Source organism: Triturus cristatus, chromosome 6, assembly GCF_964204655.1.
Source record: "Triturus cristatus chromosome 6, aTriCri1.1, whole genome shotgun sequence".
Lineage (NCBI taxonomy): Eukaryota > Metazoa > Chordata > Amphibia > Caudata > Salamandridae > Triturus > Triturus cristatus.
Window position 1 is genome coordinate 87,946,748 of NC_140589.1, and position 72,089 is coordinate 88,018,836.

Sequence of the window (72,089 nt, forward strand, 5' to 3'; positions counted from 1 at the left end):
GACGCTAAACCTTGCCTACTTTTTTTATTAAGCAAATAGGGCTTAGCGCCAGAAAACTTGGGTGGTTTCATGGGGATGCCCATGCTCCACCCATGGAATGCCCCCTTGGCGGTGTGTAACGCAAAGCAGCGCTATGTGCTGCTTTGCGTTACTTTCAAGTTATGGTCCAGCGTAAAACAGGTTTACGCTAGAAAGTATATAGGTGAAAAAAGATTTTGCGTCGTTTTTCATCACTTTGTAATTCTATCAAGGCGTATAATGTTTATAAATAAACCCCCATGTATCTTACTGCAGGAGCACGTGCTGCAAGTTTGCACATGTAGGAGAAATAGTGCCAGCGCGTGCCACTTGACCTGGACATTTTGTAAAGCCAATTTTTTGATGACATGTCAATGCCATGCGCTGCTGATGGTACGACTGTGTGCCACGCCACACCAAAACCCAGCAGGCATCTAATGAAATTGTGTGGCACTGATAGCATAGGTTAGATCACAAACTACCCGTGGTCATTGTCATGCAAACAATTCCATCTGCACTGATGAGCAGCAATATATTGTTCCATCACAAAACATTGGGTACCTAGAGCGCATTAAGGTCCAGCATACATGCTCCACTGTTAATTCTCAAAAGAAAAGGGTATGCTGTTCCTAAAGGGGACAAGGGGAGTGGGTCAGAGAAAAGGAGCCATACAAGGGGAGCAGTTCCTTGTTGGAAATGGGGCCCTCACACACCCTTGCATGTGTCATGCTTCATCATCAGGCTTGCTCCTCGTCGGGCCCGCGCTGAAATGTCTGACGTGCACCCTCAAGGAGGCTCTTTATCGGAGATCTTTGTCCAAAGCTGTGATGTGAAGAGCTTGTTAAGGGCCCTTTGTGTAGATTGAGGAAACATAGGTGACAATGTAGTCATTATTGACTTAAAAAAGGCTAGGCAAGTCTCAAATCGAATTTTAATCCATGAGTATGCCTGACTTATTAAAAACGTGATGTCACCAGTGGGGACAATTATCCCTGGTGACTTATAAGGTCAACATGTCTCATGCCGGCAATTAGTCAAGATGTCACCTAGGGCATTTGTTCAGGGCCATAAAATGTATAAGTAATACACACAGTGTCTGGGACCAAAGGATGCAACAAGTAGTGTCCAAACACTAGGTACCCTATAAGTGTACCTGCAGAATGTAAAATCACAGACCTGGGGGAGGAAGATAGAAAAAGAAATAATAAAAAGGCCCCATACAGAGCAGTCTTGTATAGTCCTTGTAGAAGCATGCAATACTAGCATGCATGAAATTGTGATTTGTAACAGGTAGTGATAGGAACCAAGTTAGACAAACACATGACACATACATAACAAGCATTGGCATAGCCAATAGGTCTCGCCTTTGGGACCATATAAGTGTTTAGCCATGCAACAGTTGCATAACTAAATACTTATAAGGTCCCAAAAGCGAGACCTATTGGCTATGCCAAGCGGCCGTGCGGCCTCGAAAGTGAAAGTGATCGCGATCAAACATCAAAGCGGCCCTGCGCCCGGGAAAGTGAAAGTAATCGTGGTCAAGTGCGGCGCGCGCCCGCGCACATGCACTGTAGCTCTAGGCTGGCCTGGTAGCACTTTTTGGAGCCCTATCAATAAGTCTCGCCAGACCAGCGCATGCGCTGGGTCAGGCGAGACCTAAAAACATATAGATGGTGGTTTCATACACTGTGGTCAAAAGGGGGGAAAACGCTAACCCAATGAGGGTGATGTCATCACCTCCTCGAGAGAAACACAGAGATAAACGCAACATTTTTTAGCATGCTGCTCCATCCGGCCCTAATTGGTGGCAGGTGGTCTGTATGAAGTGGTTAATTGCTGATCAAAGGTGAGCAGTGATGGGCTGGGGATCGTAGGCGCCATCTTGTAGTGGGTTAGGAGCCCATGTATCACATGGATTGTTACTAGCAATTAATGTGACAGGGTTGAAAATCCTTGGAGCGCTCCCATTGAATGTGGGCATGTATGCACCTATGTGGGAATCCCATTGTGGAAAGGCAGGCAGTGCAGCGTGGTTAATTACTGATTAAAAGTCATCAGTGATGGCCTGGTGATTGTGGGCGCCATCTTGTAGTGGGTTAGGAGCCCATGTATCACATGGATTGTTGCTAGCAATTAATGTGACAGGGTTGACAATCGTTGGAGCGCTCCCATTGAATGTGGGCATGTATGCGCCTATGTGGGAATCCCATTGTGGAAAGGCAGGCAGCGCAGCGTGGTTAATTACTGATTAAAAGTCAGCAGTGATGGCCTGGTGATTGTGGGCGCCATCTTGTAGTGGGTTAGGAGCCCATGTATCACATGGATTGTTGCTAGCAATTAATGTGACAGGGTTGAAAATCGTTGGGGCGCTCCCATTGAATGTGGGCATGTAAGCAGTAGAAAATTGACAGGGACAAACAGAGCTAACTCTCACTGAAGTAGTGTAGTCAAGTATTAATCATGCAGTGTCTTTACAGAGTCTGATAACCCACTGGGTTCTGGCCAATAGCCAGAGGTAGAACGCGCGTATCATAGCAGAGGTGGAACGTGTTGCCAGTAAGTAGAACACACATAATGTATGAAATAGCATATTGCCAGATAGAGATTATCGAATTATTAGTGAAGGCTACCAGTTGATCTCTCCCCATGGTATATCTTCATTCAATCCCTGAATATGTGTGGACAGATGGAACATCCAGTGTTGTTCCCTTTTAAAGAGTGCCCCTTTTCTCAGGATGGAAGGGGCGTCCAGCACAGTCCATCGTACATCACCAGCTGTGTGGTCTAGGTGAATATGGTGTGTGCACATTTTAGTGCTAGTTCTTTTATACCTGATATTACTACGGGGCTCAGTAATGCTGGTCTTTACTGGTCTGGTACTTATCCCTATGTATCTTTTATCACAAGGGCATGTGATTGTGTAAATGCAGTTTTTTGTATTGCAGTTGGTATGTGCTTTTTGTGTCCATGTGAACGTGTTTTATTTCTTCGGTCCCTGTAGTCAGGCTACAGACAGTGTAGGAACCACAGGGGAAATGGCCCTTCACAGGGGACAGGGACCACAGGGTCCCTTGGTCTGAACTGTCTGACACACTTGGGCTTGTGTGCACCAGCATGCCGTTTATGTTTGAAGTGCATTTGAAAGCAAACCTAGCTTGAGGCATCGTTAAACTCTCAGACTGGAGGATGTTCCAATGCTTGTTTATAATCTTGTGTATTTTGTGAGAACCAACTGTGTATGTGGTAATGCAAGTGAGCGTGTCTTCTGGAGGTTTTGTGTGTTCTTCCAAAAGTGCCTTTATTTATAACCCGTTTTTTGGCCATTTTCACACAGTGTTGTGGGTAGTCTCGATTAACGAGATTTTCAGAGAGTGTGAGTGCTTGTTTGTCATAGTCAGAAACAGAGCTACAATTACGGCGCAAACGTAAAAATTGTCTGTAAGGGAGGTTGTCTCGTAGTTCTCTGTGGTGGGGGCTACAGTATAATAGCAGGCTATTGCTATCTGTGTTTTTTTATGTAGTCCTGGGCAAGTTGCCATCCTCCCCAGGTGAATTAGTAGTTTTAGGAAGGGAATTGTTTCATCAGGCATGTTACTAGTGAACCGGAGAAAAGGGTTGAGGGAGTTAATCCAATCACAGAAAACGTTGCATGTGGTTCTATCTCCTCTCCAAAAAATGAGGATATCGTCAATGTGTCTTCACCACAAAGTAATATTTGTGCTGCAGGGTTAGGTGGCAAGAAAGATGTTTTCCTCTTAAAAGCTGCCATATAGAGGCAGGCCAGACTAAGGGTGGTATAGTTGTTCACCAAATTAAAAAAAAGGTTTTCCGTCAGGGCAATGGCGGCACAATTCATAATGAAACTGACTGCAGTAGGGGCAGTCCAGTCCTCAGAAAGAAGGGCTCTCTCGACCACTGCCAGGGTTGCTGTTTGAAGAATGTTAGTATAGAGGGCCTCGACATCAAGAGTCACCAGTAAATCAATCGAGTCTGTGTGGTTAGTTGTTTCTATGAGACGTAGAATATCTCTGGCATCCTGGAGGAAGGAGGGAGTTTTTTTCATCATGGTTTGGAGGAAATAGTGGCAGAATCAGGACAATGGGTCCAGACGTGAGTCAATGCCTGACACAATTGGTCTCCCTGGTGATGGGAGGACACCCTTGTGTATCTCGGGGAGGATGTAAAACTAGGGTGTTCTCAGGTGAGTGTTGACCAAAAATTCAGCCTCATTCTTACTAATTCACTCTTGGGATTCTGCTGTTGATACCATAGAGGTAATCTGGATACTCAAACGTTTTGTGGGATCAATGGAGATAGGAGTATAGTATTTCCTGTCTGACCGTTGGCGGTTACATTCAGTGTTATAGTCAATGGTTGACATCATTACAATGGCGCCCCCTTGTTCTGATTGTTTTATGGTGATTTCGGTTTCATTGGCCAAAGATCTAATCGCTGCCAACTCAGAGTTGGAAAGGCTCTGGAAGGTAGGACCACTTTTACCTAAATTATTTCCTTTAGAACTGCCTGTTCAAAGGTCAGTATCTCTACAGGAGTAATATTGGTAGTGGGGGTCAACCTAGAAGGGTTGCGTAGCCCCGAGTCGGTTTTTTGAAGACCAGGTTTGTCCTGGAAGAACACCCTCAACCTTATTTTCCAGAAGAAATTATGGAGTTCATATCTGTCCTAGGTGTGGGGACGAAGCCAAGGCCCTTCTTGAGTACCTTGGTCTCTGTGTCATTCAGGGTTCTCTTCGACAGGTTCACAACTAGTTTTTCTTCCCTGTCCGACTCCTTGTCTGTACCTGGTGCAGGGGTGGTTCCTGCCACTGTACACGTGTGTGCCCCCCTCTTCTTCTACCTCTTCCTCTGCCCCAGCCTCTCTATGAACAAGCAGGGTTGTAGGGTTAAGGGAAGGGTTGTTGGCCTTCTGGAAACAAGGGCTATTGCCAAAAGGGGGATGCCTGAAGGAGTGACATTCTGTAATTCATGAAGGGAACTATCTTTTCTCTCCTTACCCCATTGTTGCTACCCCAGCTATCCGTCCTGGATTTCTGTTGCAGGAAGAAGTTCTTCTGCAAGATGTTTGGCTTTCATCTGACGATGTCTTACCTGCCGTGACAGAATAGTCATCCTTCAGGTATGGATACACTTTCTCTCTGTCAAACTTCTTAATATCTTTTTGTAGTTAATTATCTTCTGTTTCATGAGGTAGTCCTTATTCTCTGTGATCTCATTATTGATCTCAGCCAGTTTGGTTTTAAACACCGACAATAGGATCCCGGTTTTAGGTGCCCCTTCTGCGATCTGAATCCTGATCAAAAGTATATCAGACAGACGTTTAACTGTATTAATGATCATAATTAACAATGTAGGACCATTAGCGCCAGAGCATGCCACTTGACCTGGACATTTTGTAGTGCCAATTTTTTGATGACGTGAATGCCATGCGCTGCTGATGGTACGACTGTGTACCACCCCACACCAAAACCCTGCAGGCATCTAATGACATTTTGTGGTGCTGATAGCATTGGTTAGTTCACTAACTACCCGTGGTCATTGTCACGTGAAAATTCCATCTGCATTGATGAGCAGCAATATATTGTGTCAACGATCAACAATATGGGAGCATATGGACAATATTCTGCGTCACTAGGTAATAGATCAGGACCCTTGTTTTACTTTTGTGATAATAAAGTGGCTCGGCATTCCAGCTCAATGCATTCACCTGAAACCATTTTGTGCATGTAATCCTTCAGATGTTTAATTTCCTAATTTAATTTTGTATTTGTAGCTTATATTATTTACTCATTTATTCTTATGTGGGAGACACACTCAACTCCCCACAACACCATCCTCCATCATTCCCCCCTACTCTCTCCCTCCACACTTAACTCCCCACAACACCATCCTCCACCATCATTCCCTCCTATTCTATCCCTCTAAACTTAACTCCCCACAACACCATCCTCCATCATTCCCCCCTACTCTCTCCCTCCACACTTAACTCCCCACAACACCATCCTCCACCATCATTCCCTCCTATTCTATCCCTCTAAACTTAACTCCCCAAAACACCATCCTCCATCATTCCCCCCTACTCTCTCCCTCCACACTTAACTCCCCACAACACCATCCTCCATCAAGCCCCTTCTTAGGAGAGGGTACCATCAAACTTTACTGGCGCCTGAGTCACGCTATGTCACTACTTTCTCAACCCACCTTGGACTAAGGCATTACAAGCCCCTCAACTCTGGCATATCAAGTGATGCCGAAGTGTTCCACGTCATTATCTGAGGTGTGTTGGCTGGCCTCCCAAGGGTGTTAAATGTCACCAACAACATTCTGGTACATGCTACGACTCTGGTCGATTACCTGACCCAACTGAAAGCAGCATTCCACAGGCTCCTGGGCAGTGGGCTTCCACTCTATCAACAGAAATGTGTGTTCCTGAGGAACAAAATCAGTTTTCTTGGCTACAGATTCTCAGCGACAGGGGCAGCTCAAGACTCAGCCAAGGTCTGAGACATTCAATCTGCTCCGGCCCCCACCACAGTGACAGGTGTCCAGAGTCCCCTGGGCATTGTCCAGCTGTGGCCGTGTCATACAGAACTTGACCACCATAACAGGTTGTTCACAAAAGAGGTTCACGAGGTGGACCTGGGAACCAGAGCAGGGACAAGCCTCCCAAGACATGAAGAATTCTCTGTCCGAGAACACAATACTTTGAGCTATCTCTGGACGCTAATCCCACAGGACTAGGGGCTGATTTGTCCCAGGAACAAGAGTGTGGGTCCCAGTAGCATATGCAAGGTTTGCACTCACGGCCACTGAGCAGGGGTATTTCCATATTGATACGGAGGCGACAGCCATTAATTGGGATGCAAGCATATATACCTATATGGGCATCCATTCACAATGCACACAGATCATAAGACCCTCATCCATTTGCTCCAAGGGTCAGCATCTAAACCACCCCCTTTTATAGAGAAGTGGATATTGCAGGTGCAAGAACATTGATTCACCGTGGAATGCAAGTCGAGGATGCAGAGCCCGGCAGATTACCTGATCGGCAACCAGGGATGAACAAGAGGCCGTGTTAGAGATTGAAGAGTATGTTCACATGATCATAGCGTGATCTCCGTCACTACCCATATCCCTTGCAGAGACTACTGAGCCCACCCAAGCCAAGCCTTTTATCAATCCAGCAATCCATTCTTCCACACCTCCATCCGGGCGACCATTTATTTATTCACTCATTGATCCAGACTTTTATAATTCCAGTCGCTTCCTTTTTGTCACTCATGCAACTATTGTTTTATCGTTTCATCCATCACTTCATTCACCCTTGCATCCATCCTTTCCTCCATTTACCCTTCCTTCTCATCGCAGTTTCTTCTTTATTTTTATATGCCCTTCATTTCACTCTTCCTTCCAGCCCTTTCTCTACCTCTCTCTTCCCCCCCCCCCTCTTTTCCTCTTCATTACTTTGTTGTAATTAACTTTCCCTGCTTGACCTGTTATTGGTATCCCGCATGGTTGTATTTTTAAGAGCTTTTGTCTGCAGAGCTGCAGACAAGGCTCATACATAACTGAGAGTTTCAAACCCCCTCCCCCCCCAGGTTAAGATGCAGCAGTGGGGGGGTGGGGGGGGTTCACGACGCCACTGACTGGCTGGGGCAAAGTAAATACAAACCACACCTACCACTATTGCCTAAAGTCATGTCAATAATGATAAATGTACAAATGAAAGAAGAAAGAGGTGCACGGGTATGAGGTAACAGCCACCACAAACCCCCTGTCCAGGAATAAATCCCTGGCACTTAAACAAGATAATGCTACTCAGCACCCTGTGTATATACATCACTTCAATGCAATAATAACCACATAATATTGGTCTATATCCAACATTCATTCTTTTTTTGAATAATTTAACCGTGTTCCAAGGTGCAGTTTATATTAATCCTTTCTTTTTCATTCTTCATATAAATTAATTTAATTGTAGGGATACAAAATGTACATAAATAAATACTCTGTATGTTTATGCGAATACAAATAATTACATACAAGTTAAAAGTAAACATATATGTACTTCCCAAACTGACTGGTGAAAAATACATCAAAAGCTTCATCGAGCGCTGCAAGTCTTTCGGGCATAGACCCAAAATTCATTAAAATGTCAATTGAAAATTGGTAAACATTACTTAGACCCCAATGTTATGGGTACATGTAGGACCAACAGTCATCAATTCAAGTTCAAGCATGATTGCTAGACCAATGCTGAAACCCAACCCAAGAACATTTCCACCGCATATTCCATACAAATTATTGCAAATTATTGCAAGGTCCATAGAGACCCAACCCGTACACATTTCCACAACCTGTGTCACACCGTAAAATAATATATTAGGGAGTAATAATACCTTATCTATCCATATCATTCCTGAAGTCTCACTGAAATATTCATCACGCTGCATCTATATCCGAGCAAAAATCGTTTTGAAGATTCAATACCTGAAATTCCAATGATGAATAAAAATTAACAAGGAAACGTTGTAAGTGCCACAATTCTTGATAATGCAGAGGTCACATCTATACACTATTATGAGTATTAACAAGTCAACAGTAGGGATTCTAAGAAGAGATATTTACTAATTACTCCCCTTCGTACATAATCGATAGAAAGAGCAATACCTTATACACTTATGCCATTATTTTTAGTCATGTATGGGTAGTCTTCAAGCTCCTCTTATAACAAAAGGTCACCAGTGCAATCTGAAAATCATTAAATTAATATGCATTCTAATCTTCATTTCCCCTCTAAAACTTCTATTCCAGCCTGAAAATGCAATTATAATGTATTTATTTCTCCCCTCGCGAAACCTAATGAGGAGTGATCTAATAATTAATCAATTTGACATTTAATCTAGTTTATGCTAAGTGTTTAATTATTACAAAGCAACTCTTTTAGTTTCTCCTTGTTGGTGTTTTCATCTAGGGAGAAGTATGTTTACACATAGACAAACCATTTCCACTTCACCTCCTAATTTTGAGTGGTGTTCCCTGCCCATCCCACACTGGGAAGGGATTTCTCAACCCTTTCCGTGCAGGGAATGGGTTGGGTAGAAGTTTGTGAAGCCTCACAAACAAGTACGTAACTCTGCACAAACTTTCCTGGCATTTCAGACCTGGAACACCCGCTCGCCACCCCTGAGAATAGGTTTATCCACATAAGAACATTTGTATTGTATTTGTATTGCACTTTATTCCCCTGATGAGGTTGCATAGTGTGATTCAATCTTGTTATGAATGTAAAACCACCTTTTGTAAATATTAAAAGACTACTGGTAAATGTGAGCTAACTTACTTCTTCAAAAGCTTCGTGAATCGAGTCTTTGGTCCTGCGTCTGTCAGGTGCTTGGAGTGGTCAAGCGCCCACCACTTCTCATCCCAGAAGACCTTATTAAGAAGGTTTGGGAGACCTCAGGGTTCATGGGTTAGTCTGCTCTCCAAAGATTCAAACACTGTGATCTACCTTAGTGGAGACAGCGATTGCGAAGCGTGAAATAGCGTGCTCATCCTCCGATTGTCACAGGAAATTGACACAGACAATGGGCCCACTTCTCACGGAAGTGAATATCAATACTGACAGCCATTCCAAGCTATCCCCAGTATACAGAACATGCACACCCTTAGGATGTCGCTGGCTATGTGATTGGTTCAGGAAGACGCTTGCTACATCAGTAGAGCAGGGCACGGACCTGGGACTGGGCCTTCAGAAAGGATTTCCGACACACTTCTCATTCATCCACCTTATGCACATCGATCGCCTGCGTCAGGGAGCACGCCATGTCACAATCTTATGCCTCAAGACTCCAGAGAGGTGGGGAGAGGAAGAAAACTGAAAGAGAACATAAGTAGCCAATGTGAGCCAGAGTGAACAAACGCTAGACATATGATGGGGTGGACAAGTTGAGAACCTGTTCTGTGGACTCCATGAGCACTGTCCAATCACATTAATCAGGAGATATACTATTTCGGCCACAGCCGCTTGAGACTGTTGCCTGCATTAAGCCTCGGTTCAAGAAGTTTCAAGATGAGGTGTCGTCGGACGGAGTCTGGGAGCGGAAGTTCGTGACTGAATAGTGGAAACAGGTGGCATGGCACTACTCATGAACGATATGCCCACAGCAGATATTCCTATGGTCGCGACTAACACTTCAAACTTGCCGGCAAGTTAGCCAGACTCTGGAATAACAAGAATAGGACCATCTGAGCCTCAACGAGCTTTGAAAATAACCAACGCTACCCATCTGTGCTCCTAAAAATAGATGGAGGCTAATAAAGGATGAGTTACGCATGAACCTCACTGTAGCGTGAAGTCACAACTCCAAGTGATGAATATTTCAAGAAGGTGGTTTATTCATAAGGAAGCCCACGACCAGAATAACATCCACGTTATCTGAGGGTTCAGCGGCAACTGACCCAGTAGAACCCAAACACATTCTAGAAGCAGAACACACTTTGAAACAACAACACATGTGTAATATAGAACATTGCTATGGACATGTGGACCATAGAATGTTAGTATGGAAATAAGAACAGTGCACAACATCACCCCCTTCATGGACGTCATTTGGAAGTATTCGTGGTCGCAACTGAGACCTCTAGCTTGCTCCCTGTTACTCTTGGCACTTCATTTCCGACCCCTGGCCTCAGAGGAGACAGATGTTTTGCTCCCTTTGAGGCCAGGGGTCGCAACGAAGTACCAGGAGTAGCAGGGAGAAAGCTAAAGCTCACAACTGCGACCACTGACTACCTCCAAATGAGGTCCATGGCCCCATTTTCTCTAATCAAACCCAAAAATAAATTGATATACGTATGACAAGTCATAATCAGCTAGTTTTACAGGCAACTTGATAATAGGACTTCCACAGGTCCTCCCACCCAGTGTTTCTTCAACAACTTCTTTTTTATTTATTTATTTTTATTTTAAAGTTTTTATTTTCCAAAAAGAGATCATACACAAGCATATATGCCAACCCAGCTTTGTGCCTATATCCTGAAGGCCGGCAGCATAGTTTTAACATCAACATTATCAACTGATCACAGCTTTTGCCCCTACAACCCATCGGGCCGGCAGCGATACATCTGAACCGTTGTAAGTCGTCCTCTGTACCCTTTCATTCTCTTATTACAGCTGGTTCCGCAAACGTGTGCATGTAAATTCTATACAACCCAACTTCCCCTTTCCTCCCCCCACCCCATCTGCCTACACCTAGTGTGTTGTGTCATCGCCTGGCATGATATGTAGTCAGCTTGGTTGTCACGGTCAAGCCACCTCCAGATGCCCCTGTGCATTTCGCGCTTCCAAATAGCCCCTCACGTCACCTCTCAAAATGTGTTACGCTTGTTGCTTGAAGTAGTTCTGCCACTCAGATTATGACGCCCCTCCAGTTTCTATCTACCTAGGGCCTCAACAGGTCAGAACCCCCCACAGCCAGCCAGTCCACCAGTGGTGTCCAGATGTCTGCTGGTCTGGATCTGCCAGGCATTAACTCCCAATAGTGGGACAGCTGGTCTTTACAGTATATCACTACGTTTAGCCATGCCGCTATAGTTGGGGGCTGTTGTTTTTTTCCAATGAGTTGCCACCTGTCTCTTCGCCAGCAGAAGCAGCATGGCCGTAAGTTTACGGGGTTTCTTTGGGACTTCAGCTACAAATCCCAAAAGTGCCGTCAATGGGGTGGCCAGCAGTTGCTGACCTGTGATTTGTCGAATATGTCCAAAGACTGCCTCCCAATACTTTCCTATTAGTGCACATTCCCATGCTAAGTGGAAAAATGTAGTGCCAGGAGCCCCGCATCTCCAACAGTTCGTGTCCGGGTGTATGCCCATGTGATGTAACTGTGACGGCGTTCTATATACTCTGTGCAAATAATTAAAGTGTGTCAGTCTCAGTCTATAGTTAGGTGACAGGTGTTCCAGCTGCGAACAGCAGTATTTCCACTGCTTATCCGTGATGACTAACCCTGTTTCCGCCTCCCACTCCGCCTTGGAGCTTATTATCGGTGATTCCTTTTGCGTTATGCTGTATATGCGCGTTATCAATTTGCGAGGTGACGGACTTACTAGCACGTTTTCTAACACAGGTACTGCCGGCGGTGCTTGCGGGAAGGAATTATATTGTGTCCAGCACGCAGCTCGTAATTGATAGTACAGGAGCGTGTCTGATGCCGTAGGAGTTTGATCTTTGCACATCTGTTGTAACGTTAGGAAACTATCACCTGGAAATAGATCCCCACCCTTCACCAGTGCATGAGCCTTTGCTCTTAGCGTTATCGCCTTGTCCACTAGTGGAATCAACAGTGGGTTGCCCCCTAGTGGCATAGATGGTGCAAATAGCTCCTCTATATTGGCCCTTTTAGCTATTCCTTTCCATGCCCACCTCGTTGCTTCTACCGTATCAATTTCTGAGTGGGGCCGATTATAAGGCTTGTGGAGCGCCGTTTCGAGCGGGGTAGGAGCCACCCTATCTATTTCTATCGCTACATGAGGCTGGAAGGGAGCAGGGTGCTGCCAGAAATGCAAGAACTGCGCCTGCGCGCTATATGCATAAAGCTCGAAATCCGGGGCGCCCAGGCCCCCTGAGCAAAGGGTAGTGTTAGCAACTTCCAGGACACTCTTGGCTGTTTGCCAGCCCACACCAGCTCTAGGATATGCGATCGCAATTGTATGAAGAAGTGCATGTTTAGTGGCATTGGTATGTTAACAAATAAATAGAGAAGCTTGGGAAGTACCACCATTTTTACGATGGCTATACGCCCCAGCAGTGACAACGGCAGCTGCTTCCATCTCTTAACCCTACTCCCTATCCAGTCCATTACCCTACCGTAGTTTGCCAGCCATATTTCCTGTACTGAGCTACTTATCCATATTCCTAAGTATTTAACCTCCTCCGCCTCCCACGTGATTGGGTACTCTGTGTCGAACTGGGTCGTATTGTCCGTGAGCGGGAAGAACACGGACTTGGACCAGTTTACTTGTATACCTGTAAGACCCCCATAGCGAACAATCTCTCTCATTACTGGCCCTAAATTGTCCCTTGGATTTGTGAGGTACACTATCATGTCATCCGCATACATTGAGATCAGCAGACCTCTGGTCGTAAACCCAATGCTCCTCTGCGTGTGGTGCTGGCGAAGCTGGGCTGCCAATGGCTCCGTGGCAATGGCAAACAGTAGCGGCGACAATGGACAGCCCTGTCTCGTTCCCCTGGTTATGGCGAATGGTTCCTACGTTTGCCCATTGATACGCACCCTAGCCATAGGTTTCGTGTACAGCAACTGTATTTGTCAGATGAACAAGGGGCTGAACCCCATGCGGGGCAGCAACACCAAAGAGAAACTGCCACTCCAATGAATCAAATGCCTTGGTGGCGTCTAGTAGCGCAGCTAGTGCCTGAACGTGAGTGGCCAGATAGTGCAGCACTCCAAACAGCGTTCGTAAGTTATGGGCAGTTGATCGGCCCGGGATAAAACCAGATTGGTCTGGTAATGCTATTTGCGGTAGCATGGGTTGTAGCCTGTTGGCTATGAGTTTGGCATAGATTTTGACATCGAGATTTATAAGAGAGAGGGGGCGATATGAGTCCGGGGCTGTAGGATCCTTGTCAGGCTTCAACAAGGCTATAATAATAGCTTCTCTCAATGTGGGGGGAAGGATGCCAGTCTCCATGGCCTCCTGATATACCTGCAATAGGCGTGGTGCCAATAAATCTGAGTATTCTTTATAGAATGCCGCGGTTAATGCGTCAGCTCCTGGAGCTTTGCTCGCCGGCATACTACCTATTACTTGCCCGACATCTTCCACCGTAATAGGGAGCTCCATATATTGCCGTGCGCTATTGCTGAACCATGCAAGTGCCATGGTGTCGAGGTAGTTTGTTATGTCTGATTGGGAGGGGGCCATCTTGGATGTGTATAACTCCCCATAATACCGGGCCATTGTGTCAAGAATTTCCGGCGGTGACCTGACCAGCTCCCCGTCCTCCGTCCTTATTTCAGGTATGTATTCCGCACCCCTCGGCGACCTAAGTAACCCCGCCAGAGTTTTCCCGGCTCTATCGCCTTCTCCATATCGCCGTGCCTGTGCATTTTTGTATAAATACACCGCTTCCCTTTCCGCCTCTGCCTGATATTCTGTTAATTTATCCCGGATATGCGCCATATTAGCTGGCGTGGGGGAGCGTGTTTGCAGTTCCTCAAGTTTCCCTATCTCTAGTTCCAGCCGCTTCAGCGTAGTACGGATATCTCTAAGTACCCCCGCCTTGAGAGCGATACAATTACCGCGCACTACAGCCTTAAACGCCTCCCACTGCATTCCAGGAGAGTCAACTGAGCCTTCATTGAGTGTGAAGTATTCTTCTATCTTCCCCCGTAGTTCTTCTCTAAAGACTTGATCCTGCAGCGCCTCGGATGGAAATCTCCAATTAAACGGGGCAATATATGGATCTGGTACTTTCATTGTCAACATCACTGGCGCATGGTCTGAGAATGTATGCGGGTGGTGTACAGCATCCGTTACCCAAGTATGTATGTCCCTTGACAGTAGCCAAAAGTCTAGCCTCGACAAGCGCCGCAATGCCGCGTCACACATGTACCTTCACGAAGCGTCGGGTGTAGCACTCTCCATGAGTCTACTAATTGCCTATCAATTATAATGTCTTGCAGCATCGCAGCTGCCCTCGGATGGTGCTCTCGTGCTATGCCATGCCTATCCACCACGTCTGAGAGGACCGCATTGAAGTCCCCTCCCCATAGGACCGAGACGTTGTTCGTTTTTTGTCTCAAGTGCCCAATGTTACGAAAGAACCCCGGGTCGTCCGTGTTGGGGCCATAGTTATTTATGATCAACATGGGTGTGTTGTAAAGTGTACCTTGTACCAGAATGTAACGGCCTTCTCTGTCAATCACTGTGTGGTGTGTGCGCCAGTGCAGTCCCCTGCGCAACAGGATGGCCACCCCCGCGAATAGTTGGAGTACCCAACAGCTATAATCTCCCCCCATCTTTTGTTTCGGAGTAGTCCCGCCGCACTATCTGTCAGGTGGGTCTCTTGCAGTAGGCATATGTCCACTCCGTGTCTAGTGAGGTATGAGTGTAACAATCTCACCTTACGGCGATCATTCAAACCCCTGATGTTCCAAGTAATACATTTCAGATGTGACATCTCAGTGATATAGAACTTTCACAACGGTGACCCACAGGGGACGTATGATCTTCCTGTGCCGCCACGCGGTGATCCCATACCCAAGCGTGTTCTGCTTTAACAATCTGGCCTCTTCTCAGCATGAACATTTCTCAACGCAACAACAGCCAGCAGCTATTTAGTCTTGTATTTATCTTGTGGCAGATGACCCAGTAAAAAGCGAACCTTATTCCCCCAATCCCTCCCACATCAACCCCCCAAACAGGTTGTGAGTTCCCACCCGATGCCCAAAACTTGAAAACAAAAACCCCATAGAAAAAAAGACTCTGAGGGAATCATCCCACGGGGAACATGGGTCCGCCGGCGTAACACCCCTGCGCTCATGGCAGGGTGGCCGAGCTGTATATTTGTCCCCCCAAGATTAGCAGCCATTATGTCTGCACATCAGTAGCCCGTTATGGGCTGGAAAGTTCCTAGCACCACCGGAGAGCTAGGCAAGTCTATTTGAGAGAATCTCATGTCCCTGGAACAACTGACATATCACAACCCAGTGACACTATATCATATACTTAGCTGCTCCTCCAGTGCGTCACTTTGGATTCCTCAGTCATTGTCACTCAAGGTATTTGCTTCAGGTGCGTCCTCGGATTGCGATTTGTGCCTCTGCTCCTTGGCCATCTGCTTTGCATACGTCAGGGCAGCTTTCGCGTCCGTGAAGAAAGTGGGCTTGCCAGAGCCTTGTACTCTCAGCTTAGCTGGATAAATCAGCGAGTATTTAGTGCCAATCTGCTGAAATATCTTTTTTGCTGGCAGGAACTCCCTGCGCGCCGCCTGAACCTGCAATGTGAAGTCAGGGTAAATGGCGATGTTGTTTCCGTCGTATTGCACATTCCCTTGCTCTCGCGCCGATCGGAGTATCGCATCTCTATCTCTGTAATTTAAGGCTCTAGCCAGGATAGGTCTCGGCGGAGCGCCAGGTCTCGGTCTAGGCCCCAAGGATCTATGTGCTCTCTCTGTTAAGAACATGGGGGACAAAGCAGGGCCAAAGAGTTCTTTCATCAAGGTCTCTATGTATCTCTCCATGTTTTGCATGTCTGTAGTTTCCGATACTCCCGTGATTCGCACATTATTTCTTCTCGAACGCGCTTTCAAATCCTCATTCTTTGACCGGATGACCTGTAGCACCCCATCCATCTCACGCATTTTTTTTTCCAGCTCCGTCTGCCCCTCCTCCTCCTCCGCCTCCGTAACTCTATTCTCCAACGCTTCCGTTCGACCCTCCTGCTTGTCCATTCTCTGCGTCATCCGATCCATACGCATCACCTGGGAGTCCATTTTGGTGTCAAGACCCTGAAGGCTCGCCTTGAGATCCTTAAACATGGCACGGATGTCCTCTGCCGGCGGCAACGATGTGGCCCCCTCCTCCACGTGACACTGCAGATCATTCTCGGTCTCAGCCACTTTGTTTGCTTTCTTATCGAAGGTGAGCCTTGGCTGCCTCGTATCTGGTTTCCCCATCGTGGCTGGTCAGTGCCTCTCCGCCACCCGGCACTCGAACCAGCACTACCGCAGCCTGCCGCCGTCAGTGCTGGATGAAGTACAGCTACAAGTTCCTTTGGTGTGGGCCTCCCCCTCCGCAGCTCCTCAGGGCAGTCCGACGCTACAACGCATCATCCCCTCCGTGGGGCGCCTGGCGTGTCTTAGTGCTTCCCACCGCTAGCCGCCTGCTGCACTGCCTACTGTACTTGCACAACACAGCCGTCTCCCGCGCCAGCAGGGAGTCAGTGCATGACGTATTTAATTGTGCGGTAGGGAACGCTTCACCTGTGTCCACTGGCCCGGAATGGCCTGCCCTGCGTCTTCTGTCTATGCGCCCGCACCCCCAGTGGCATAGCAGCAATGCGATTGAAGGCAGTAGCGTGGCCCCCGCCCGCTGGCGCCCGCGTTCTGCAGCGCTCACACAGCGCTCTGCGTAACTCACCGTCCGGGGTCAGCAGCCCGGCTTGCACCTTCAATGTTACGCTGGCCACAGCTCATTCACTGCACAATCCAGGCGAGTCCCATGCGGCGCTCCGTCTACCCACCAAGCCTTGCCAGTAAACCTGATTGGGCGGGGCTCCTCACTTATAATGCATGCTCTATGTTCGTGCACCCAGCTCACTGCAGGAGTCCGCCGCTGTGTGCAAATAACAGTTCCGTAGCAGCATCCAGGTGTGCCCCCACATCTACCCAGCCGCCTCTGAGTGGTAGCGATCCCGTTCAAGGCCTCATCAGGGGGGCGCCATCACGCCTGCACATGTAGTCTCCCCAGACCTCCCGGGCCCCTTCAGTAAATCGTCCCGCAGCGCCTATCAGAGCAGCAGATTTATCGGGCCGCACCGTGGCCTCCGGGCCTCAGCTCACGTCCGAGTTTTAAGACACCCGTAGTGATTCAATCTCCATCTGCCTTCCACCAGTCTATAGCGGCCCCCAGCCTTTCCGTGGCGCTGCCCAGCATGATCTCACCCAAAGCCATCCGCTCTTTTCCGTATGTCTTCCGTCCGCACCGCAGGGCCTCCCGGCTCTGGGTTACTCGAGGTCCCGGCTCCGTTCGGGACGTTCGCCTGCAGGCCCAGTCTCCGATCCAGCTCTAGACGCTCCCAATTTGCCTATTTCTTGGCTCCGGCGGTGTCGCCTCCACAATAAGCTCATTTAGCATCAGCAGGCGCCAACTCGGGGTGATATTGCCGGATTTCGACGGATTAATTCTTCTCGGCCGGCGGAGCCTCGCTAGTGCGCGGCCATCTCGCAAGCCGGCGAAGCCACGCCCCCCCTTCTTCAACAACTTCTTGAAGTTTCCCAATCATAGGTACTTCCCCCACAGCAAATCTTGAGGACAGTGAGGTAGGATTGTAACTAAAGGTGGGCAATGGAGAATCCGCAGAAACATTCCTCTCCTCTTATGAACCGTTGCAATGAGAGGGAAAAGGAAGAGTGTGTGGAGTGACATGAACATGAGAAACATTTTGTGGAGTGGCATTAACATGAGGAAGATTGTGTGGAGTGACACGGACATGAGAAAGATTGTGTGGAGTGGCATTAACATGAGGACGATTGTGTGGAGTAGCGTGAACATGAGGAAGATTGTGTGGAGTGGCATTAACATGAGCAAGATTGTGTGGAGTGGCGTGTACATGAGGAAGATTGAGTGGAGTGACACGAACATGAGGAAGATTGTGTGGAGTGGCGTGTACATGAGGAAGATTGTGTGGAGTGACATGAACATGAGGAAGATTGTGTGGAGTGACATTAATATGAGGAAGATTGTGTGGAGTGACATGAACATGAGGAAGATTGTGTGGAGTGGCATTAACATGAGCAAGATTGTGTGGAGTAGGCGGGAACATGAGGAAGATTGTGTGGAGTGACATGAACATGAGGAAGATTGTGTGGAGTGACATTAATATGAGGAAGATTGTGTGGAGTGACATGAACATGAGGAAGATTGTGTGGAGTGGCATTAACATGAGCAAGATTGTGTGGAGTAGGCGGGAACATGAGGAAGATTGAGTGGAGTGACACGAACATGAGGAAGATTGTGTGGAGTGGCGTGTACATGAGGAAGATTGTGTGGAGTGACATGAACATGAGGAAGATTGTGTGGAGTGACATTAATATGAGGAAGATTGTGTGGAGTGACATGAACATGAGGAAGATTGTGTGGAGTGGCATTAACATGTGGAGTGGCATTAACATGATGAAGATTGTGTGGAGTGGTGGAGTGACATTAAGAAGAGGAAGATTGTGTGGAGTGGCCTGAACATGAGGAAGATTGTGCAGAGTGACGTGAACATGAGGAAGATTGTGCAGAGTGACGTGAACAAGAGGAAGATTGTGCGGAGTGGCATGAACATGAGGAAGATTGTGTGGAGTGGCTTGAACATGAAGATTGTTTGGAGGGGCTTGAACATGAGAAAGATTGTCTGGAGTGACAAGAACATGAGGAAGATTGTGTGGAGTGGCCTGAACATGAGAAAGATTGTCTAGAGTGACAAGAACACGGGTAAGATTGTGTGCAGCGGCATGAACATGAGGAAGATTGTGTGGAGTGGCGTGAACATGAGGAAGATTGTGTGGAGTGACATTAATATGAGGAAGATTGTGTGGAGTGGCCTGAACATGAGGAAGATTGTGTGGAGTGGCCTGAACATGAGGAAGATTGTGTGGAGTGACATGAACATGAGGAAGATTGTGAGGAGTGGCGTGAACATGAGGAAGATTGTGTAGAGTGGCATTAACATGAGAAAGATTGTCTGGAGTGACAAGAACATGAGGAAGATTGTGTGGAGTGGCACAAACATGAGGAAGATTGTGAGAAGTGGCATGAACATTTCACGTGAATGGAAGAGGAGTAAAATCTGTCTCCAACTCGAATAGGGCCACCTGAGGATCAACAAGCATTGAGGATACAATACCAACGTTACCCATCTGTGCTCCTAGGAAAAGATGAGGGCGTATAAAGGATGAGTGACGCATGAACCTCACATTGCCGGTAACTCCGTAGGAACTCCAGCCTCCATTTTCTTTTGGAAGGAAATAGCTGGGGCCAATTAAGGCCAAAGCGCCTTACACATCTTGCACCCAGTATGACGAGCGATTGGGCGGGTTACAGCGGGCCCTGTTGAGATGCTGACTCCATACACAGTGATGACACGTGCTGCGCCTGTGAAGCCACTACTGTCATCCATAGCACTCAACCACACATGCAAACGAAAAGAGGGAGGTTTTGAGTAAAAAATCGAGGGGGGATTTCTTTCCCCATTGACTTACATTGAAATAAAGAGGATTTCAGGCAAGAGTTAGCTAAATTTAAAGCACACTTTTGGGCTTAAACAATTGGGAAATCTCCGCCCTGAATCGGATCGGTTGCGGTGTATGCTCACACCACTTTTTGGAACAACCTAACGTTACGGTGGTGTTCATCAGCATTTTCCCTCCCACAATGGAGTGTGACATGGACGATGGACCCAGTATTAAACCGCTGTCGCCCCTGAGCGGTCGCCCTGACTCCGGAGGCTGCAGGGAGGCGGCGAACACAACAGACACTTAATACAACTGCGCCATTAGAGGCCTCTTGGCGCTGACATAACTGCCTCATGACGACACGCTTTTAAAAGTGCATTAACATTAACGTTTCCCTTTTCTTTCTCTTTGTTGTTTCAGCCAAACGAGATTGAATGAAAAGTAAATGCAAAGCATTAAAAGCCGCGCCCGTCAGGCATGGCTCGGCCTCCACAGATGGTCCCCGCAGCCCCGGCCCTGGCAGGGGCCCAGCGCTCCCGGGGCCCCCGTGTGATGGCCGTCCAGGCCCTGGGAGAGCTCGCGGTGCCCTGCAGGCCTCGGCTCTGGGGAGCCCGAGACAAGAGATGCAAATGGACGATTTATATGGGAGCTTCCTCTGCTAATGCGTGCTAATGCGGCCCCGCAAGGCCCGTGAGCCCGTAACGAGAAACACCTGCTTCCGGCTCTGCTGAGGGTCGGGCTGAACCAGTGCCCCCAGGGGGCCTTGCCTCCCGGGGCCTTTGGGTCTGTACATATGGAAGGCCCGCCTATGTCTGTCGACTGCTAAGCGACCTTCTACCAGTTCTGGGTTTTCAGCAAATAGCTTGAAGCATGCTGGGACTTGTAGGCTTATTCTCTGCAGATGATGGGCAGCAGCGTTCATTTTTTAGGACTTACTTTTTCATCATCAGACTTTCACACAGGTGGGAGAGAGAAAGGCAGAAAAGAGAGAAAGAAGGAGGTAGAAAAGTAGGAAAACAATGACAAGATGTGAAAGAAGAGATGAAAACAAGGTTGTGACAGATAAAGAGACAGGAAGTAGAGGGTGGTGGAACAAAGAGGTTTGAGAGAACTCCAGCACTTGCCAGTGCTTAATTTGAGCCGGTGGTTGCTGGTAGGGGGCACTGGCACTCATTTTTTAGGACCATCAATTATTTTTCATCTCCACACTTACACAATGAGCAAGAGAGAGAAAAACACACCAAGGGAAAGAAGGAGTGAGTGAAAGACGGAAATCACGTGACAAAAGTAGAAAGTAGTCACAAAAAAAGAACCTGCCATAAAGGGGCAAGGAGTGTCTGGTGGTGAATTAAAGAGGCATGAGGTTGAATCAGAACTGCGCAGCTTTGGTATTCAACACACCTTCCTTCAATGCTGCCAGCGGCGGGCTTCTGAGCAAACCTTTGGGCCCACCACTTAATCTTTTAAAAATTAAGTACTGGGTAGCAGGCTTCTGAGAAAAAAATCGGTTTATGAGAAGTTAACAAGGTGAAAAAAATCTGTAGTACCTTCTACACGGAAAATCCTGCCACAGTTTCTGCTTCCACGCATGCACTTTTAATGGGGTGAGCTAAAAGAAGTCCCAGCTTGCTCAGTAGTGTTGGCTGAAATGCAGGACTGGACAATGGTTCTCCTGTTGACGGGGGTCATTTGGTTAACTTTGCCCATGTTTGGAAATATAGTAAAAACTGTAAATTACCTCATAGGATCTGGAAGGGCAGTATTATTCTGCACTAGCAGCAAGCCCTTTGTACAGTGGGCGACTTAAAGAACAGAGCTCCAGGAGTAAACTAAAAGTTTTGCTAACTTCGTGAAATTATTTTTATAAAGTAGGCGAAAGTAGTAAGTGAAAAATTCCTAAAATGGTAGATTTTGGTAGAGAAATAACTCACCAATCCTGTTTACGTGGACACATTCGCTTGTAGAAAATTCAGCGAAAACATTTGTTACTCCTAATTTAGCCTTCCGTGCGCACTGCTAACCACAATTTGCTTGTTGCCTGACAAAAGTCGCAAAGTCAATCTAAGCAAATCAGATGTAAAGTTGGAACATTTTATACAAAGCAAAGTCTGGAGGAGTAAGCGCAGGACCAGGTACCAGATGAAACCAGGACTTCACCTTTCTATTAGTGCTGCTGGTAATGTTACCAGAAGATCTTCCTTCATGGGGCAGCCCGCTACGTTCTAGGGGTCCAAGTCCTAGTTAATGTCTAGAAATGGCTTAGATTCCATAGGGTTAAGAAAACAAACCTGGGACTGAAATATGGCGTCTCTGAGGCCAGAGGGTCATCTTTTAACCCCAACAGTGGTTGGCTGTGGCTTGCCCATAGAATCGAGTGTGTTTTTGACCAGGGAAGGATACACAAGCAATACATAGGGAAACCCCACCGATGCCGGGGGTTCACTGTCATCGGAGGCACCATGTTCCAGTCCTGAGCTTGCCCCGTAACAACCATTGTTTGCAGGTCTGTTAGTCAGTGGTTATTTTAGCTCTCGTAGGGAAGCAGCTTGCACCAGCCCATTTCCTACTAACCATAAATGCGGGGAGAGGCTGTGGCGTAATGGCCGGAGCTGCCGACTTTGGAGCTGGGGAACCAGGTTTGAGTCTCAGCGTGGGCTCAACATCCTGTGATTCTGGGCAAATCACTTAATCTCCCTGTGCCTACCATAGATGAATGTGTCCTTAACTGGTGCTCATGAAGAGTGCCCCAGTGTAGATGATTAAGTGCCGGTGCTGAGCACCAGAAACCACTGGCTCAAATTAAGCACTGCTGTTAGTCTAGTCAGTTCAATGAAAATGAACCAAGGTTACAATTTATGGGGCACTGACATGCGTGTGACAGTGAGCACACAAGGAGACCTGGGTAAAGAGTTCTATCGTAATGAGTGGTCATTAGAGGTCAGGTGTTACAGATCAATCAATCACTCAAACATTTGTAAAGCGCGCTACTCACCCGTGAGGGTCTCAAGGCGCTAGAGGGAGAGGGAATGACACAGCTACAGATCGAACAGCCAGGTTTTGAGAAGTCTCCTGAAGGCTAGCAGGTCCTGGGTCTGCCGCAGGTGGATGGGGAGGGTGTTCCATGTCTTGGCGCAAGGTGGGAGACTGACCTGCCGACGGTGGTCGTTCGGCAGATGCGTGGGACGGTGGCGAGGGCAAGGTCAGTGGAGCGAAGCTGGCGGTTTTGGGTGTAGAAGGTGAGTCGTTCGTTGAGGTAGGCTGGTCTGGCGTTGTGGAGAGCCTTGTGTGCGTGGGTGAGGAGTTTGAAGGTGAGCCTCTTGTTGACCGGGAGCCAGTGCAGGTCTCTCAGGTGGGCGGTGATGGGGCTGTGGCAAGGGATTCCGAGGATGAGGCGTGCGGAGGCGTTTTGTATGCGTTGGAGTCGTTTCTGGAGTTTGGCCATGGTTCCCGCGTAGAGGGCTTTGCCGTAATCCAGTCTGCTGCTGACGAGGGCTTGGGTGACCGTCCTTCTGGTTTCGGTGGGGATCCATCTGTAGATCTTGCGGAGCAAGCGGAGGGTGTTGAAGCAGGAGGAGGAGGAAACAGCGTTGACTTGCTGGGCCATAGAGAGCGTGGAGTCTAGGATGAACCCCAGGTTGCGTGCGTGGTTAGTGAGTGTCGGGGCAGCTCCCAGCGTGGTCGGCCACCAGGAGTCGCCCCATGCGCAGGGGTTGGAGCCGAGAATGAGAACCTCTGATTTGTCAGAGTTCATTTTCAGACGGCTGGTCTTAATCCACTCTGCAACGGCCTTCATTCCCTCGTGCAGGTTGGATTTGGCGGTGGCTGGGTCCTTGGTGAGGGAGAGGATCAGCTGGGTGTCGTCAGTGTATGAGATGATGTTGAGGTGGTGCGCTCGGACGATGTCAGCGAGCGGTGCCATGTAGATGTTGAAAAGGGTCGGGCTGAGGGATGATCCTTGGGGTACGCCGCAGGTGATCGTGGTGGCTTCGGATCGGAAAGGGGGGAGGCAGACTCTCTGGGTTCTGTCGGTGAGGAAGGAGGTGATCCAGTTCAGGGTTTAGTCATGGATCCCTGCATCGTGGAGGCATGTGTGCAGGGTGTGGTGGCAGACAGTGTCGAAAGTGGCCGAGAGGTCTAGGAGGATGAGGGCCGCTGTTTTGCCGTTGTTCAGCAGGGTCCTGATGTCATCGGTGGCGGCAATGAGAGCGGTTTTGGTGCTGTGGTGGCTGTGGAAGCCGGATTGGGAGGAGTCCAGGATGTTGTTCTCCTACAGGAAGTGGGTCAGTTGTCGGTTTGCGGTCTTCTCAATTACTTTTGCCAGTAACGGGAGCAGGTAGATGGGTTGAAAGTTCTTGAGGTCCTTTGGGTCTGCTTTGGGGTTTTTGAGTAGGGCGTTGATTTCGGAGTGTTTCCAGCTCTCTCCGGGAAGGTGTCGGTTTCAAAGGAGCTGTTGATGATCTTTCGGAGTTGGTGTGCGATGATGGAGCTTGCTTTGTTGAAGATGTGGTGTGGGTAGGGGTCGGAGGGTGAGCCGGAGTGGATGGTGTTCATGATTTTGATGGTGTCTTTGTCGTTGACGTTGTTCCAGGAGAGCAGGAGTTCGGTGTGTTTGGAGGGCGTTGAGTCGGGGTTGTCGGCGACTGTCGTTGGAGTCTGGGTGTCGAAGCTGTCGGGGATGTCTGCGATCTTACGGTGGAAGAAGGTGGCCAGGGAGTTGCAGAGATCTTGCGACGGCGGGATGTCGTTGGAGCTGGAGTTGGGGAGGCGAGTTCTTTCATGATGCTGAAGAGTTCTTTGCTGTTGTGTGCGTTGTTGTCGATGCGTTCCTTGAAGAAGGTCTTTTTGGCGGATCGGATGAGTTGGTGGTGCTTGCGTCTGGTGACCTTGAGGGCCGCATGGTTGTCTGGTATCTGGTCTTGGCGTCACTGCTTCTCGAGTCTTCTGCAGGTTTGCTTGGAAGTCTGGAGGTCGGCATTGAACAAGATGGCTCTTGTGTTGGTGCGCCTGTTTAAGGTTTTCCTGAACGGGGCGAGGGTGTTGGCGCAGTTGTCGATCCATTGTCTGAAGTTGTGGGCTGCTGCGTTGGTGTCCGATGGCTCGGATGGAGGGTCTCGGGCGAGGGTGGTGAGGAGCTGGTCTTCGGTGACTTTGTTCCAGCTGCGGTGTGGGATTCATTGCCGTTAGCTGTGCGCAGTGTGTTTCTCGAAGGAGAAGTGGATGCAGATGTATCAATGAGATGTATGAGTTAGCATCCTTTAATGACAGGTGAAGTATACAGGTGTTTTGAGAGGGGACAGGCTGTAAGTGTTGGATCACAGCTTATTTATGTCCCTGAAAAGTAGTGTGCCACCTGCTGGGCAGTGTGGGGATTGATGGAAGGTCTGCCAGGGGATGAGCAGGGCCCTAACAGCACTCATAAAGTATGGCTGAGGCCACCTAGAAGAAAGCCTTTGCTTCAGTGATGCAGTACAAAGCAGGTACCAGCTAGCTTTAGTGGTTCTGGAGGGAAGTCTGTGTTGGTGTGAGAGTTATGTTGTGGGTTTTTTTACACCAGCAAAGTTTTGAGTTGTTCTCATTTTTGCACTTGTTTCAGTTTGTTTTCCTTTGCCTATGTAGAGTTTTTCTGCACATTGCAAGATAGTTTTCAGATAGTAAGCAGATATTTATTTTGCAATGTTAAGTTTTGCAGAGTGTTGGACTTGGCCCTTGTTCCCTGAATTTTTTTGCTTTTCCCCCTAGCCTTTCTACTGACAGGGGGTGGCTGAATGGAAAATGTTAAATACTGCGCAATGGTGTGCAGAGGGTTATGTGCGCTGTTTAAAAATATCACGTTTAAAATGTCACCCTGTTTGGGGTGCTTCTGCCTTACATAGGCTTATATTAGGAACCCCCACCCCCCCTTTAGGGCACATCTCCCCCATGGTAGGAAATGTATATGTCATGTGTGGGGCGAGAGGAAAATAATAAATGCTGTGCAATGGCATACGCACCTTTATTTTCACCATTGCAGAAATGTCACTTTTAAAATGGACGCCATTGCTGTGTGCTTTGTGTCGCCTGCCTGAGGTGGGTTGGCGGTCTAGTGTTTGAAGTGACAAGGTGCTCCACACTTCCCCCACAGTGGCAGTTGGGAACTGCCAGGAGCCTTGTGGAAGATTCTAGCCCTTGCTGGTAGATGGGAGGAGGGGTGGATATGTAGAGGAACTGTGCCTCCATGTGCTCAGACTGAGCTTGGACCTGAATGAGAGGGGACACTCTGACAGGAGGTACCGCCGCATGGGCCTGTGTGCTGGCCCCTGTGCCCAACTGTACCCCTCTGCTGTCCACAGGGCTAGTGAGAGCCCCCTTACTGGAGTGAAGACAGCTATGTCAGGAAGAGTGCCACTTTATGGGGGATGACTGCTTCTAGGAGCTGCTGTCCTGTACTGATGAGTGCCCACTGTCTGCTGATCTTGCCCATCCTGGCCTGCCTGCCCTGCTGCCCTAGCACCTCTTGAGCGCTATACTTGGACTGCCTGTATTCCCAGGAGGTGAGGCGTGTGGGCGCTACTCCCTCGGGTGGGACCCTGGGACTGTGAGCCGTCTAGCGCCTCGTGAGCGCTGCCTCCAGCACCTACCCAGGAGAAGAAGGTGCGTGGGTCCTGCAGCGCTGTGCTGCCAGAGCGCTATATTCGCAGTGACTGTGCTCTGCCGGCTGTCAAGCGCCTCGTGAAGTGCTACAACTGTTTTCCGGCCTCCAGGACTCTCAGTCCTGCATTCCTGGACTTAGCGCTGCAACGTGGGCATCTGGTCGCTTTAAGGTACCGTAGTGGGGCTCCTCCGGCGCAGTGGCGCCAAAGGCTCATCTGCAATGTTGGTGGCGTTCGCAATGCGCACAGATTTCCCCTAATGTTGCTACGGCTTGTTCTGCATGTAAGGAACTGTTCTGCCAGCAGAGCCTAATATTGCACAGTTGAGAACTGTTTTTGTGCGCCCCAATACTGCCCACCTGAGAGACAGCTACTTCCAGGGAGTGGTGGCAATCTTTGCAACATGTGTGCATGTATGAGGTTCACCCTTCTGACTTGAGGCCTAATGCATTTCTACGCGCAGGGTAATGCTGCCATGATGTTCATGTTTTCATGCTAATGAGAAATGCCCTAATGATGCCTAATGTACCTGTAAAGATTCATGCCTAAGGGGTTTATACCCCAGGATTGGTGCATAGGGTAGTTGAGGACGCCTAATGCTATGATGTATGCATAACATGTTGTTACCCTAAGGTTGTTGCTTTCATGCCCAGGTGTAGTTACATAAGGTACAATAATATGTCTTACACTTCATGCTCCGATGCCTATTGTTGCGCCTAATACATCTATGCTGATGATTTACTGCCTAATGTGTTGCTCAGGCTTTGAGGCTAAGGAGGGTGCCCTGGGCCCACAGGCTTATGCCCCATGCTCAGGTGTTCATGCACACTGTGACGTATGCGGATAGAAGGCATACTGTGTTCTATATCCAAGAGTTAGACCTGGTGCTTCCATGCTTTGATGTGGACATGATGATGCAGGGATGTTTTCCTTCTAGGCCTCATGTGTAGGTCCCATGCTGAAGGTCTACACGTTCGCGCCCTAGGAGGTGCCGTGATCCTGCCTAATATCTTTTCCGCAAAGGTTGGCGCTGCTGATCCGAGGCCTGTTTGTGTCAGATGCACCCATGCTAATGTTTTCCTGCTTACTGATGCCCTGCGTAAGGTTCTAGGCCCAAGGCCTACTTAGTATATGCCTAAAGTGATGTATGCAATATGTTATGCCTAATACTTTTATGCTGATTGCAATGTATGCGTAACGTATTCATGCCATGATGTTTTCCTTCCAGGCTTGCGCATAATGTGTTTATATGCTGACCTAACGTTTTCATTCTAGGCTCATGGTTAATGCCTCATGCCCCAATATGTTTTATGCCTACCAAGAGGCAGAGATGTTTTCGTTTCATGCCTAATGCCAATTTGACATAGGCCTAAAGCGATTTATGCTACGTGCAGGGGTTTGCCAGCAGCGACTGGCGGTAGGCCTAAAGCGATTTATGCTACGTGCAGGGGTTTGCCAGCAGCGACTGGCGGTAGGCCTAAAGCGATTTATGCTACGTGCAGGGGTTTGCCAGCAGCGACTGGCGGTAGGCCTAAAGCGATTTATGCTACGTGCAGGGGTTTGCCAGCAGCGACTGGCGGTAGGCCTAAAGCGATTTATGCTACGTGCAGGGGTTTGCCAGCAGCGACTGGCGGTAGGCCTAAAGCGATTTATGCTACGTGCAGGGGTTTGCCAGCAGCGACTGGCGGTAGGCCTAAAGCGATTTATGCTACGTGCAGGGGTTTGCCAGCAGCGACTGGCGGTAGGCCTAAAGCGATTTATGCTACGTGCAGGGGTTTGCCAGCAGCGACTGGCGGTAGGCCTAAAGCGATTTATGCTACGTGCAGGGGTTTGCCAGCAGCGACTGGCGGTTACATGTTCATTGATGGACTCCACATTTACTATTCTGTATCCTTTGTGTTGGTTCTGGCAGCGGCCCGATTGGCGCTGCCCTGTATATAGCCCCCCTGTGAATTATTACCCGGTGCCGGCTGGCACAGTTTATCTGCACCTGTGATTCCCTTCTGATGTGTTTATTTTACAATACACATACTGTTTTTCACCTAAACTGGTGTGGTCTCTTTTTGTAGTGTGCCTCGTGTGTCGCCTGTGTGTGCTGCGTGGATGCTTTACACATTTCCTCCGGAGTTTGGCCCACCCGCTCTGCACCACGCTAACCCGTTTCCAACACAGAGTTTTCTAAGGACAATGTAAACGCTGCAAAGATTCTTTCTTCTCAAGTTTACCTTCTGCAACATAAAATGTTGCAAAAGTAATAATTCTCACACAAATTTAGTAAAGCATAAAACTCCACAACTTTCTGAAGTTGCAAAAAGTGCAGTAGAACTTTGTGGAGTCCATGAGAAAAAAATTATTTCCAGCTTAACACACCCTGTTTTGAGAAAGTTTATGAGGAGAGAGATTTTTGTAACAAGAAAGTATGGGGCAGAGCAGCATAGTGAATGGGTTTATTTAGATATTGGGCTTGGTGGAGTTGACATTGTTAGGCGGAATCCCCTCTTCATCCAGAAAACAACGAGAAGCTTATAATGATGGCAAGTGAAAGGGGGGTAGCGACCAGTGAGGCGGCTCCCTATTCTTCCCTGGGGATCATACAGGGGCGGCTCCTCCGTTAAGGTGGAGGAGCGCCGACCCACTAACTAAATTGCCCCCGGAGATAGAAAAATAAAATGGCAATAAAGTTAATTTATTACCATTTCATTTTTTAATAACTCTTTCCTGAGCCGAGCATCAGGATGAGGGTGGGGCCGCTGCTTACTGGCAGCAGCAGAGGGCAGTGATGGGCAGGGCGCTTTAAGTTTAAAGTGCGCATGTCTCTTTGCCCGGCCGTCTTCTGACGGCCAGCCAGACATGCACATTTTAAACCTATCTAACCCAGCTGTCTAAGACAGCTGGATTAGAGAAAGCATATGGCTGCAGTGTCCATGGGAGCGCCAAGGAGGTGTCTCCCTCCAATCCTGGCCCTGCTCTCATGCTGCATGAAAGCAGCACCAGGATTGGTTAGTGCAGTTTCCTCGGTCCCGCATTGGAGCCTGCCTCAAGAAGACTGGTGTGAGGAAGACCTCACGCCAGGAAGGTAAGTATGATCATTTTATTACTTATTTATTTTTGTCCCACCGCCTCACCACCCTCCGTTCATGCCAGCTGCTAATTGATCACTCAGCTCAACTTCTCTCATTATCATGGTCCTAGACTTAAACAAAGCGTTGTGATTCCCTGTAGGGGATACAAAGTAGTTTCTCTAGGGGAAATCAAAAGGACCATTTAGACATGTTTTCTACTAGGCTAGTTACTGGCACATGGATTTTCACATCTACTGAACAGCAATAGAGAAAATTCAGAATGATATTATTTTAGTTGTGTTATGAAACTGCTTATTGGTGTCTAATTTCTTCATTTGGTAACTGTTTTTAATTAACAGAATTTGCTTACTTCTTGTCACTGGTCACATATAGCACATTTTCTAAAAAATCCATATGTTACATTTTGATCCAGTAAAAAACTTTTGTAACTGGCGAACGCAAAACTTGGCAAGGGCTGTACTGGTAACGTCAACCCTGAGCCTTGATCTCCGGATCCTTTATCAGTCAGTGTCCACTGGGTATTAACTATGGCGGGAATGAAGGTTTTCGACTGGTGTCTTGGCACCCTGGGTTCCAGTGCACTACACGCCGGTAACCAAGTTACCCCCTGTTAGATCTGGGGGTCTCTTGTTGGCAGAGGTAAGTACCTTTGTCCAAATAGGGAGCCCTACGTCTAGTCAGGGTAAGGGGGGAAACACACTGTTGATAACCCCTGCTCACCCCCTTGGTAGCTTGGCACGAGCAGACAGTCTTATCCCCAAGGCAATGTGTAAAGTATTTGTACTAACACTCACAGTAATATAGTGAAACACCACACTACACAAGTTACTTATGAAAAATAAAGTTATCTTTATATAGATTAGGCAGATCAAAAGTGTCATAACACCAACAAACACCATAAAAAGTTGTCTTAAAGGAAAAAGGTTCTCTCGTAGTGTTCTTTGTAATCCGTGTGGAAACAGTTCCCTTTATCAGTGTTCTTTGTGCAAAAGAAACGTACTTGTAGGAATAAGGACACTTGCAAATATAAGGGAATAGTTTGAGCCTTCTGTCTGGAGGGCTCCTGCTCCTAGTGTGTGGAAAGTTATTTCAAAGACAAACAGAAGTAAGGTCCTCCTCAAGAACGCCCCCACCGCACTCGCAGCACAAAATACTGCTTGGGTATCTTAGAACAATGTGGGCCTTAGTTGTTTTTTAAGTCACCCCCTTCTTCACGGCACGGGCGCGCACCAGTCACCAGCGAGTTTTAGGGATTAATTAGGTGGGCCGCTAGCAGCGCGTTACCACACGGTTCCCCCCTCTGGTAGGCTCCGGTTACCTTGTGAGGGCAGAGGGGCTTGGCAGCCCGTTCAGATCCTCAGCAGCGCCGTGCCTTCCTCGGCGGTGCTCCCTGGCTTCCGGGATGGCTCTGCCCCTGATCACTAGTGTGGGGAGTCCCGGTTGCTAGGGGACGCCTCGCGCTGCCTTCTCCGAGATGCAGCTCAGCCGGGACGAGCGTTCCTGGTAATAGGGCAACCCTCGATGCTGGAACCAATCCCAATCCTTTTCTTTTATGTAGGCGGGCACAGGGGGATCAATGCCGACGAAGCTCCTGGGCCGGCAGCGGTGAGTTTTCTGTGCACAGCGCTTCGCTTCCTCTCTGTACCGGGCTGGCGGCGGTGATCTCGGCTCACTTTGTTCACGGTCTCGGTTAGCGCACGAAACGCACTCACTCCCCTGGGCCGGTGGCGGTGAAATCAACACATACACAGCAATCTGGGGCAAAGCAGATGCCCCGCAGATCTTCAGCTGCACGCTAGTCTGCACAGAACGTTAATGGCATGATCCTGGGGCAGATTACGCTTGAGACAAAGCAGACCTCACGACAGGCCCCAGCTGTTGTGCCGATGAGCACACCGTGTCCAGAGCACATGGGCAAGCAGGGCAAAGCTCAGGATGCCACACAGAGACACACACTCAGAGTTGAAAAAAAATGGTTTCTTCTTGTAGACGTCTGTGTCCCTGAGTTTACAACAGGTGGCCAGCTCTACCCAGGCCCTTGGAGATAGGGGGACTTCAGAGGGGGCAAAGCACACAGCACAGTTCCTCTACAAGTAAGGGGGACACAGCACACAGCAGACAGTCTCTTGGTCCTCTTCCTCAGCAATCACAGCAACTGCAGGTCAGCTCCCAGACACTCAGCAATGGCAGCACTGTTCCTCAGTCTTCCTGGCTGTTCTTCTTTGGCAGGGATTCCTTCTTGATCACAAAGTTTTCTAATCTAATTTTACAGGGGTCTCAGCTCTTATACCCCACCACTCTACATGCAGATGGGTCTATTCAGCCTAGTGCTGACTCACCCAGTCTCCTGGAGCCACCCCCAGCCCCTGTCACTCACAAACCAGACAGTCAATCCAAAAACAGGCAGAGGCACACAGAAAGACTGCACAAGAAAATAGCCACTTTCTAAAAGTGCTATTTCCAAACCTAGAATTTAAAAACCATCTACACTAAAAGATGTGTTATATACATTCTGAGTTCAGGGATACCAGATTCCATATGTCTATCTTGCCGTTATGGGAAGATATGCAGGTTAACATGGTACACAGCATTCCCCATGTTATCCTATGGGCAAGATAGCATTTAAAAAAAAAATTAATTTCAATAGATTTTTATAATTTTTTTTACAGCATATGACATTTAACATATAACATATAACATATAACATGTAGTCAGCATCGCTTGTTGTTACAGGGCAGTTCACGTTGACTGGGTTAGTTGTAGTACAGTTTACATATTTTGGCTGCCCTCCATCCACTGTCCTCGTATGGATCAGAGAAAGCAAAGGGAGGGACAAGGAAAGGGACCAGAGCAGAGAGAGAGAAAAGATATCGCATGCAGGGAGAAATAGCCTAATCGCTATTGTCTAATGAGGGTTGCTTCCCGGGTGGTTATACTAGGCCTTTTCAGGGCGGGTCATATGGGTCTTGGTACTTGTCCAGGGATGCCCACATTTGCCTGCAGGGCTGTCTCCACGGTGAATCACGTAGGGCCACTGTATCCGCTCCTCTGAGATACGTCACCCAGTTGAGCCTTCCCTTAAACGTGCCTTGGAGGTGTCTTTCCATTTATTGAGTACGATTTTTATTCCTGCTGTTAGAAGGAGATCCAGTAGGTCTCTCTCTTGTTGTGAGTCTGCATCTGTCTTAATAAAAGCAGTTACCAGGGTGGCAAACTCCGTTTTTAGAGTACAACCTAACATTTTGTTTAAAAAGGTGAAGATCTTCTCCCAGAATGATTTGACTTTGGGACAGTAATATATGAGATGGGCCAGGTCCCCCTTTCCCGTGTTGCAATTCCAGCACTGGTAATTGGTATTCAGTCCCAGGGTCGCCATGCGCGCCGGGGTCCAGTAGATTTTGTGTAGTGTCCAGAACTTTGTCTGAGCTAGTACCGGGGATATTTTACTTTGTGTGGGGGAGGACCATAGCATCTGTATCTCTTTTTCGCTGAGTGTGTCTCCAAACTGGGACTCCCAGTATTTGCGTGTCTTTTCATTAAGTTTGGTTGAGCTGGGCCGTAGGAATCTATAGAGGTGTGATACCTGGTGGCCTATTCTATTAAGGTTGGTCATATATTGGATGATTGAAGGCTTGGCATCAGAGAGCTTCGCTTTGGTCAGTGCTGCTTTGATTTTAAGGAAATTATATAGTTCTATGTTTGTTTTTTAGCATACTGAAAGTGGTGGGATTCCCTCCCTCTTCGAGTTGGATAGGGTGGGAGATACCAGTTTTTTTCCACGAGTCCATAGAGAGCGGTTTGCCTCTGTATTTTATCTTTGTGTTTGCCCACAGAGTTTCCCATCTCGAGTTTTTTATGCTGTGTTCCATCTTCTGGTCTACCTTCAGTAGGGCGTTCCTCGTATTTTTGAGTATTGGGTTTGCTGCTAGCATATGTTTATTGGCTGTTAGTAGGGCTAAGGGTTCAAGGTTGTTTAGTATGGCTCTCTCTATCCCAGCCAGACCGGTGTGTATTCCTAGTCGGGCAGGATCCAATAGCTCCCCTGTTTTGTCAAGAAGGCCGTTTGGAAGGTTTTAAAATCCGCCAGGTTTAACCCCCCCCAGTTTTTTTTCTAATCTTAGTTTTTTAAGGCTTGTCCTTGCTTTTTTGTCCCGCCAGATTAAATTATTCAGCATCTTATCTATTTTGCGATAGAAATCGTCTGTGAGTATTAGAGGGAGCATATTTGCCAGGTAGTTGACCATTGGGGTGACCATCATCTTTACTGTCTCTATCCTCCCCCACCATGTTATGAATTTTGTCGACCAACCCTCCAATCAAGATCTCTATAAAAAAGATCAAACGCTGGACGAAAGTGGTTGCACCGAGTACCTAGACAGACTAAACCTCCCAAAGATAATACCAGAAGAAGCACACACTTTAGGACGGGAGATAAGCCTTATTGAAATTGATATGGCAGTAAAGTCTCTTAAAGATAACAGGGCACCCGGGCCAGATGGCTACACAGCCACCTTTTATAAGACTTTCTTAACTCACTTACTACTATGAAAAAAGTATTTAACCACTGCGAGGGGGCGGGGATGGTCTCACATACCATGTCCGAAGCAAATATAATAGTTATCCCTAAAGAAGGCAAAAACAATCAGCTGCCCCTAAACTACAAGCCTATCTCTCTGATTAACGTTGATTGCAAGATATACGCAAACATTCTGGCAACATGGCTTAATAAGGTACTACCACAACTGATAAGTAACACACAAGTTGGATTCCTCAAGACATGCATGTCACATGTTAACACCAGACTCCTGTGCCATATACTCGATAGTGCCGCCAAGTGCGACAAACCAGCGGTGACCATCACACTAGACGCCGCAGAGTAAACGTTTGATAGGGTATCATGGCACTTCCTAGAACAGTGCATGCGGACTTTCAACCTGGGGAACTCTTTCACGCGGAAAGTTATGGCACTATACGAAACACCCAGTGCTCGTATCGTAGTCAATGGGGCTGTCTCCGAGCCCTTCACCCTGCAGCGAAGGACAAGGCAAGGTTGTCCCCTGTCCCCTTCGCTGTTCCTACTAGCTCTAGAACCACTGATTAGGGACATCGAGGCCAATGAAGAGATGAAAGGGGTCACCATAAATGAGGTCACATTCAAACTAGCCGCATACGCGGATGACATTCTCGTTGTCACAGAAAGCCCTAAATTCTCTATCACGGCCCTCATGGAATCCATAGATAAGTACTCATCCCTCTCCGGTTATAAGCTAAACAAAGACAAGTCAGAATGTAAACCACTCAATATGCACACCACTAGAGACATACTGGGAGATTCGGGCCTTGCCTGGCAAACTGGTTTCGTTAAATACCTGGGTATACACTTTGGGAATGACCTCAAAAACACACTGGAACTAAATGAAAAACTAATGCTGGACAAGACAATGGGCAAGATAGCCTTTCAATAGTGAAAAACGAAATTGGCAGTATTTCACTATCAGGACATGTTACCCACACCAGTACATGGCCTACCTTTCTCATACACTGCACCCTGCCCAAGGGGGTACCTTGGGCCTACCATAGGGGTGTCCAATGTGTAAGAAAAGGGAAGGGTCAGGCCTGGCAAGTGTGTACACGGGCAAGGACAGCATGGCAGTTCACAGACTGTGCACAGGCACTGCAGTGGCACGCCTGAGACACCATTTTAGGGCTACTCACGTGGGTGGCACAATCAGTGCTGCAGGCCCAATGGCATTTGAATCACCCGCCCTGGCACACTTAGTGCACTTTACTAGGGACCTACTGGTAAAACAAATATGCCAATCATGGATAACCAATCACAGTAATAATTTAACCAGGGAGCACTTGCACTTTGGCACTGATCAGCAGTGGCAAAGTGCCGAAAGCATCTAAACCAGCAAAACGAAATCCATCACAGTGTCAAACAAGCATTGGCATAGCCAATAGGTCTCGCCTTTGGGACCTTATAAGTGTTTAGCCATGCAACAGTTGCATAACTAAATACTTATAAGGTCCCAAAAGCGAGACCTATTGGCTATGCAAAGCGGCTGTGCGGCCGCGAAAGTGAAAGGGATCGTGATCACGATCAAACATCAAAGTGAAAGTAATCGCGGTAAAGCACGGTGCGCGCGCCCGCGCGCATGCACTGTAGCTCTAGGCTGGCCTGGTAGCACTTTTTGGAGCCCGTCAGAGTTAAGCCCTGCCCCTAACCCTACAATGACTATGAAGAACTTAGGAGTCTACCTAGATCACTTTATATCTATGGGAGATCAAGCAGCTTCTACTACAGGCACCTTTTTCTATACTCTGAGGCTTCTAAAGAGTGTGTTCCATCTCCTCCCTTTATCAGTACGCAAGACCCTGATTCAAGCCTTGGTAATCTGTCATCTTGACAACTGAAATGCCCTTCTAGCTGCAGCAAATAAAGCCGTTTTGAACAGGATACAAGTGGTTCAGAACACGGCAGCATCGCTGGTCCTCAACATGCCACCTAGAACAGCTTCTCTCCCCTTACTAAGACGTCTCCAATGGCTTCCTATTCGTAAAAGAATTACATTTAAAATCTCCTGTTTTGTCCATAAAGCGCTTAACAGCAGAGGCCCTAGCTACTTGGCGGAGAAACTTACCTGCTATCTACCAAGCAGATCTCTGCGCTGGGTGGAGAAGGCCCTTCTCAAAGTCCCTCGGTTCAACAAACTTTGCGCTGGTGGTAGAACTTTCTCGTACCTTGCCCCACGATACTGGAACTCGCTCTCTATCCACTTACGCAAATGTGCCACTCTCCTGCCATTCAGGAAACTCCTGAAAACTGAACTTTTTAACAAATGATCCTGTTTCCTAGCTGTCCTACCTCCGCTTACAGCGCAGAGATACCCCTTTGGGGGTGAGTCTTGTGCTTTATAAGCTCATTCAATTGAAGAAGGAGCAATCAGGGGAGCCCAAAAGAAATAAGTGTGACCCTCAAATGGACCCACAGGCCAGAGGCACTGGAGGCACAAGAGGACCTCAAGCAGCTCACCAAAAAATGCAGGCCACGGTGCACAATGATGTAGTGTGGCAGAAGATTCTGGTCACAGGAGATGCTCGAGGTGGGGGCTACTTGGAGCCCGAAGATCTTTTTGGAAGGAAGCCAACAAGCCTTTGAAACTACAAGTTGACGCGGTGCACAGGGGTAAGGTTATTGCAACCCCCACAAGGGATACTGGACTCAAACGTGGTGAGAGGTCAGGGCAGGCCTCGGGAGCTGTGGAAAACCACCACCTGTGTTGGAGAACCTCACGGAGTCCGGAGGAGCTCAGGATCAGCAGACGGGTCGACTTAGTTATGGTGCCTGCGAATGCAGGGGAGTGACCCCTTCACTCCAAAGGCGATTCCTTCATGTGTCTTTGATGCCCACAGGCCTTGGAAGGTTCCTGTATGGTGCACAGGCACAGAAGATGCAGCAGACTGAAAGGGAGCCGAAGTTAAGCCCAAAAAACGTCCAGCGAAGTCCAGAGTGCCCAGGCGGTAGAAGTAGAAGTGGTGTCTGATCTGAATCTTGTTCCACGACGAATCTAGGGACCTACACCCAGGTAAGCACTTAAGTCTCCTAAGGAAAGGGTTGGGACGATTCAGGGGACCCTCCAAGAGGAGGGTCTGGACAGGAGGGAGGTTACTCCCATTTCCTTTGTCCAGTTTCGCTCCAGCGCGGGAGCCAACTGCTCCCAGGTTTGGTTGGAACTGGACTATGCATAGGGACACCAAATGTGCCCATCATGCAGTCTTATTGGCGCTGGCAAGTGCACCCACCCGGTCCCAATGCACAAAATCCTGTCTAGGAGATGGTCACACCTCCCGTGACAGGATGCCTATTGTTCTGCCTTCTCCTGCTTGAGCTTGGCTCAGCAGCAGGAGGGCAGAAATGTGTCTCTGGTCCACAGCAACCATTTTGTGCTATCCGGGTCTAGAAGGTTGGCACCGGGAACACTGAGAGCCTAACGGAGAGCTCTTCAAGTGCTTGGAATCACATCTCCCACACCGTTTATGGTGTGGGGGGTATGATTTCAACATGTTGAATACCAAACATGATAGGATTAGTTGCAGCCGTTTTCGAGATGGTCATTGCGTAATTACGCGATGCCCCTCTATATAGTATACAGCTGCTTCATTGACAACTCGGGAGAATGGACTCCGTAGGCTGTTGGACCGTCCTGGCCATGCAGGGGCACCCTCTCACTTAGAACCAAGCACCCTGCCTTCAGGACTGCAAAGCCTGCTAGAGGAGTGACTTATAGGTTTTAAGTGCAGTGACCGTAGATATAGGAAACCTATTGTGGAGATTCTATTCAATGTTGTAGAACTCGGTGATGTCATGTCTTTAGTAAAGTGGTGCAGGCACCAACTTACACAGGCTGCAATGGCAGGCCTGTAGTTCCATTCTGAATGGTCTCTCATGGGTGGCATAATACATGCATCAGCCCATGGGAGACCTCTGGGGTACCTATGCCCTGGGTACATGGGTACCATATACTAGAGACTTATAAGTGTACCCCAGTAAACAATCTGGGATGTACCTAAGTACTAAACATAACCATTTAGGGAGAAAGCAGAGAGACTGGGGTCCTGATTAGCAGGATCCCAGTCTGACTAGCCAAATGCAGCTTAACACCAGGCAAAAAGTGGGGGTAACCATAAAAGCAGATGCTACTTTCCTACACGCAGGCCTCTCAGTCATTTCTATGAGACGACGCAAAGCCACCCTGCGTTGCATTGCATGTCCTCATAGATATGAGTAAGCCAAGGTGGCGTAAAGAGCTACGTTGCCTTATGCTACGTCAAGGGGGTATTCCATGTGCATTGCAGTGGGTTTTCCCACGCGACACCCTTGGGTTTTGACACATTTCCAGATTTACAAGGATCTGTAAATCTGGGAATACATCAGAACTGTGTGCCTTCCCAGGTAAGGTGTAACAAGCAGAAATAGCTTTAGTCTCCTCGATTCTTCCCCTTTTCATGTGTGCTGCGTACTGCGGCACACATAGAAACAGGAAAACACCTCCATTGTTTGTTTTGTGCAGAAAGGTGCACCTTTCTGCACAAAACAATTGTGCCAACAATGCAGACACCATTGTGCCAGGGTGCCTGCACTGGCGCTAGGCACCAGTATGTGCGCCGGCGCAGGCAAACAGGACAGGAATGCGCTGTATATCATTAATGCGGTGCATTCCTCCCCATTCCTTTTGACGTAGAGCAGCACAGCAAGGAGACTTGTGTTGCTGCCCTACGCCAAAAAGTAGTAAAGGAGGCCCTTAGGGTCTAGTCAGACCAACATCTTTCTCTCTCTCTTTTTTAAAAGTCTTTTATTTATATTTTGGGAAAAAACAGAGCCAAAATTATGTGTAATTGATTTACCCAGCGCTCACTTGCTACTAAGCACTTCTGTAGGGGACATACATTGTTGGTGCCGGGTGCAGTTACCTGCTTTCCCTGCAGCCTTTGTTTGCATCACTAATTCATTACTATAATGAACATTGGACCAGCAGACATTCCAAGAATAGGTGAGTTTTGCCCTGCAGGTCATGAGGTTAAAGGCATTACAGGTGTGTGGGGAGAGGGTGTCGTGTTCCCCAGACCCCACAGACCACGCGAGACGCGCCAGAGCTATCAGGTATCTTTTATTGTTTCCTTATCGTCACACTAGTGGGCCCTGACCTCTTGCCCCGAGGTCCTGCCTTGCAATGTCCTTTGTTCCCCTTGCCCCCTCCCCTCACCGGAACTGGTGTCCAGTGTCCTCTGCCCTCTGCCCTTGCGTCCCAGGGTCCTAGTGCCCCTGGTCTGGGCATCTCCCCCCTTGTTGCAAACAAACTTTTTTTTTTTTTTAGAGAGAGAGAGAGAGAGAGAGAGAGAGAGATAGAGAGAGAGAGAGAGAGTCTCCACGGACCTCTGTCTCCTCACATTTCTTCAATTAGTCTTTTTGTTTTCTTGCATTCTCTTCTCGGTCGTTGCGTTCTGCTGTCCGCTTGATCTCTTTCCTCATGTGTCTCTTCCTTCAGTTCATGTCTTGGCAGCTCCTCTCCTTTTGATTTCAATTCTCTGAAATGCGAGCTGTTGCGCGTGATGTGGTATGGCCCTGCTGAAGCCGTTATCATTGGCCCTTTGACTCCTGTCACTGTCAGTGGGTCCTTTGAGAAAACACTGTCTGACTTTCGCACTTGTCTCTGCCGCACTACCACGGTGTCTCCTTCTTCTATTTTTGTGCTTGCCGCGTGTCTTCTCCGATCAGCATATGCCTTCATCTTTTCCTTCGCTTGGGTGTCTCTCGTTGCACGTCATGTCGCTCTATGCTTTCCTTTTCTTTCACCTGTGGCAACCTCGTCCTGCTCGACCGTCCCAACACCAGCTCTGCGGGGCATCTTCCTGTGGAGCTGTGCGGGGTGTTTTGATAATCCCTTAGGACCTGGCACAGAGCTGTTCCTATCGAGATCTGCGTCAACTTTGCTCTTTGTATGGCCTTTTTGATTGTTCCCATGAACCGTTCTGCCATTCCGTTTGCTTGTGGCCATAGGGGTGTTATTCGTCGATGATTGATCCCGAGGTATGCCATGAACCTTTTGAATTCTTCGCCAGAAAATGGGGGCCCATTGTCCGTCTTCAGTGTCTGTGGTGAGCCCCATGCTGCGAAGATGTCGTCCAAGACTGGCAGTGTTGCGTTCGCTGACGTCGAAGCTACCGGCCTCACTATTGGGAACCTGGAGAATTCGTCTATTATTACCAGCAGGTAATTTCCTGTCTCCAGAGGTCCATAGAAGTCAGCCGCCAGTTCCGTCCACACGGCCTTTGGTAGTTTGGACATTTGCAGTGGCTCCGGCTTTGGTGGGGGACCTGTTACCTGGCAGATGTGGCAGTGCATCACGGTCTCTTCCACCATGTTGTCCAGTCCCGGGAACCACACCTTCTCTCGTAGCATTTTTTTTGTTGCCACAATCCCTCGATGTGACTCATGTGCTAGTTCTACTGTTCTTCTTCTTAGAGTTTGCGGAATTACAATTCGGGTGCCTCTCATCATTATTCCATTTTCGCTTTCGGAGAGTTCTCCGCTGATCTTTTTGAATGCGAGCAGTTCTTCTTTTCTCACTCCTTCTTCCCAGTTGTTGTTGTTGACGTGCCTCCACCTTTGCTGTTTCGTCACTTTCATTATTGCTTGCATGGTGGGGTCTTTCCTTGTCTCCTGTTCCAGTTCTTCCATTGCTATTGTTGCCGGTGTGTTGAGTTTTAATGCAAAGTTTAGGTATTCCTCCGCCATCGTAGTTGTTTGAGATGCTTGTGGCAGGGGGTGTCTTGACACATAATCCGCCGGATTGTGTTCTTTCCCTGGTTTGTGTATTATTTTGAAATTGTAGTCCATTAGCCGTATCCCCCACCTCTCTATCCTGGGCGGTATTTTTGCATTTGGATTTCCGTATATTGTTATCAGCGCTTGGTGATCTCTTATTATTGTGAATGGTTTTCCGTAGATGAACATGTGGTAGTGTTCACATGCCCATACTACCGCCAGGCTCTCTTTTTCTGGCTGGGAGTATCCTTTTTCGACATCCGATAGGCTTTTGCTTCCATATGCTACTACATGTCTTGGGGAGTCTTTTCCCGGTTGGTGTTGCACCAGTATTGCTCCTAGCCCCACTGGACTGGCATCTACTGTCAGCTCAGTGCATAGCCTCAGATCAAAGTATGCTAGGTGGTCTACTGCTGTTACAGCGCTTCTGATCTCCTCAAACGCTTTGCTGCACTTTTCAGTCCATGCGAAACTTTGGCCTTGTTTTGTTAGTTCCCTCAGTGGTGCACTTACTGTAGCGAAGTCTTGAATGTACCTTGCACAGTAGCTGGCCAGACCAAGAAATGACCTCACTTCTGCCACGTCACTTGGTTGTTGTGCTCTTTCCAGCGTGTTTACCTTGTTGCGATCTGGTCGCATTCCTTTCTTGGAGAAGATGTGGCCAAAGAATACTAGTTCGTCTCGCTCCAACTCACATTTCTCTTTGTTAAGTGTCAGACCCGCCTGTTCTAAGTGAGAGCACACCTCTCTTAGCGCTCTGTCGTGCTCCTCGTTTGATTTTCCAAACACCAGGATGTCGTCGCTGTAGTTTAGGCTGTTCTTTACCGGCCTTATTACTTGTCGTATTGTCTCGTGAAATATTTCTGCAGCCGACGATACACCGAAACTCAGACGTTTGTATTTGAACAGGCCTAGGTGTGTGGAAAACGTCGTGATGTATCGAGACTGAGGATCTAGTTCTAGCTGGTGGTATCCCTTGCACAGGTCTAGTTTAGAGAATCGCCTCATGCCTGTTAGACAGCTGATCATGTCATCAAGGTGTGGTCCGGGATGTCTCTCACGTTCGATTGCTTTGTTTGGTATCCTCATGTCGACACAAATTCTTACTTTTGACGTATCTTTCTTTGGTACGGCCACAATCGGAGACACCCATGGTGTTGGTCCTTCTGCTCGTTCTATGATGTCTTGCTTTAGTAATGCATCCAATTCCTCTTCTACCTGTGGCTGCAGGTGTATTGGTACCCTCCGATGATGTTGCGCTATCGGCCTTACTGTTTCATCAATGTGTAGTGTTATTTGCCGCCCCTTTAGCTTCCCTAAGCCTTGCAGTAGTTTGGGGTATTCATTCAGGATGCTTCCTTTGTCTGATATATTGTAAGTCATTTCAAGCAGACCCATCATCTGAGCCGTGATGTTGCTCAAGAGGCATGGTGCTGGGATGTCGCCCTTTAGCACATGAATTTCTTCTTTCGTCTTTTTGTCTTTGTATGTCAGTTCTTCTGTGAATTTCCCCATGTTTGTTACTGGTGTGCGGGACCCCCAGGTGAAGACTTCAATTCGGGACGGCCTCAAGTTGGGCTTTATTTTCATTTTTTCGTATTCCGACACACACATAATGTTACACGTTGCGCCACTGTCTAAAACGAACTTTGCTTTGTGTGACCCTACACCTATTGTCACCGATTTTGTCTTTTTCATCTTGCTTTTGTCTACCAGACATATGCTTTCTCTGCTTTCGCCCTCCTCATTTTCTTCGGTAGTGACATCCGACATGAGGTATAGTCGTCCCGTCGGTACCTCTTCTTTTTCTTCTTCTCCTTCTGATCCTATTGAGGGGCTCCTTGTTCCTGTGTCGACGTGTCGGACATGCCTGCTGGCTGGTACTCGTGGCCTTTCTGTTCTTCCTCTATCATTCCTGAATTGCATTCCTTGACACACACTGGCATAGTGATTTCTCCCATTTCAAAATGGCTGCCGCGCTGTTCTATCTTCCTATTGGTCTGTTCGCCTGACCTCAAAATGGCCGCCGGTGGTCTCGCGATACTTTTTCCTCCAATCGGGGCGTTGCCTGACTTTAAAATGGCCGCCCGCTGCTTCTTAACGCTTACTGTCCTTGTTTCTGCCTGACCTTGCCCTCTTCTCGCGATATTTCGCGCTTCAAACAGCGCGCGTTCACTCGGCTTTCAGTTTCCTTACCAGGTGATGTAGGACAGTCTTCTTGCGCTCGATTACGGTCGGGGTGGGCTCCCGCACCGTGTCTTCTTCGATGGCTGCACACACGAGCCAGGGTGGGCTCCTGGTCTCGATTCCGGTGCCTTTCGACGCCTCAGACCGCCGCTCTTCGAATCTTCTGCTGGGCCCTTGTGATCACGCACCTTCGTCGCCAGTTGTCGTGTTCCCCAGACCCCACAGACCACGCGAGACGCGCTAGAGCTATCAGGTATCTTTTATTGTTTCCTTATCGTCACACTAGTGGGCCCTGACCTCTTGCCCCGAGGTCCTGCCTTGCAATGTCCTTTGTTCCCCTTGCCCCCTCCCCTCACCGGAACTGGTGTCCAGTGTCCTCTGCCCTCTGCCTTTGCGTCCCAGGGTCCTAGTGCCCCTGGTCTGGGCATGACATCGGGTATTCCAGAGGCGAGGGTCGCGACTGAGGCCAGGAAGGAGATGGCAGCTGGCAAAAGAAGCAGCTCAGAACCTAGAAGTGAGTACATTCTTTTCTGATAGTCAATGTCTGTGCCACATAGTTGTGGACACCAGAGTGTAGAGCTGTGTGCACTATGCAGGCCATGGTTTAAATACCTCGGGCATTAATCAAAAGCTTCTTGAAAAGGGGGATGAAATAAATATTACCGTACACATTGCGGTAACACCGCTTGTCACAGCATGTAACAGCGCCCCTAGAACCTACACATTTCCTGCCGTCAGAATTGGCTGGCCTGCAGCTAAGGATGTTCAGGGAGCCAAGCTACGACTGCACCAGAATGAAAGGTCCCTAGAGATCTCCCCTGTAACCCATCCTTTTCATGCTTCAAACGGGACCTTGAATACCTACTGCTCAACAAATACTTCAATACTCAAACAAAACTATGTTCCCAATGATCACACCCAATCCATTGTAGCCCCTCTTAGGCGGGCTTTAGATTGTTTAAGCCTCTACTTCGTTATCCAAGCCATTCACCTGTGCTGGTCTAATGTGCTCATTTTGTAACTACCTCGACTGCACGTTTTCCTTGCTGTGTTTATATGTGTGTAATTCCATGGAACGCTCTGTATATATGTATGTACTCCTATGGAATGATCCTGCTTTACATGTAAAGCGCTCCGATACCTTCGGGTCTAGCTAGTGCTATATAAAACCTATAAATAAATAAATAACTAAATAAAGGGAGGGGGGGGAGTCAACCGAGTCAGGATGCTCTCAAGGCGCTGTGCTCACTGTATGAAGTGGATAGGAGAGCAGACTTTGAACATTGTGGGTATAAAGAAGGTATGAAATATGCATTCACCAAACCAGCACTGTTTTTGCAAAGTGTACCTCACGCAGAACTCTTTCTCAGTGTTAAGTAAGGACATATGCAACAGAAATTGTCTCAAACAAGCAAATTTAGGAAAGCAAAAAAGGTTTGCATCCTCCATAAAGTTGTTAAGTTTCCAGAGAATCTTGCAAAGTTTGCTAAAAATACTTTGCATATCTATTGATGCCCGGATCCTTGATTTCCGCTCAGTGGGTGTAAATTGGTAGCATTACCCAGATTTGGAGGAGAGTGGGTATCCCAGAAAGATAATCCCTGAATCTTTAATAATAAAAAGACAAATGTGTCCCACATTTTATTGGGAGGCCCAATGTATGAGGGAGAAGAGGAAATCTCAATACACAACTGCCTAAATCCTCTTGCATTAGGAACCCTTACCGTGGAGGCGGAGAGGACACCCAGGCTAGCTGAGCGGCATGTTCACTACTGTTAAGGTAACAAGAACAATACGTACTCATGGCATAGTATAGTAAAAGATACCATAAAAATATATTGCCGTTCCTCAAATGTTTCTCAATGTCTAGTTGCAAAACCACTTTGCTTTTCTCTAGGTGCTTTTTTCATGAGGCACTTTACACAGACTTTACTATCCTTTTCCATCATTTCCATCTTACCTCCTTTTTTTCCATTTACCACAGATGACACGCCTTCAATGTCTGCGGAAGGAAGATGACACTTGACTGACGTTGCAATGCCGCCGTGGAGCGTCACTTCAAATGCTTTACTTTATTTGAATTCGGTCATTCAATTCCCTCTTGTACACTGAGTAAAACACATACCTATTAACAATATACAAATGAATTACACAAAATGTAAGGCTGGTATAATCAAGCACTTATAGTGCAAGAAAAGAGCTAAAAAAAGGACCATATTTAGAAAAAGTCAATAAAGGTAAACGTGAGAAAGAACAAAAAACAGTAAAAGTGAGAAAATATGAAAAAGTCAGGGTTAAAGGAAAAGAGCTGAAGAAGGTGTAATGAAATAAGAGGAAGAAATAAAAGAACACAGGAAACATATTTACAATTTAATTAGAAAAAAGCATTTACATTCCAGTGCCAAATCGAGATAAACCACTTGACACAAAACAGCGAGAAAAGAGTAGGAAAAGGGCTAGCCTGGAAATCTGTCATGAAGGCCTGAACACGGCTGGTATGGGAGGGGGTGCTTGCTAGAACAACTAGGCCTCAGCATCACCTTTGACACGGAAGACCATGACATGCAGCTTCATAGCTTCCCGGAGGTAGCTGTGTGTAGTTCAATAGAACCAAAGCTGTTGTCCTCTGCAGAGGACTCATAGACAACGGCAGAACTACAGCTCTCGCGATACTTCCGAGTTTACACTCTTGGCAGACCTGAGGGAGGGAGGTTACAGGTTAGAGGAAAAGAACAAACAGCTATGACCTTGACAGCCTCACCACGTCGTTCGTACCGGCGCTGGCTTCATAGCCTACGGAATACACCGTGAGACATGCAGTTTCACTTATAACATTGTAAAAAAAAATCATGTACCGTTAGTTAAACAACCAGAGCTCGCTGACCGTGGGGCCCCAAGCTGCTCAGTGTGATGCATTCATCACCCCCGAGTCTTTGTCTAATATCCTGGTCTGCTGCCCCCTCTGCACGTAGGCAGGCCCTCAATGGCGGCTTTCTTCTCCCACCACTGAAATGTAGCTTCTGTCCTGTGTAAACAGCTGCGTTCCCCCTCACACCTGCCCTGTGCCGGTCATGCAAGAGGCTGCTTCAGCAAACATCATGGCCCCGGCTGATGGGTGGTACAGCGTGCTGAGAGACAGTGATGCTGCTGCCATGGCAACCGGCAGTCAGCCAGTGGCCACGCTCCCGCGCTTCCATCGGCCACATCCGGGGCAGGTGACAGGCTCCTACTCTGAGACTGTGGTGAGTCTCACACGCATCTCAAGTAAACTGTCCCACAAATCCTTGCTTCCCCTGCTGACTATGGGGCAGATTTATGTTCCCTGGCGCATCCCTGCAAATCAGCATGGATGCGCCAGGGAAGATGCGTCACGCAAGTTTGCCCTTGCGCCACCGCAGATGCACCGCATTGTAAATGCGGCGCATCGTGGCGCAAGGACAAGCAGATACGTGACGCATCTGCCGGCGTAAGGTTGGCGCAGTGCTGAAGTTGCGTCGCAAGCGCGACGCAACTTCAGCACTGTTCCAACCTACCCTATCCCCATCAGCGTTGGGAAAGTGACTCAGTGAAATCTTATAGATTTCACTGAGTCACTTTTCAGGGGCGTTCCTGCGACGGAACGCCCCCCCTGAGTAGAAACGCCCACATGAAACCTGACGCAGGTTTCATGTGGCGCAGGGCTTTACACCGTGACACATCTCCATAGATGCGTCACGATGTAAATGGGGCGCAACATGGCGCAGGGTTTACGCCGCTGCTGCGTCACAAAAGTGACGCAACGGCAGCGTAAAAGTGGCGCAAGTCTGATATAAATCTGCCCCTATATCTGTAGGCCTCTCACAGTTAGTGCGCCCAAGAGCGCTACGTCGCCAGATACCATATTGAAGACACTGCATGCACTCCAGTAACTGTTGATTGAATAAATTGAATTGCATTTATATAGCGCTTACTACCCATGACGAGGCGTCGAAGCACGCTAGTGGGGAGTCCAAAGTTAGTGGTCAGTCCTTTAGGGTTAGTGTTGCATGCTAAAGGAAAACATTCAGGGGCATATTCACAAGGACTTATCTCCGATTTATCTCCACCTTAACGCAACAAAAGTGGAGATAAATTTAACACCCCATTCACAAGCAGGTGCAAACCGCAGACACGCCAGTATTCCCGCGATAACTGCCCCAAAATCTAACAGCACGGCGGACACCACCAACTAACTCTAATGAGATACAGATTAGGCATACCCATGCAAAAACACATGAAAAAACAACAACATCACTTTCACAACGAACCGCCAGAACTGCAAAGCGAACCAAAAACGCGGTGGCCACAGGTATTTAACACCTGCCTCAAGCAGGTGTAAAGACGGACGACTCCCTGCAGTAGGCATCGGAGCCCCGCACACAGCCACACCCAAAGAACAAACAACGCCATGGAGCTACTCATCATGCAGCTCGGAGCTCCAACAGCGCCACAGCACCCACCGCCACCACCCCCTGGACCGCCACCACCCCCATGACCCGGACCCGCCCACCGGACCACCACAGAGGCAGCATAAGACAGCGGACCTACCAAAAATGCACCACTCTCACAGACCTAACTCCCGCGGAAGTCATTGCCCACTACAGGCTCAAAAGGACAACCATCCTCCGCATCATGACCCACATCCCCCACAGGCTGACGGTCCCAACACAGCGGAGGACCAACATCCCACCTCAGACAAAGCCGCTGGCTGTGCTGCACCTGTTGGCGTCTGGTACCTTCCAACCAACAACTGCCAGAGTCGGAGGAGTCTCACAGCCAGCCCTATCAAAGTTCATCACACCTGTCCTGGATGCCATCTCAGCTTCATACCTCACTACCTTCACTTCCCCAACACTGCACAGGAACAGCTGGAGACAAAGCAAGGCTTCTATGCCATAACCGGATTCCCGGCCGTGTTGGGGGCAATTGACTGCACACATGTCCCACTTGTGCCCCCTGTGGATACTGCACACCACTACCGCAACAGAAAGCACACGCATTCCATCAATGTGCAGGCAATAGTGGACCACCGGGGACTCTTCACCATGTCGTTGCCAATTACCCAGGCAGTATGCACGATTCCTTCATCTTCTGACAGTCCATCATCAACCAGCGCTTCCAGGATGGCACATATGGAATGGGACTGCTCGTTCGTAAGTACCAAATCAACACCCCACACATCCCACAGCCAACAAGGCACAAAGCACATAAGTGGGGATGCACAAGTGACCAAGCCACATTCGACATGTCAGACTACACGACCACCTACCAGACACGTCTACACCACCCCATGGTCACCCGGGGCTACTCCCGAGGGCTGGCTTACACTCACCTCACACACAGCCAGCACAGGCGTCACTGAGTTGGTGGGCATGCCATCACATCCTGCCGACCCAAGTATTGACTCTTTTTCTCCCTGCACTGTCACAGGTGATCAAGGATATGCACTCTGCCCTTGGATGATGACACCCCTCCAGGACCCGAACACACCCACCCAGAGGCAGTACAATGCGGCCCACATACGCACCAGGGGCATCGTTGAATGCACATTTGGCGTGTTGAAGTCACGTTTCAGTTGCCTGGACTGCACAGGTAGGAAGCTTCTGTACAGCCCGGACGTCGTGCGCAAGATGATCGTTGCATGTTGTGTGTTGCACAACATCTGTGTTCACACCAGGGCCCCATGGATCCTAGTACCAGAGGTACCGGACGATGATGATGGTGATGGGGCAGGTGGGCCACATCCCACTGCAGCTGCGGCAGGAATCGCCCGTAGGAACTACATCATTGACACCTACTTCTCATGAGCACGTCACATTGTGTCGGTCCGTGGCAATCATGGGACAGTAGTAGATGTCCAATTGCACTGCATGTGTGAATGAAATATATTTGCAGGTTACAGGTTGGAATTGTGCATTTTCATGTTACATATCCCTGGGGTTACAGATGTGATTTGCCTGGTTGTGCACATTTGCCGATCCAGTTGTGTCCTGTGTTCAGTTGTGGAGGGGTTGCTGTTTGTACCGGGATGTTGCCAATGTCAAGGTGCACTTCTTCTTATGTGCGTATGCTGCACGGTGGGTGTGTCGCTCCTGTGGGTCTGATTTGTCTGCCACTGGTCTCTTTCATGCGGTGTGCCTGTCAGTTCTGTCCTTCCACGGTGCTTGGATATTGTGGTGTGCATGTCCTCTGCAGTTGGCCAGGGTGCATCCGTGGTACTCCGCTGTTGCTGTGTTTTGTTCAGTGGCATTTTCCGTATGCTGTTCTTGTGCTTGTTCCCACATTGCACGTGAGTATTGCTGCCCTCGCACTGCTTATCCCTGCTTTCCTCATCGCGGTAGGGCTCATCGCATGTTTTCTGGTGTTGTGGTTTGTGTTTTTATCTCCGTCGGGATGGTTGTATCGTGGACATTGTCCATGTTATCTGGTGGCTGTCGCATGCTACCGCCTTGTTGTGAATTCCACGTTGACACAGGGTTATTTTCCCGCGCTAGGCCGCGATATTGAAAGTTGCGTTACGCTACTTTGGCGGTAGTTATCACACGTTCTTGTGAATATGGCCCTCAATGTACTACAGTTTATTTCTGGTACATGACTGGCAGGTGTGGTCATTCGAGGGGACTATCTGAGAAGCAAATGATTTGAAAGAAGCTTTAAGACAGGCATGAAATTTAGAATAAGTAGTTCATATATAGGAGAGGCACATGGAAGGGAAGCAGAGGCGTATTCAAACCAAAACAGGGAAAAAGTCATTCAAGGTCATGTCTTCATGCAGGGGTTGAAGGAATGTAGCAGGTGAAGATTTTTGCAACAGCATGCAATCTGTGGATGTAAACCTATGGAAAGAATCACTTTTAAGTTCAGCTGTGAAAGAATGTGGCTTTTAATGACATGGCAGTTACTCTCCTCACTGCAAAAAACAAGCCAAAGCTTGCTGAGAACCCGTTACCTGTGACCGTCAAGCAGTGCGATATTTAAGCACATCCCAGTACCCGTAATGACAGTTTGACACCGCCATCGCCCCAATGTATGCAATGCAAGCAAGACTTTCAAACCCAGAAAGACCCCTATATGTAGCTACCACAGCATTATATCTATACCATAAAGTATTGTTACAGTTTATGCAAATCAATTGGCACCATATATAAACTACACATATAATAGAAACATGTTATGCCTAGCACCCACCAACTTAACAAATAGCAAGGCAGCTAATAAAACACATTGCAGCAATAAAAATTGAGGGTATGTCATGTGCTTCATTCACTACCTGGTTTGGAAGGTGCTGTCCTCAGGGCCCACCTGAAGAGCAAAGGGTCCATGTCCTGCAGGCAGAATGGATGTGACGGAGGCCACCTTGACCCCCCCGCAACCCCCTATGCGCAGAATGGTGTTACTGAACGTTGTGCATAGAACCGAGGATGCAGTTATACATCCTGTATCAGAGTTGTTAACTGTCTGTCAGCAAAAGAGGTGTGATTTCCAAAACCAGTCGTTTTCTTTTTCATAGTGGTGACATCACCAACAAGCATTGGCAAAGTCAATAGGTCACGCCTATGTAAGAGCTAGTGGGTTTGTCAATGTGTTATAGCCACATTGTGCAGCAGTGCAACTGCTCTGCAGAATGGCTAAAGGCTAGAAAAAAGCACTATGATGCAGCCAGCACTGGACACGTCCTAGCACTTTTCTTTATGAATGGAGAGGGATGTGGCAAGCATCAACACGGGAAGGGAAGGAGCCAAGAGGAGAAAGGAGCCAAGCAACAATGTGAGAGGGGGTGTGAGTGTTGGGGCCAGCAGTAACGAGAGAGGGGTGAAAGTGACGGGTAAGCAACAATGGGGCACACAGGAAAGTGTAACGGGTAGGAAGGACAGGGCAAACAACAACGTGGGAGTGGGCGAGAGGGACAGAGCAAGCAACAGGAAGGGATGCTGCGGGAGGGGCAGGCCAAGCAACAATGCGGGAGGGGGCAGGAGTGACTGCACAAGCAATGATTATGGGCAAGGAGCAGCATAGGAGAGGTCAGGTGCAAGTAAAAGAAAAAAGTTACTCCAAAAGCACAAGCCGAAGAAGGACACACATGGCAAAGAAGCAGTACTTGGGCCATTCTTCAGGGGATGGGCAAACACACATAGAAGAAGTGGAGCGGCATCCAGCTGAGCAAATAGAAGCAAGGAAATGAGAGTGTCTATAAGGCCAGCCAATGGTAAGCAATAGGCGGGCTCTAAGCCTCCTGAATGTAAACAAAATGTCTCACAAGCCCTGTCTCAGTTGAGACCTAGAAATGACAACGCTTCTCATTTGGCATGATAATTTATCCACAGAAAACTTTACAAGGGGAGTAACTAAGCGGAAATGATACCGTAGCTTTTGACCCAGATGGCAACATGAGAAATAAGTATAATGAGGAAAATTAGTGACATTTTATCGCAATGGCTTTCTTAAAATCACGGATCCGTATCTTAAGTAACAAGCTTATCTGTGGTTAACAACTGCAGCACCTGTGCTTTTGTCTTGTTCTTCCTATTTCCCTGGTGTGTTATACTTATTCTGTTGATGTCATAACTGTTTTTTTAATCCCAAGTATTTGTTTTTCAATTTATACATCTGTGTGTAGTCGTGTGATGGTGGTTGTGTTGGCATATGATGCTTGTTATGTGGCCATATGATGAAGGGTGTGTGGATGTGTTGGAAATTGGGTTACTGGTTGAGGGGGTCGAAACCATACTCAAGCAGCAGCCACAATTTCTGTCAGGCTGAAGTCACAAGCCAATCCAAAATTAACCTGTGCTGAACCCTCAGGTAGTTTGGCACAAAGCTCTAGGCTTACTTTCGAGGCAAGGTGTAAAGTATTTATGCATCACTTCAGACAGTATTAAAATGAACACAAGAAAAATCCCTCACTAATTTAGAACAGTAGAGCAAAATTGTATACCGTATTTGACACCAAAATGACAAAGATCCAATCAGCAGAACCCAAGATATGCAATTTCAAAGTTTTAGGTAAAAAGAGTGCCTAGAAGCAAAAAGCGCCAACTTTGGTTATCCGGTCACACCAGACTAGGTCAAAGTCGCAACTTCGGGCCGACTCCAATGGAGTGTGGGCCAGATACAGAGACAACGTTAAATCCTGATTGCGAGATCCCGTGTCGAAGATGCGTAGCGCAGCTTATGTTTGGAGGAGCTGCAAGGCTGTGATACCGAGCCCTGCATGGTCGAGGATACCGCCGCCAAGGGGCTTGCGATGCAAAGTCCTGCGTCAAAGATACATTGTGCCGTGATGATTTAGAAGAAGGTGCAGGCTGTGTTGCGAAGTCCTGCTGTTGTCGGCAAGGGGCTTGCGATGCGAAGGCCTGCGTTGAGGATGCATCACACAGCGGTGGTTCCAAGAAGACTGCGGGCTGAGAAGTAAGACTCTGTATTGGAAATACGTTGCACAGTGACAGTTCTGAAGCAGAGATGCAAGAAGATGTGTCGTGCTGAGTCAGTTCTGCCCACAATGACCACATCTGGGCTGGCAGAGCACCTTCAGGCCCACTTCCAAGGGGCCAGGACTGGAGTAGCACCACTTAGAGGGCAAGACTCACAGCAGCAAGTAAAGTCCAGGTGCTGGGTTCAAGATAGTTGGAGCCTTTTCTGTCCCTGAGGCTCTGATCAGGAGGCCAGCCAACTAGCCCTTGGAGTCACTCTGGTGAATCTGGAATCAGTATTCAGGTCCAGTTCTTCTTGCTGAGGTAGCCGGGCAGCAGAGTAGCAGTCCTTTTGGCAGAGCAGCGCAGCCGTCCTTCCGAGTCTTCCACAGCTCCAGAGGTGTACTGAAGGGTTGGGTCTGAGGGTCCAATATTTATACCTGGGGCCCTCTTTGAAGTAGAAGGTTCTGGAGGTTCTGTCCTCTGAGCTCGCGCCGGGACACTCCCAGGAGTAGCTGTGCGAGTTATAAACTACAATAACATAACATAACATACCCCACAGGTGTTTGAAATTCCTTCCTTCCCCGCCCTGGCCCCAGCCTATCTGGGGTCACAATGGACTAGTGTCAAACCCTCTGTGAGTGTGCTCAGGCAGAGTCTTTGTGATGGGCAAGTGTGGTAGATGACAGCTCCTCCAACTCATCAAGTTAGAGATGGCCCAACCTGCCAACAGCTATGCTCCTTTGTCTCACTGTCTGGGAGAATTACACAAAGTCCAACTGCCAGGTGCATTTGGTCATGCGACCCATGAACAGGCTGCAGGCACCAAATGGTTAGGACAAGAAAAGGCCAACTTTTTAAAAGTTGCATTTTCCGAATTGAAACTTAAAATCTGACCATTAAAGAGGGTTCTAAATTACAATTCTGTAAACACCAAACTCGATATTCCTGCCTGCTCCCAATTGAAAGTTATCACTTATTAAATGTAATAGGTGAACTCAGTGTTATCCTATGGGAGAGGTAGACCTTTCAGTAGTGAAAAACGAAATTAAGAGTTTTTCACTAACGGGGCATGTAAAAGTTAAAAGTAAATGTCCAACTTTTTAAATACACTGATACCTGCTCTTTGGGCTGTTTAAGGCCTACCCTAGGGGTGACTTATTTGTATTACAAAACGAAGGTTTCGATATGGCCAAAGGTTATTAAGCCAAATCGAAATTGCATTTTAAAACTGAATACACAGGCTGCAATGGCAGGCCTGAGGCATCTTTAAAGGGGTACTGAAGTGGGTGGCAGAGTGTTGCAGGCCCACTAGTATCATTTAATTTACAGGCCCGGGTACATGGAGTGCCACTTTACTAGGGACTTACAAGTAAATTAAATGTGCCAATCGGGTGTAAGCCAATGTTACTATGTTTAAAGGAGAGAGCACATACACTTTAGCACTGTTTAGTAGTGGTAAAGTGCACCGAGTCCTAAGGCCAACAAAAACGAGATGAGAAAAAATGGAGGAAGGAAAACAGTTTGGGGGAAGAGCATCCTAAGGCTGCCAACTCTAACATGATGTATGAAGATGGGTGTCAGTGTATGATGTTTAACGTGCTGTTATGTGATGGTGGGTGTGTGGATGTCTCATGGTACTTGTGCTGGCAACTAATAGTGAGTGCAAACATATAATGGTTGTTTTTTTTTTTAAAACCTTTGACATTTCAAGCAATTACACATATGGGCCTACAACCCCCGGGGCCGGCCGCTAAACAATCAGAATAACCGAAAGCAGGTCTATCACAGTCCGTATCTCGGGGAGCAAAATCTCGACATTAGCATACTCCCAGTCTCTGAACAGCCCAGATAGGAGACCAGGATAATAAAGGTTTACATTTTGTAATAGAAAAGGATGGAAGGATCAGGTGCCAAACAGTTTCCCAGCAGCGAAAAATAGCAGGCAGAACGATGAACATAAACAATACACAGCAGTCTATCTAAGCAATGGCGCTGAAACAATAAGTTCAGGATGTGGAGGAATGAAACGGCCGTTTGCGCCTGCAACCCCCTGCCCCAAGACCCAGGAAACTCCACGGAAATTATGGCACTCCGGAAGCAGCAGTGATTAACAACAAAGGAGTACTACCATACTGATCCCAGAAAAAGACAAAGAAGAGTAAGAGAAGAAAAGGAGGCCATAGAAAAAGGAGGTGAAAGACTAAAGGATCCCCCCCCCCAACCCCCCACCCTGCACCTCTGCAGATGAGTACGGCCCCCCCCCCCCAGCAGTGTGCCTGTCGCCTCGGAACCAGACCCGAAATATAGAAGAACAGAGAAAAGAAGTGGGAAAGGAGCCCCCACCAGACGGGGGGGTAGAGAGAGTATTAATAAACTGGAGGAGGGCCTGCAAAAACACGCCCCCGGTTTCTCCCTCCCGCACCACACGGTTTCCCATAAAGCATACAATAAAGAACACAAAATCGACCCTGTCAAAGAGGAGTAAGGAGCATTACGCACTTGGTACACTAACAATTATGCCATGAGAGCACACAACTCCCGAGCCCGCCCGCCTAGTAGGTGACCACCTCGAGAGGGTCAGCATCATCCTTGGCCACTCTTTGCAAACCCACCCATGCATTCCCTTCGTCCCAGTGCCATGTCCAATGTTACCAGGAAGAGAAGTGTCCAATAAAACTCAGGAAGCGACACACACAGATAGGGTAAAGGGCTCTGAAGATCGACACAGTCAGCTCTAGGGAGGATCGTCTTTCCCGATGCCGAGCCAGGATTTACACTGCACACCAGGCCCAGGAAGGCGGAATCAGCCAGGGCGGGCGAACGTTGCGTGGACGTTGCCTGGGTCGTCGGAGACCGAGCACGGGACAAGGCCACCCCCCCCGCTCAGGTCCGAAACCTCCGGAACAGACCAAATCCACAGCCAGCTGATCGCAAGTCAATATACTGTCCGGAGAGTCCAGGTGTGCACTATTCACAGGGGCGGCCACGACACTGTCCCCCCCGTGCTCGGCGTGAGAAGTCCCAGTGTACCTGGGAATAGGCAGGCGGCAACTGTTCCGATGCTGATGTCACTCCATCGAGCTTGCTCCCCAACACCCAGGCTCCGTGAATCAGGGTGGAGTGAAGGGCACCGAGAGCCTCGAGGAGGTCACCGTACCCCAGTACAGCTCCCGGCGCTCGCTCCGCTACGCTCCTCGGAGTCACACCCTCCCAATCCTGCTGCAACCCAGTGTACAGGATGGTGGACTCTGGCATACCAAAATGGCCGCTGGGTAGGTCCATCCCAGATCGGGACCGGGGCTCAGACACAATCGCCTCGGGTTCCATGGCACTGGTAACTGGGTTCCGAGGGCAAGCAAGCAATGTGTCCGGTGCGTGGTCACGGGCCACAGTCGTCCCCACCACGGACCAGCGCCCGCGAAAATCCGGGAGCAGCCCGCAAGAATCGGGACAAGTGACGGGCGGCGTCCGGGCAGCTCACCGGCGAAGGCTGAAGCAATCACCGGAGAGTCCTGTAGTTGCCACCTCAGGCACGCACTCGTTCAGCTACGCTTAGTGGTAGGAGCGACCACGGCGAAGCGCAGTCCGACATTCGCACCACTCCGGCAGTCCGACCCCACCCAGTCACCAAAGGCCGTTGTTGTTGCACTGCCGCCCGGCCACGGCGTTCACTCGAGATCCTGGCTCCGGGGCTGCACAGGCGGCAAACTTCAGCCGGACATTTCTCCGGCGGTACCGCTGCCAGAAACTTCGGGGTCACACAGCCGGTTGCCGCTCGCGTTCACCAACACGGGTAGGTAGCACAGGCTAAGGATCTCGTGCAGGATATTTGTGCGGGGTGCGGAGGTTCACGGAGCCGGGAGCCTACGCTGCCGTCCCGGTCGCCATCTTGGCTCCTCCCAAACATATAATGTTGACTGTGTACGTTTTTGATGGTAGTTGTGTGGTTCTATGATGGTGGCTGTGTGGCCATATGATGGGTATTCTATGTGTGTGTTTGTGTGTGTGTGTGTGTGTATGTGTGTATGTGTTAGTGTGTGTGTGTGTGAAATTGGGGGTGCAGTATATGGGTTATCCTTGTGTTGGTGTATTATGGTGGGTGTGTGGGTGCGTGGGTGCGAAGGTGCATGATGGTTGGTGTTGGCTTGTATGATGGAAATATGGTGTGATGGTGCGTGTGTAGGTGTCTTGTTGGTGGGGACATCTTTTAAAGGGTGTTCTTATATGATGGGTTGTGTGATGCATCTATGGGTGCCTGATGGTGGTTGCATGGTTGTAAGCTGGTGAATGAATGGGCATATGATGGTGGCTGTGTGGGCATCTAATAGCTGGTTTGTTAAGTCATGGGGTGATGGTTGCTTTATTGGCATATGATAGAGGCGGTGTTGGTGTTTTTAGGTTGGTTTGTGGGTATTTGATGGTGAGTCTATGGGTGTCTGGGGTTGTAGGGGAGTATGATGGTGGGTACATGGGTGTATGATGGTAGGGATGTTGGCATATGATAGTGTGTGTGGATGTATGATGGTGGCAGGGTGTATGCCATTGTAAATATGATGGTGGGTGAGTGGTGGTATGATGGTGGGAAGTTTGGTGTGTGCATATTTGATTGTAGATGGGTTGGCATATGAAGGTGGGGGTGTGGTCATTTGATTGGCAGGTGTGCTAGCAAATTATGGTGGTTGTATGGTCTCATCATGCAGGTGTGGGTGTCTGATGGCAGGCAAGAGGGTGTCCGATGGTGGCTGAATTGTAATTTGATGATGGCCACTCAATGATGGGTTTGTGGCTGAGTGATGGTGGGTACATTTTTGTATGATGGTGGATTTGTTGCTGCAGAATGTTGGTTGTGCTATCGCATGTTGTTGGTTGTGTGCACATTTGATGGTGGGTGTGATGGCATATGATGGGTGTTTTGGAATATAATGGTGGGTTTAAATCATGGCAGTGTTGGTGCATTGTGATACGTGGGTGGGTGTATGATGGAGCCGTCTGGGAGTATGACGATGGGTGTGTGGCTGTCTAAGGCTGTCTAAAGATTAGAATTTTGAATTCTTTGTAACTTTTAATTCCCTCATTCTGTCCCATCCACATGGAGTGTCAGGTGGCAATATAGTTTTGGCATTGAATAAAGTGAAGTACTGCAGAGTTTGTGTTTTCCAAACAGACCCCAGGTTTTTGCATTTTTCAAGGCACCTCTATTTAGGGTTAATAGTGACCTTTCTACTATCATTGTGTTTGTTTCGATATTCCCTATCAATACGAAAACGTGGTAGTTGCTTGCGATAGTGTCATTCGACCTTGCAATTATGATTGGTGTGTTCCAATTTACAACTGATGGCGTTCATTAAATTATGACGCTCAAGCGATTAGTTGCACATGTGTGCAAAAGTGGGTGTCAACAACTGATACAACTGAAGAGAAATATTATACTTGTTGACATCTACAAGTGAGGTGATATATAAAAAAACATTAATCACGTTCTAAAGGAAAGAGAAAGACTGCTGCGATTTTTGGACAAAAATGTGCTGCACCACCAGGCGGCGATGAGGCGAGCGCAAGTGAAGTGGTTTTATTTATTTATTTAATTAATTGTACCTATCCTGTCATTTGTCGACTCCCTCCCCCTCCACCCCCCTCCCCACCACCACCCTGCCCCAACGCGCCCTTGCCTGCTAGGCTTGCGGGTGCGATGGTTCTTTATTGATTTGTCATTCCGAGTGTGTTTTATAAAAAGATAAAATCAAGAAAGCGCGCAGGCCTCTAAATGTGGCTGCCCTAGGCTTGCCAATAAACGTTTTCCATTTATAAAACATCCGCTGGTGTGTCTTTGTGGCTGATGTTTTTAGACAACAAGCTTCTCTGTTTGCAATGCATTTTATTATTATTTATGAAGAGGACAAGTCTTGTGGGCGGTGGTTCTCTTTTCCCGCCCTAGGTTTGTCTGCACTCCTGACCTTCACAACAGTTGCTGGGAGTTATGCCAACTTCGAGTAGCATCCCTTCACTGAATGCCCACTTCCTGCCCCTGGGAGCAGATTCACTTTCACCTAATAATCAGCCATATTGATTTAACATTATGTCAGAGTAAATCGAATTACGAGTGCCTGCTTACATTTTGTACATTTTGAAATTATGTTTTCTCTCATAAACAACGCCACTTGCTCACGAACATGGGCATATAAATAAATGTCTGTGTGAAGCCGCAAAACATCTTTCAGCTAGAAACCATTTGTAACCAGTGAACTGGAATGTCCAAGGCAATATGTTACTTTTTTTTTTTTAACCAGCAACATATGTGATGATCCCCAGTAGATGGGACTCAGAGTATTTGCTGTTTTTTAGGGTCTAATGCAGCAGGGTTCTCACAATGCCAGTAATGTTACAAATTGAATAAAACATTATGCGCTGGGTTTGCCTCTGAACTTGGCCACTGGCAGCTGTGTGTGGTTTCTGCCCCCACTTCTCTTGTCAACGCCATTTTTAATTAAAAAACACACTTTCTCCAGAGGGCTGTAGGATGATAAATGGGAATGGAATGGTGTCTCTGCTGTCAGTCCTGGGGCAGACTGTGTGAACCCACCGCCCCCCTGTCTGCTGCTTTGTGCAAAACAGCTGTCGCTGTGGGTTTACATGTTTTCAATCGATCAATCACATCTTTATTGTATCAGTTAATTAACCACCCCACACACACATCATGCCCCTCTTCCCTCACACACAAAGTAGCCGCCCTCCACCGAGCCCTGAATCTCTGGGGGTCAGCAGGACTCAGTCACAGAGTGCTTGAGGTCAGGGCGCAAGGACAGCCCCAGTTAACATTCACTCATCAGGGCACTGAGTGACACATTCCAGTCTGAGCCTAATTGTAAGTGTAAATAAAGCTGTGAAGATGTGTGTCTGTGGGGGTCTGGTTAGAGGGAAGACAGGCAGCCTGAAAATATGTTCATTCCGGCGTCCTTTGCACCGTGCAAGCACGAATTCTCTTGAAAATAAGCACTGTCAAAGCCAATAGGTCTCGCCTTTGGGAACCATATGCCACAACACTGATGCTGTGCCGCATGGCTCAAAAAAGCTTTTGACGTGGCCTGTCACATCATTCTGTAGGCGTGTACGACACAAGCATGTGACTACAAACAACACGGCCACTTTTTTCTTTCTATTAAGAAAAAAAACACAAAAGCGCGTTTTTGTTTAAGCAGTTGGGGACGCAACACTGGGGGAATCAAAGGGGTGGCGAGGGAGCAGTTAGGGGGGCGGAAACAACATGGGAGTAGGGTTAGAAGCAACACAAGGGGAGGATGCAGGTGGAATCAAAGCTGGGGGCGGGAAAGCTATACAGGGGCATGGGTGGGGGAATCAAACGAGCAAACCATAGCAACATGTGGCTGCTGGGGAGAAAGTGCATAGGGAGAGGAAGGCAGAAGCACATGGGAGGGAGAGAGAAACATGGATTGCAGAAGAGGGGCACTAGCGTAACAAACGGGGGGGGGCCTGCAAACTACATGGAAAGGCCCCCCTCCGGACTCAGTCAGGAGCTGTCAAGGGAGGGTACTGTGTTGAGCAGGCCCCCTGGAGCTCGAGGGCTGTGTGGCTCATTGTTGTGCCACTGTGAGCGGGGGTGGGGGTGGGGGGAGTACAGGGGGGGAGGGGGAGAAGCACACGAGAGACACCGCTGGAAAACACATGCACTCTTGTAGAGTGCTTGAATAAAAACAATAAAAAGAACTATTGATGGACAGAATGCAGATCAATGTCACACATTCACCCCACTACAGAGATCTGGGCCTAAATCCATCGTTTGTTTGCTCACCATGACGTTCCAGTTTGAACCCAGCCATATGCAAATCAGTCTTGACCCTGTGCCCAATGGGAACAGTCCAGCCCGACCTGCCAGGCCAGGTCCTCCCTGGACTGGAACCAAGCATCCTAGGACCGGTTTTGGGGTTTCACCCCTCTTCAGCCAGGATAGCTTGATTCCAGTGGCATGGAGAGCACGGGACTCACATCTGAGCATACCCGTCCCACTCGGGCACAGGGTCAAGACTGATTTGCATATGGCTGGGTCCAAACTGGAATGGCATGGTGAGCAAAAAAACGATGGACTTAGGCCCAGATCTCTGTACTGGGGTGAATGTATGACATTGTTCTGCATTCTGTCCATCAATAGTTGTTTTTGCATTTGTCACCCCGAGTGGGACGGGTATGCTCAGACGCGAGTCCCGTGCTCTCCATGCCACTGGAATCAAGCTATGCTGGCTGAAGAGGGGTGAAACCCCGAAACCGGTCCTAAGATGCTTGTTTCCAGTCCAGGGAGGACCTGGCCTGGCAGTTCGGGCTGGACTGTTCCCATTGGGCACAGGGTCAAGATTGATTTGCATATGGCTGGGTCCAAACTGGAATGGCATGGTGAGCAAAACAACTATGGATTTAGGCCCAGATCTATGTACTGGGGTGAATGTATGACATTGTTCTGCATTCTGTCCATCTATAGTTCTTTTTGCATCTGAATAAAAAAAGTAGCACCTGAAAAAGCAAGCAGTAAAAGGACACACTAATGTTTTAATGCACTGTGAAGCATCTTGATAAGTGTGTGGTGTGATATGATGTTGAAAGCTGCAGAGAGATCGAGGAGTATCTGGGAATAGTTCTGATGTCATTGGTGGCAGTGATTAGGGAGGTTTCGGTGCTGTGGTTGGTGTGGTATTCAAATTGGGAGTGTCCAGAAGATGGTTCTCCAGGCGTTCCGTGAGTTGGCGGTTGAAGGCCTTTTCGAAGACTTTGGTGGGAAAGGGGAGCAGAGAGACGGACGGTAGTTCTTGAGTTTGCTGGGGTCGGTAGACGGTTTCTTTGGACCTCTGCGTTTTCCGTTCTTCAGGGAAGGTGGCTGTGATGATGGATGCGTTGAAGATGACGGTGAGCTTGTTACTTGCTCCCGAGGTTGAAGATGTGTTGAGGACAGGGGGCCATGGGTGCTCCTGAGTAGGCGAAGTTCATGATGACTGTTGGGTTTTGAGTGGTGAGCTGGTCCCACGTGGAGAACAGGGGGTCGGGGTTTGCATGTGTGGTAGCAAGGAGGCTGAGAATGTCGGTGGCGGTGGGTTGGGGTGCAAAGTTTCTGTAGATGGTGAAAATCTTGTTTTGGAAGAAGTCTGCCAGGGTGTCTCAGAGCTCCTGGGAATGGGTAATGATGTTTTTGGTGGCTGAGGGGTTGGAGATTTCTCTGACAATGTTGGAGAGTTCTTTGCTGTGGTTAGAACGGACTTCGATGTGGTCTGCCAGGGCGCTCCTTTTTGCCTCTTTCATGAGTTGATGGTATTGGTTGAGGGCTGCCTTAAATGTGGCCCAGACTGTGGGTTCCCCCTGGTGCACCATTTCCTTTCCAATCACTAGCAGTTGCGTTTTGTGGTTCTCAGTCCCGTGGTGTACCAACTAGCCTGTTTGGAGGATCTCTTGAGTCTGATGGGCTTGACAGGGTGACTCTGTCGGCACAGTCGTTGATCCAGGTGAAGAAGATCTTGCAATGGCATCTGCAGTTCATTCCACTAAGTGTATATTATGAAGCTAGATTATTACTAATAAAACAGTGGTCAACTTTGAAATGCCACTTTTGTCACCAGCACAATCCCCTGTGGTGATTTGCGAGCGTTAAGTTAATCCCCACACTCTATTGCAAACCACTGGTGTTTAGTACACAGCAACCATGAGCTACAAATTCACCAAGCCACCATAGGCACAATCATATGTCACCTCCTATCCATTGCTTGGAAAAGTTGTGAGGTAGTGGGAGACATATTTACCACACTTGGCAGGGTGATCCCCAGGAAGGGGTGTGGATCTGCCTCTTTGTACATCTCTTCAAGTATAATTCTTCACTCTTCAACCTTGTTCAAGTGGGATGGAAGAGAATTTATGAAAGGGCCTTGTTTGAAATTGGGTTACTGGTTGATTGGGGTGGGCGCCATAGTCAAGCAGCAATCACAACCCTAGTCAGGGTAAGGGATAAGGAAACCCCAAATTAACCTTTGGTCAACCCCCTCAACACACATCAGTCAGGTTTAACCTAGAGGCAATGTGTAATTATTTGTGCAACACTTCTAACTGTAAAACAGTGAAAACACCACCCACAAAGATCCCACGCCAGATTAGAAATATATTTAATGAACAAAACAAGACCAAAATGGCAAAAATCCAATCAGTAGAACCAAAGTTATGGATTTTTAAAAGAATAAACTGCAATATAGCACCTAGAAGCATAAAGCGATAACAGCAGCTATCTTGGTCGCCCTGGACCGAGTCAGCCTGTGATGGAGTGCAAGTTGGCTACAGTCCCAAATTAGTCCTGCTGAAGGTTTACCGTTACAAGTTTTGTGACTAGAGTCTCGTTCGAGTGGGAGGGGATAGCAAGGAGCAAGAAGCACTGGTGGTGATCGGTGAGCCACGAGGACAGGGCTGGGCAGCGCGGATTGATGGGCTGGTGGTACGCGCTGGCCACCTCCCGCGAGCAGTTGATGCTGCTATGCGAAGAGATGGTCTGGCTGAGGCTCGGACTGATTTTTGAGTGCGAGCACCGCAATACAGGTGCGAACAGGCCCATTTGCGGTTGCAAAGAGCCCAAAAGCTTGAATTTAAGTGCTCAAGAACCACACCAAGGGTTCAGGAACTGAGACACCTCTTGGAGGTCAGGAACTCACTGAATGTGAGAAAAGGAGCTTTTGGGGAGCCAGTTATGTCCCTAAAGTTCAGTTTAGGAGGCCAGCGGACTAGCCCTTTGAGTCACTCTGGGGCCCTGGGTTCAAGATGCTTTGCAGGTCCAGTTCTTCTTCCTCAGGCAAGAGGGCAGCAGGCAGCAGGTCAACACAGCTAGGCAGCAGTTCCTTCAGAGTAGCAATCCTTTCAGCAGCACATCAGCCCTTCCTGGCAGAGAATCCCAAGTTCCAGAAGTGTACTGAAGAGTTGGTGTCTGAGATCCTTCTTTTATACACTAGTGCCTTGGTTCTGGAAGGTTGGAGAAGCTTCTAAACAGTGTCTTTGAAGTGCATGGAATTCCCTGCCTCCCCTGCCCTGACTGAAGTGACAATGCAGGTTCTTGTGACGACAGGACACAGCCTAGTCAGGTGAAAGTGAAGCTGGGCCCAGCTCCTCCCTCCCACCCTGCCGGCAATGGCCCATTCACTCACACCTAAGCTCACATTGTGTGTGGCTGTCTAGGGGAATACACAAAGCCCTGCTGACAACTTCATCCACTGATGTGACCAGAGACAGGCTGCTGGCACCAAATGGCTAAGGTAAGAAAATGCCAACTTTCTCGAAAGTGGCATTCTCAGAATTGCAATTTAAAATCTGAATTGTGATTCCAGAAACACCAAACGTGAACTGGTGATCTCTTCCCATTTGGAAAATACACTTATAAAATATAAAAAGGCAACTCCAATGTTATCCTATAGAAGAGGTATGCCGTGCACTAATGAAAAACAAATTTAAGAGTTTTTCACTACCAGGACATGTTAAACTTAAAAGTACATGTCCAACATTTTAGAGACATTGCACCCAGCCCTCGGGCTCTCTAGGGCCTACCCTAGGGATGATATATATATTATAAAGCATTGGCATTGCCAATAGGTCTCGCCTTTGGAATCTTATGTGTTTAGCCAGAACTTTTGGCTATGTTGTAGAGCATTGTAGCTGCTGTGCGTTATGTTGAAAAGTTATAATAAAAAGTGTTAAGCATTTTTGTTACCTTTATACAAACGAAGACGACATTATATGCAACTGAAAAACCTGATTAAAAAAAGATTTTAACATAAAAAATGTCTGCTAGTTTTTTTGTACTTGCACTGCTGGCAACTTCTTCCTGCCTGTTCTCATGCTTGTTTGCTATAATTTTTTTGTTATGGGGTAGCGGGACATAAATAACGGGGGAGTGGAGGTTGGAAAACAGTAATTTAATTAGAACACGAGCAACAGACGGACACTAGGGGAGAATCAACAGATGCCAGATTCAAAGGGCAGACTGACGTGATGCTTAGGTGGTGCGCTGATGCAAAATGGTGGTGGTGAATGATGTTTGGTGCTCAGGTGGTGACACTATATTGTGTGGATTGGTGGTACGTTGAGGATTGTGGAGTTGTGGAGTTGAAATGTGTTGTTTGGTGTGTAATTATGTGGTGTGTATTGGAAATGTGTGGAGTTGGATTGTGTGACCTGGAACTGTGGTGTTGAGTGAAATTATGTTTAGTGAAATTGTGTCATGATGTGGAGTGCATTTATGTTAATTGGTGGTATGTGGTATAGAGTGCATTTATGTAGTGTATTTATGTTGCATTGAGTAGGGTGCAATTATGTGGCGTGTAATTATGTGGCACTGAGTGGCATTATGTGGAGTGTATTTATGTTGCATTGAGTAGAGAGTAATTATGTGGTGTGTAATTATGTGGTACTGAGTGGTATGTGGAGTGTATTTATGTTGCATTCATTTGAGTGTAATTATGTGGTGTGTAACTATGTCACACTGAGTGGTATTTTGTGGAGTGTATTTTATGTTGCATTTTATAGAGTGTCATTATTAGGGGTGACCGGAATTTGCGTAGTCGCGCTATGTAAAGCTCAGCGAAACGGTAAAAAATCTCTGCGAACTCGCGTACTTGTTTGTTCGCAATGCTTTTTTCCTGTTCTCGAACGCTTTTTACGTGCTCGGGGGGAAATATCTCGCGAACACGCATTTTGAGAACGCAAACACGCAAAAAATTCCGCGAAGCCACGGAACGCAGAATTTTGGACAATTCCGTGTTCTCCACGGAACGCGAAATTACCCAAATTCCGCAAATTTTGCGAGCGGAACGGAATTTACCGCCCAGGCGTAGTAATTACGTGGCGTCTAATTATGTGCCACAGTGGTATTATGTGGAGTGTATTTATATTGCATTGAATAGAGTGTAATTATGTGACGTGTAATTATGTGGTACTGAGTGGTATTATGTTGAGTCTATTTATGTTGCATTGAGTAGAGTGTCAATATGTGGCATGTAATTATGTGGCACTGAGTGGTATAATATGGAGTGTATTTATGTTGCATTGAGTAGAGGGTTATTATGTGGCATGTAATTATGTGGCACTGAGTGGCAATATGTGGAGTGTATTTATGTTGCATTGAGTAGAGTGTAATTATGTGGCTTGTAATTATGTGGTACTGCGTGGTATTATGGGGAGTGTATGTTGTATTCAGTAGAGGCCCTTATGTGGTGCATATTCATGTGGCACTGAGAGGTATTATGTGGAGTGTATGTTGCATTGAGTGCAGTGTAATTATGTAGCAAATTATTATGTGGCACTGAGTGGTATTGTGTGGAGTGTATGTTGCATTCAGTAGAGTGTAATTACGTGGCAGGGAATTATGTGGCACTGAGTTGTATTTGGAGTGTATGTTGCATTGAGTGCAGTGTTATTATGTAGCATATAATTATGTGGCACTGAGTGGTATTGTGTGGAGTGCATGTTGCATTCAGTAGAGTGTAATTATGTGGTGTGTAATTATGTGGCACTGAGTGGTATTTGGAGTGTATGTTGCATTGAGTGCAGTGTAATTATGTAACAAATAATAATGTGGCACTGAGTGTTATTTTGTGGAGTGTATGTTGCATTTAGTAGAGTGTACTTATGTGGTGTGTAATTATGTGATTCTGAGTGGTATTTGGAGTGTATGTTGCATTGAGTGCAGTGTAATTATGTAGCATATAATTATGTGGCACTGTGTGGTATTATGTGGAGTGCATTTATGTTGCATTGAGAAGACAATAAGTATGTGGCGTGTAATTATATGTCACTGAGTGGTATTATGTGGAGTATATTTATGTTGCATTGAGTAGAGTGTAATTATGTGGCACTGAGTGGTATTATTTGGAGTGTATGTTGCATTGAGTGCAGTATAATTATGAAGCATATAATTATGTGGCACTGAGTGGTATTGTGTGGAGTGTATGTTGCATTCAGTAGAGTGTAATTATGTGGCACTGAGTGGTATTATTTGGAGTTTATGTTGCATTGAGTGCAGTGTAATTATGTGGCATATAATTATGTGGCACTGAGTGGTATTGTGTGGAGTGTATGTTGCATTCAGTAGAGTGTAATTGTGTAATGTGTAAATATGTGGCACTGAGTGGTATTATTTGGAGTGTATGTTGCATTGAGTGCAGTATAATTATGTAGCATATAATTATGTGGCACTGAGTGGTATTGTGTGGAGTGTATGTTGCATTCAGTAGAGTGTAATTATGTGGTCTGTAATTATGTGGCACTGAGTGGTATTTGGAGTATATGTTGCATTTAGTGCAGTGTAATTATGTAGCATATAATTATGTGGCACTGAGTGGTATTGTGTGGAGTGTATGTTGCATTCAATAGAGTGCTTTTATGTGGCGTGTAATTATGTGGCACTGAGTGGTATTTGGAATGTATGTTGCATTGAGTGCAGTGTAATTATGTAGCATATATTTATGTGGCACTGAGTGGTATTGTGTGGAGTGTATGTTGCATTCAGTAGAGTGCAATTATGCAACGTGTAATTACGTGTCACTGAGTGGTATTATTTGGAATGTATGTTGCATTGAGTGTAGTGCAGTTATGTAGCAAATAATTATGTGGCACTGAGTGTTATTTTGTGGAGTGTATGTTGCATTTAGTAGAGTGTAATTATGTGGTGTGTAATTATGTGACTCTGAGTGGTATTTGGAGTGTATGTTGCATTGAGTGCAGTGTAATCATGTAGCATATAATTATGTGGCACTGAGTGGTATTGTGTGGAGTGTATGTTGCATTCAGAAGAGTGTAATTATGTGACGTGTAATTATGTGGCACTGAGTGTTATTATATGGAGTGTATGTTGCATTGAGTGCAGTGTAATTATGTAGCATATAATTATGTGGCACTGAGTGGTATTTTGTGGAGTGTATGTTGCATTCAGTAGAGTGTAATTATGTGGCACGTAGTGGTATTTGGAGTGTATATTGCATTGAGTGCAGTGTAATTATGTAGCATATAATTGTGTGGGACTGTGTGGTATTATGTGGAGTGTATTTATGTTGCATTGAGTAGAGTGTAAGTATGTGGCGTGTAATTATATGGCACTGAGTGGTATTATGTGGAGTGTATTTATGTTGAATTGAGTAGAGGGTAATTATGTGGCAAGTAATTATGTGGCACTGAGTGGTATTATGGGGAGTGTATGTTGTATTCAGTAGAGTGTAATTATGTGGCGTGTAATTATATGCCACTGAGTGGTATTATTTAGAGTACATGTGGTATTGAGTGCAGTGTAATTATGTAGCATATAATTATGTGGCACTGAGTGGTATTGTGTGGGGGCCTCCTGCCACATACCGAGAAGAAAGGCTCTAGCAGTAAGAAAGTGATAAATCAATTTGTGCAGAAAATGTGCGCAGCAAGAGACGGCACCGCAGAGTTGTGGTTGAATGCCTGCCATACCTTCAAATAACCCAAAAAAACAAGATAACCAGCGCAACCAGCTCTGACCGCCATCTGTTTCCAATTAGATGATTGGAAACAGATGGCGCTGCTGCTCGCTCCCGAGCAGCCTAGGCCAGGGGACAGAGAAGGCGGGACATGCATCCGCCTTGGACCAATTATGTGCGGTCTTTCTTAGAAAGACGCACGCAAAGGCCAATAGTGGGTGATAAAAAAAAAAAACACATGCACGAGTGTGTGTTCAGGGTTTAATGCTGTGGTTCCGTGAATTCTGAACCCATTCAATGAAGGTTGTCGTATCGTGATGATTTTGGTATCAGCGAACCGCGACTGACAAGTGCGGTATGCGTAAGCGTTTTCGGCATGCTGCACCGATGGATTTACTGTGTATTTGACGATCTAGTCTGCACCCTTGGGTTTCATTTTGTGCATAACCGCCATTTTGTGGTTGCCCTCACATAGGCTAATGACCACAGGATGACTGTGGCCGAGCGAGCCTCTAAGGACGCGTACACCTTAGCTTGAGTTCGTGTTGACTCCTGTTTGACCTGAGTCAACTGACCCTGTTGCCCGAGGCTAAACTTGTTGAGCCAGTACCTTGTTAAGCAGCTGGTCAGATAGAGATCAAAGAGCAGGACATTATTGATTCTACGACACACGCACACCTCCCTCTATCTTGCTTCTCATCTGTTTCTGCTCCTTCCTTTTATGGCCTTATGGCCTAATTATTGATTTGGGTTGAGGTCTTTTATGATGGGCCCGTCCGGCCTGTTCGAGCAAGAATGCTGGATTTTTGCCTTGTCATTGGCAATGGGTTGGATAACTGAAAGTGGGTTTGTCGTTATGTGATGCCTCTGTACATATCATCCTCTGATTGGTCAAATTTGTGAGTAATTGATGCTAGCCAGGAACGTGGTTTTTGGCATAAAAGACGATGCTCCGCTCTATTATGTTGAGCAGTCTCCTGAGAACATATACCGTGTTGTACTTCTAGGACCTCTGTTACTGGCTGCAGCTAATAAAATTGATCTTTGATGTCAACAGAAGAATCCCGTGTCTCTGTACTCTAAGACAGGTGGACCCGAAGATTTCGGGCGTGTCCCCTGCGCCGCTGGGTTTAAATCCTGGTTCTTCAATGCCCTTACTAAATGCCTCGCTGAGCAGCGAATGCGCGCTGGCTCAGGAAAGACCTAAAATGGAAGGCTTGGGCCTAGCAAAAGGTTTACTTTCCATCATGGAGTTAGTGTGCACACCTTTGTTTGCCTTTTTCTTTGTAAACTGTCATAGTTTTGAGCACTGCTGGGCATCCAGCCCGAGTGCGTGATCCGCCCTGATTCACGCTTACTTTGAACAACTTGAGAATTAGGAACGTCTTCGCGTTCCTTACACGGGCGCACAGCATGTTCTTTCATTTAATCTTAATATTCAGATGTCAAGAAATTAATCCATGTACTCCAAAATATTGTATAGTAAAGACTTCATTTATTTCCAGATGGTTAATCGCACGTGAAACAGCGTTTTTTGAATAGCTTCTAATGCCTCAGATATGCTAATCCAAGCCTTTTTCTGGGCACGCCACAAAACACGGAAACACATCTGCAGAAGTGAAACAAAAATACCCAATACATTTCGAGCTCTGGTGAGCTCTTCTTCAGGGGTTTCACTACAAATAAAAAAACGTATATCAATGAGTTACAATTCCAAACCCATTGTGACACTTCGCGTATTTTTAAAAAAAAACATTACATGTTTAAACCCTCTGCCGTAGATTACAATCAGCCCTTAAACAGCTTTTTCCCTCTAAACTGGTAACACTAAGTTACTTAAACTATGTCCTCGGGGTCCCTTCATCTAAATCATTCACATTGCCTCCTTTAATCTGCCGTGCTGTATGCTAAAACACACGTAGCTATCAACCCACGCAGTTCTCCTCAAGCCCGGCACCTAGTCTCCGGTAAACCGGCCACTATTCCCATACCTCCGTAGTCCCTCAGGGATAGCCGCCTGCTGTTTTCTTAATTGCCGGACCAAACTCCCTGATCTTACTCAGTTTTTAAACCGTGTGTCGAAACCCCTCCTCTCCTCACAACCCAATCAAAAACCGCGAGCAGTTTCCCTCCCATCCTCCTGACTACCCATCCCACAATGCAACGTATCCAACTGTGCCCGACCGCGAGGGCCGAACCCGGATCATTGAATCACGGTTATTACAGCTGTTCACACCCACTGACTCCCCTGAACATTTACAAAAATGACCCCGCCCTCCCTTTGTGTTGTTTCACACGCTGTTAATGAAAGGTTAATTATGAATACGGACTGACGTCTGATAAACGTCATACATTACGCTTTTCATTAGGCAAAGCTACAGATGCAAGGCCATGAATTTAACATAATGCCAGTCATTGACGGCCAAGTTCTTTCTGATTACTGAGATGCAAGTCTCACGTGCGTGTTCCCGTCCATTCTTGTCTGTGTTTTTGTTTGCAATGTTCTTGAGGGTGCAACAAGTGGTTTAGGGCAGAGGTTTCATTTCTTGACATATGAATATTAAGATTAAATAAAAGGTTTACTTTGCCATGCTGAAATGGCAGTTTAAATCTGCACACACAGGCTCTGCAGTGGCAGGCCTTGACATTTTTAAAGGGCTACTTAAGTGGGTGGCATAATCAGTGCTGTAGGCCCACTAGTAGCAAATAATTTACAGGCCCTGGGCACATCTAGTATCACTTTACTGAAGACGTAAGTAACTTAAATATGCCAATTGGGGGTAAGCCAATATTACCATGTTTTATGGAGTGAGCACATGCACTTTAGCACTGGGTAGCAGTGCTAAAGTGCACCGAGTCCTAATGCCAGCAGAAGAAAGATCAGAAAAAACGGAGGAGGAAGGCATGCAGTTGGGAGGAAGACCACCCTAAGGGTGACAGGTCTAACGGGCCCATGGTTTCTTTTATGCTAAACTGTAGGGACGGCTAAGTGACTATGACATATTGAGCTCTGGTTTGGCAAAGAAGTAAGGCTAATGCGACGTAGAATGACATAAACTGATTCATCGCAAAAATCTTGGGCATGAGTATCGCACTTAGCATGTGTATATAAAAGACAATCACATAGCATTTTTTTTGCATAGCGACATCTTCACTGGGCTCTCTCCGTACTCACAGCTACCCCTCTGCGCTCTCAACCCCAGCCGCCACTTGCCGTGCTGCTGCTACGCTGCTCCGCACAATACTAAGGAAGCGCTTTCCTACACTTCCAGCAAGTTCTCATGCACTTTACCACACACACTGCTCTCCAATCGCTCACTACCAACACCCGACTCTTCACACTCACATGGACCAGCCACTGCCCACACACACACACACACACTCCTCACTCTCATTCATGCTCCTCAACACTAGCTCACTCACCTAACATGCCATAGAGATCTGGGACATGTTGATTGACCACGCATCAGGCCTAATGTTCCTCATAAAAACCTGTTTTAACCCTGTCACAGCCCCAATATAACCAGAGCCATCCATCACAGGCACAAGATTGGCAGGCAGGACCGACAGCACAAGCCTGGAGGAGGAGTCACCCTCATGTTTAAGATCGCCATCAGCTGCACCACCTCCACAGACACATCCACCAGCAGCGTGGAACACCAGACGTCCAACCTTCACATCACAGCCACCTTCCCCCGGAAGGACACATCATCTACAAACCAGGCACCAAATTTACCAACACCATTGCGGACTTCATCGCTCTTCTCATCTTCGACTCAGGCGTCTTCATCCTCTTCAGAGACCTAAACACCCACCTGGATGACTGCACCAACCCAAATTCAACGGCGCTCCTAAAAGACCTAGGTAACCTCTGCTTACCCAACGCATGAATAGACTTCCACACTCTGCTGGCCACCACCTGGACCCCATTTTCACCTCCTTCAACAACATCTCAGTTGACAAGC